This window comes from Hippoglossus stenolepis, chromosome 1 (genome assembly GCF_022539355.2).
Source record: "Hippoglossus stenolepis isolate QCI-W04-F060 chromosome 1, HSTE1.2, whole genome shotgun sequence".
NCBI lineage: Eukaryota > Metazoa > Chordata > Actinopteri > Pleuronectiformes > Pleuronectidae > Hippoglossus > Hippoglossus stenolepis.
The window spans coordinates 27,596,529-27,668,617 of record NC_061483.1 but is presented as its reverse complement, the minus strand read 5'-3'; the positions used below and the strand labels follow the sequence as shown (position 1 = coordinate 27,668,617).

Genomic DNA, 72,089 nt, shown 5'->3' with positions numbered 1-72,089 from the left:
CACACTGATATGATGCTTTTGATTTTTCAAGTAAAGCTGTTGCCATGGTGACACATTATTTGTAATGAAACAGAAAGCTCTTTCTGAGGTGCTTAGCATGCTTAGTAATTCACATTCGCACATAGTCCAGAGGACCCAAATGTGTAACTTGATGGAGTAGTTTAGCATTTGGGTCAAGCTAAGTTCTCCACTAGTTCCCACTACAAACGTTAGTAGCTTTTGCTGTAAGTTTCCCTGATGGTAAGAGCAAGGCTGTTTTTAGCTGAGAAGAAGATGAATCTCACTGTCTTTGAAAACACACATGTTTTGTGGTTGCCTATTCACACCAACATCCAATGTCTGGGCAGCAACTGATCTTTCAAATGAATACAACGTGTTTGTTCTTTTGCACTGAAGTACCTAATATGAAATACAAGTCAATTAGCCCAGCAACCCATCTCTTACATAAATGGAGACTAGTCGACTAAACAACAAAACTGAGCCAGAAGTCACATTGCAAAAGCTGTCTCTTTTAAAGGTTGAACTTTGTGGTAAAAACTTAATATCTACATTGTGATTTATTTGTTATAATACATATCATTTCTTATAATAAATATCATTTGTTATACTACATATAATTTCTTATAATACATACACATTAAAGAAAGTTGAAAAGAAAACTAACAGAAAAAGCAGCATCATGTGAACCAGGAATGTTGCTGGAGATTGTGCAGCGTAGCTCGGTTCTTAGGGCTGACAGCCAAACACACGTGCAGCAGCCTCCGACACTCTGAGAAGAGAGTTGACAGAAGACAGAGAAAATTTAGTCTGGAATCTGCAGTGATCTACTGCAACATGGAAGAAACATGATTACTTTACACTATTAATACCAACACTCAGGTACTCAATCACTTACCGTGGGACAGCTTACTGCTGATTTGAATGTTTTTGCTGGTGAAGTCGCCGGTGGTAAATGGCTTGCATCCATCCACCATGTTGAAGAGGAGGGCCCCCAACTGCCATACTGTGGTTGGCCTGGCCTTGTACATCTGATGTTTAAAATACTCTGGAGGTGCAAATGCAAAGGTTCCTACAGTATGTAGAAGGAGACAGAAAGAAACAAAGGATGAGGAACAGGCTGCGATTTAAATGAAAGTCATCGACCAGAGATCACCAGATGAATGAAGAGCAGGAGCAGAAGTACTGTACCAGAGAAGGAGCTGCAAGGCATGTTTGTCACGAGGCTGGAACATCCAAAGTCTATGATCCGCACCCGTGGACCATCTGAGGTGTTTTGGATCAAAACGTTCTCGAGCTTGATGTCCCGATGGAAAACGCCCTTTGAGTGCATCTCGATGGCTGCCTCCACCAGCTGCTTTATGATGATCTGAAACAGAGATAAAGAGACGGAGGAGTTAGAGCGGTGAAGAAGAGACAGCTTTTCATCAATCAAGCTCCATAGTAACCGTTCTGTAGCTAACCCTAACCCTCATGTAATTTTTTTCTCAACCAATAATGAAGCTATATAAGTTACAATTTAGGAATAAAGAGAATGTTTCCATCAAGAAAAAAAGCAATAAAATAAAAATATTTAACTTTAGTTGGAAACAAATAAACTAGTGTGGGGCAGCTTGAACAATCAACACCTGCTGGGAAACCCGTTGTACACGCAGCAACATGCTGGTTTCAGTACCTTTGCCGTCCCTTCGTCCAGTTGGTGACCGTTACACTGGATGTAAGCTGATAAATCAACAGCAGGGACCGGTCTCTCCATGATGAGGATAATCTCCTGATCCAGATTGTACCATTCTATAAATGATACGGCTGCAGATTTGTCCCCAGATCCTGGTACGCTTGCTACTCTGACCATGAGGAGCACCTCATGAGGGATCAGGTATCTCCCCTTGTTTGAGACCTGAAGGAAAACAAAATACAACATTAGTGTCTGAGTGAACGGGGAAGTGTTTTCCTCTTCAACAAAAGAAATAGAAGAAGAACAAAAACGTGAAAGCATTTCAACAGTTGTGAATGAGACATCGGATTCAGTCACTTACCAATGTTAGAGTCCGCACATGTTTTTTAGGGATGTATTTGATCGCCACCTACAGGACAGAATCATGAGTGCTTTGGTCAGTAGAGGGGATAGTGACTGTGTGTATGTGTCGTAGAAGAATAGATTAGTTTTACTTACTGGTAAATTATCACTTTCTCTTGTTCCAGCATAAACTGACCCGAAGCCTCCTTGTCCAAGGTGCTCAAACTGCAGGTACTTGGCCTCGAATTCAGCTACACACACACACACACACGTTCAACAACAGTTAAAAACATTTGTGGATCACATCACTACCTCTAACCGTAACCTCTGTATGTTTAAACTGGCTGGTCTCTGTGCTTAAGGATATAATATTTTTTTTCAAGGTCCAATATATGAATCTAACACTGATCGTATTACTTTCATGCAAACTGCAGTCAGTCTCTTTCACACCATTACCTTACCTCTACTGGTGTGACCGATGAGGAGCATGCTCCTGTTTTCTTGATTGGAAGGTGAAAGGTCTCTGGAGCTCGGGGAGAGGTCAGAGTCGTCATTCCCACTCCTCTGCCTCTTACTAGGAGATTCTATGTCGGTGGAGGCCTTTCTATTCTTGGACTTTCTCTCACTCTCCACTGACACCTCACTGGGTTCGAAGGCACCCCTTGTCCTCTCACTGGATGACTCCAGTTGTATGCCGGCCTTCCTTTTGTTGTTAGTGATCTGCCAATTCTCCTCAAAGATGTCTATGGGATCACTGAAGCAGCCAATGGTCTCTACAAAAGACACATGAATGAATCTTGAATCCTTTCAACAGACAGTATCTGATTGTGCAAACATTATCTGAACATGGGAACTACAGTTTGAATTTAGAAATCACTAGCAACTCACTACTAACCTTCATAGATTTCCTGCAAAATCATATTAACATAAGAGTGTGGTATACTCCAGGTGATCAAGTCGTTCCTAGTGTAATTTAAATGTTGAAATCTTGTTTTGCTTTAGCCAATGACAAAACCTTACAGTGAAGTAAGAATATTAAAATGTCCAATACAAATCAATGAGTTACAAGAGTTTACCTGATAAACTGTCAGACAAAATTGCTGCACAAAACCTACAGTGCATGGAAAGTAGCTGCAGCTGTTGACCAGGACTTACCAGAAAACCCAGAAGAGAGCACAGAATAACGCGGGCTGGAGGTCGAAGACATGCTGTTGTGTTATCGTGCTCAAAACAAATATTTAAGAAAACTTTTTCTGACAAGATGCCAAACGTGTGTCTTCACACTGCTGATTTGCTGAGTGTGACTGAGTTGTAATTGCCTTCCTGTGATCTAATGGACTGGACGGAGGCAGAGTTCTAGAATGTGTCCTTTGAAGTACAAATTATATCAAAAGATGCCAAAATATTTTGTTTCAAAAAGACATAACATTTCCTTTTTAGTCAAACAATGTAAATCATTCATCTCACAGAATTAGTAGAAGTATTAATCATGTCAAATATGATGAAACATTTTCCTCACTTTTAATCATATTAATATTGTTTATTTTTGTTTTTATATTTAAATCAGCATTTTATATTTGCAATTGTTCTTTATTGGTTCAGTTCAACACTTTCTCTCTGTTACACACACACACACACAGATAGCCCCATTTGGAAGCTAATTGAAAATTTAATGGAAATGTACATGCAGGCTGTTCTCATCCAGGTTTCTTTGGAAATGATACGAAAGGTAATGCACTAGAATTCGTATGAAATCCACGTAATCGTGAGTCAGGAGGCTTTGGACACGTGACCTATGTGCTTCTGTATCTCTCCGTGAAAACCAAAAACATGGCGGACATTCATATTATTCTTTATGGGAAATTCAATCTTGTCATTTAAATGTGTTTTCGATCAAATTTTAAGCAAATTGCTTTTCATTTTTTTTATTTTCATAAGCTTCTTTCAGATAGTGTGTATGATCTTTAGTTTAGTTCGTTAGTTAGTTTTTGCAAAGGCTTTTATCGGATTTCTATTGTTGTTATGGTTGTTGCTATGGGCGCTTAGTAAGGTGGTGACCACAGTTTAAAATCCTCCCAAACCGGGACCATGAAGTGAACCGAGTGTCGATGCGGACGTCGTCGACGGTACTTTGTGAAAGAATCGTCCTGGAGCTCTTTGGAAAACATTCTTCTGAGCATAACAGCTAACCGCTAGCATGGGCGTATCGGTCAGTTGAGCCTTAAGGCCATCGGCTAGCAACAGGCATGAAAATGAGTGATTGACAGGCTCGCCAGCCAACCAGTATCGTACTGACAGTTCCTGTCAGAGAGAGCTGCAAGCTCATAGGCTAGCAATAGCCTTGACAACGAAACATCGATTGATTTACACACCACACGGACCAATCAGTGTTGATTACATACACATGGTGTTTGTTTACGTTTTTTTTATTGTGTTACATAACTATAAGAACGCCAGAACCTGCTAACCCTCCATGTGAGCACGGAAGTCATATGTAATGCTAGATGTAATCATGTGAATGCGCCCTGTCTGTATTGTTTGTCTGATTGGCTAGTCAGCTCAGGAGTAGCAGAAGAAAGGGTCATGATTCATATTTGCAACAAAAGTTTGTAAGCTTGTAACTTTCAGGGGTGGATGAAGTACTCAAATATTTTACTTTTTAAATATAATTCCAAAGAATGATTGCAAATAACACAATTCATTGTAAAAAAAAGTAGGAGACAGTATAGATATTTGCTGAGTAAATGTGAAAAGTATTAAGTATTAAAGGGGACATAGCATGCAAATTCCACTTTGTTAGTGCTTCTACAGGTTAATGTGGGTATCTGGCATGTCTACCAACCCAAAAACTCTGGGAAAAAAACACTCGTGCGTTTTGTTATGGTTCCTCTAAGTCAGAAACGTCATGCTTGAGCGACTCGATTGAGCTTCCTGGGTTTTGTGTCATAACAAGGCACTGGAAGTCTCCCTACATGGCCTTGGCCCCCCCGTCCCCCCACACTCGTTACGTCGGGTTTACAGCGAGGCTGCGAGGCAGCGCAGCGCCATTCCCAAGCGACGAGCATTTCTCCGCGCTGGTCAGCCCGCGATTCACTCACATGTGGCATTTGTCTGGATCGTTGGGACTGGGAGGCTGCAGCAGTTGCTCGGGCGCGACCGCTCGCTCTCCCATGCGTGAGCTGGAATTTGTGTCAATGCCACACAGCCAGCAGTGTGGAAGACTTCTGCAGTGTTCAGCACTACTGTAACACACGAGCCCCCACTGTTACGCGGGTTTACACTCGTTACGCAGCGCCGCTGCGAGGCAGCGCAGCGCCGTTCTCGCGCGCAGCCGCCTGGCTGTTCACACGGGACGTGCATTTCTCCGCTGGTCAGCCCCATAGACTGTATATATAAGGTCAGCCCGCGATTCTGCTTTCTCCGCTTGTTGTTGTACCGTTGAATGCCGGGTTCGGGGTAAATGATGGTCTTCATAGCCCCCACCTCTCTTTCTCTCTCTGTCTGTCTGATTGTGTGCTTGTAGTGGATGGGCAGAGGGGGACATTTAATTATGTGATTGGGAAAATTAAAACTCCAGGACAACAGAAGGGGAATACAAAGTATGGGATGCATATTTGATAATTTATATCACATGAAATATGTAATTTATATCGTTTAAAATCATGGGGGGAGAGGAGGGAGGGGGGAGCTGGCTCATTAGCATTTAAAGGAACAGGCACTCAAAACAGGTCACTCTGTGGAGGGCTGTTTTATACAGGGTAAAAAGGGTGCTGTTTTAAATGATCCTTATGGTATTTTGACCAAAGTATGTTACAGACATTTCATTAAGACCCCAAGGAACCATATCAACTTGTGGTAAAATGGGCATGCTATGTCCCCTTTAAGTATTTGCATCTTCAACAACAGCAAACATACTTCAACCAATAAAGCTGGAAAATCCTGAGAAACAGACTCATTAATTGTAAGTTTGGCCTTAATTCACAATTGCTAACCATAAACGACAAAATGTTGACTGTCTGCTATTATTTGAGTGTATTTGAATGAGCAGGGTGACAGTGGTGCAACTAAACCAAGACTGTTGTCAAAGAGTACAAGTCGCATGATCCTCTGTGAATTCATTACCGTGAGCCACCACTTGTATATCACACAGTTATTTTTTTTTTTAGACATTATTGGGCACTATGGGGGTTATTGATTGGGCAGTATTTAGGTGTGAAAAGGGGAGAGAAAGAGCAAAGGGCCAGGTTGGAACTGAACGTGTGGCTGCTACAGGAGGACTCAAGCCTCCTTACAGATATTTAATCCATAAAAATAAAAATGGTTGCCTTTTTAACAATCGAGTCAAACATTGGGATTACACAAGATTGTCTACAAGAATGCGTACATTCTTATTTATACAACTGGAATATACATTATACAATATACTGCTATACAGCATCAACACCTGGAACAGTAATGACTGTCCATTCTGTAAACAACAAACAAGCCAATTTATGGTTTTACATAGACACCGATTGATGAACTGATGAATAATGGCTACTTGATTATGATTTTCCTACTTTAATCTTACTTGTGTAGCTATAACTAATGGAAATTGATACATTGAGCACAGGCCTATGTGTATCTTCTGAAAGGATCCCAGCAAGACCACCTATTATTAATTCCAATACAATAAGAACATTATTTTCCCTTTGTTGGCATGGATGTGGCTCAGAGAGCACCTCCACCCGTACTAAAGGATTAATCAGCACAGCTCAGGGTTGTTAGCTGATTAATGCTCAGGTTGAAAAGGCAGCAGCAGAACTGCCATAGGGAGGCAAGGAGGGACATGCAGAGAGACACACGGTGGACTGGAGAGGACACAGACAAACCTGAAAAGGTTATGTGTTGGACAATTGATGTTTAGTTTAATTTATGTTTGCTCACGTGTGTTAAGAACAAAGATACTGAAAGTAACCGGTTTGTCTCTGGCTGTCTTTGGGAGACCCCAGTGGCATACATTACATCACATTACATATCATTTAGTTGACACTTTTATCCAAAGCGACTTCCAATAAGTGCATTAAATCATGAAACCTCAAAATCAAACCCAGAGCAGCAAGAATCTTGTAAGTACATTAGCTTAAAAAAAGCCAAACTACAAAGTGCTACATGTAAACGCAACATATAAGTGCAACTTTAATTTAAAAACAAAATCTTAGACCATCATTTTCTTAACCAAGGTGTAGTCGGAAGAGATGTGTTTTTAGCCTGCAGCCGAAGATGTGTACACTTTCTGCTGTCCTTATGTCGAGGGGGAGCTCATTCCACCATTTGGGAGCCAGGACAGCAAACAGTCGTGATTTTGTTGAGTGGCTAGCTATCCCGCGCAGTGAGGGAGCAGCAATCCGATTGGCCGATGCAGAGCTGAGTGGACTGGCTGGGGTGTACGGTTTGACCAGGTCCTGGATGTAGACTGGACCCAATCTGTTTGCAACATGGTACGCAAGAACTAGTATCTTGAAGCGGATCGGGGCAGCTAGTGGTAACCAGTGAAGGGAGCGGAGGAGCGGAGTAGTGTGAGTGAATTTAGGTAGGTTAAAGACGAGTTGAGCTGCTGCATTCTGGATGAGCTGCAGAAGTCGGATGGCACTAGCAGGTAGACCTGCCAGGAGGGAGTTACAATAGTCTAGGCATGAGATGACCAGGGCCTGGACCAGAACCTGTGCCGCCTTCTGAGTGAGAAGAGGATGTACAGTATTCTCCTGATGTTGTGCAGCATGTATCTATAGGAACGGGTTGTTGCAGTAATGTTGGCAGTAAGGGAGAGTTGCCTGTCGAGTGTCAGAGCCAGGTTCCTTGTGGTTTGGGTGTGGGCTACCACATATTTGTCGATGGTGATAGTAAGGTCATGGGTGGGAGAGCCTTTCCCTGGAAGGGAAAGTAGCTTGGTCTTGTCAAGGTTGATTTTAAAGTGGTGTGTGAAAATCCACTGAGAGATTACAGCTGGACAGGCAGAGATTTGTGCTCCTACCTGCACTGTAATGAATTGCTGTAAGAAAACAGCCAAATTCTGACAGTAACATTCTGTTTTCCATTAAAACGGCACTGTGCTGTAGAAAACAATGCATTCTGGGAAATATTTATGAGCAGCTTGCTGTTTTCCTTAAAACATTGCAATATACTGTAAACAGCATTGCATTCTGGGGGTGATGTCAGAATCAACGGCAGAGAGGTCCTGAAAAAACAGAATGCTACTATATTTGTAGAAGACACATGTTGAACACAAAGTCGTGAAACCCAACTCTGGACCTTTTTTAGAGGATTATCCATCTGAATCCTGCATCATATCAGCAAGTCTTCGGTAAGTTGAAATAAACCTTATCTGCCTTGCATTTTTTGCTTACTTTTGCTGTCTTTTATACAAACTCAGACTGACTAGAACTGTAACTTAGCTAGCTTGCAGCACTTGCATGTGGACCTCTCAATCAGCCATGCAGTGACTTGTGAGTACAGCAGTAAAGCTACTTTTTTAATTATTATTTTGTAGGTTCGGCCAATACTAAATAGTACTTAGTTTGTCCTCTTCTGTACATTTTCAACTCCACTACAGCTTTGATAATGTTACTCTTATTGGGTATTAAAGTTTAACTAATAGTGTGTAATATTAGTATGTTGTCCAGCTGCTGAAGGAACCACTTTACAAAGACTTCAGATGGACTCATTCTAATATTCTCACCACATTTTTTTTGTCTGTGCTCTGCAGCAATCTTCCACAGTGGTGGCGAAAGGACACTCAACCTACCTTTGACTCCTCCTCTAGTAATGCTTGGTATGTATTCAGAACATAACTTATATTGCATACATAGACTGTATATATAATGGCCGTAGGGTCCGTGACGTCACCCGTTGGTTTCTGAAGAGTGAAAATTAGGCTAGTAGTAGGCGTTCACCCGGCGCCATCTTGCCGGTGCTGACTCCTCCTAGTTCCTGGCTAACCAATAAATGGGCAAAGAGGAGCGCGAGTGAAGACTGACAGCTGAGCCACGCCCGCAGAGGCTCAAGCGTTGCCTGGTTAGCTCAGGCTAAGGCTGAGCTACATCACCCGCGACGCTGCGGCTAGCGCTGCGGTATTTATTGCTTCAGGATGGTCGCGATGTTACAACGAACTCCCACTAGAGGTAAGTAACCTTGAAACTACAACAACAAAACCCTATTGCTTTATCTATTATCGTCATATGCTTACATGCCTCAAGTGGTTTTTAATATGTAATTGTTATAAAGGTACCGTTTATTTTAACACGTGTAATGAACAGATTGAAGCAAATTAACTACACTACTACAGTCGTGTTTGGTTGTGACTTGATTTTAATTTTAATAAGTTAATAAGTTAATGAATCGCTTATGTGTAAGTTGCGTATGATAGTAACTATATGTTTCACAAATGTTTATGATACATGCTGGTATAACCACCATTACTATTGCCACCATGTTTATTTAGCCTGTTATAGATTTACAGTGAATTAGACAGTTTAGATATAATTATAATCTCCACACCACTGTTGGTTCTCATATTTTATTATATAATTATGTTTTCACTGAGGTGGAGGGCTTGATGTGGACTGTATCAACAGCTCTGTGGGAATTATCACCTTGAATATTACAGATGAGGTAGAAAGACATTTTATCTATTTGTACAATGTTTTATTTCTTTCAGTGATACATTTCATTTAGCTGATACTTTATCCAAGCGACTTACAATATGTGCATTTAACCATGAGGTACAAACCCAGGCCCAGTACATTGGTTCTGTCTGAAATCTGTGGTGCTTCCACCTGCTGAACACAGAATAAACTGTAAGAACCAGTCTTTGCTGGAACATACAACATAAAACATCCTTTTATAGTGAGTTTCTTCTTTTCATTAGATGAAGCACTGCAGCACCTGATATCCCTCAGCATCCACTGTGGCAGCAGCAACATGGTGGAGATCGGCAGCTTCAGGCTGGTCAACATAGAGACTGACCTGCATAGCTTCATCCTGCACAACACTTCATGTTTTCCTCCTTAACTAAAGATGGCCTGCAACTGTTTAGAGTTGGCAGTCATTGCTAAAGTGTATGGATAATGAGTTAATTTCTATATTCATTGTGGTTGGTTAAAAAATGAACACTTATCAGAACAATGTTTATCTTTTACTTTCTGATTTGATACACTTTAGATAAAACCAGTGTTTTATTTTTCTTCTTTGCCATAAGAGACAGAACACAGTCAGCACAGCTGTGTCCTTCCAGGCTAGTCCGTCACTAATAAAATGACAGGAAACATAAAAGTGGCATTATTGTAGAGGAAGTGTTACTTATGAACAAAGTTTGTATCCTTATTTTCTGTGGATATTCAACTATGTATTTGAATATGGTTTTGGATTAAACAATTACTACAAGACAATGAATGTACAGTATGGGTTCTTCCACATTAATAGTATTGCATTTATAATTGAATGCATTATGTATTATATACCAATACTTTCAACTTTGATTGTTTGTAAAGTTATGAAAACAGGTCTGTACCTGGAGTCAGTGTTGAGTGATGACCCTCAGTGTTCAGTCTGGTTTAGTTCCAGTTGTGTCTCATGTTGGACATCACAGGTGCAGGCTGTCTGAGTCACCTAGAGGAACATTCAACACAAATACACCAGATACGTAAAAAGTCATACATGCCAGGTTAACTCCTTAACAGACTTTTACATGGTAAAAATAAAAGTTTATTACTTAAAGTTCATCAGATCATAATCATTTCAGCTTAGAAATAGGTGGTGGACATCCAGCCTCAGGTTCTCTATGTGAATACTCTATTTCTAGTAAGTTACACTTCCTATAATTTATTTAACACAATAATTCAGTAAAGTCTGCCTAAGATTAACGATGTAAAACTGAATGTAGCCGACAGAGTTTTAGTTTTCACTAACCACGTTACAACACATCAACACCAATACTCTGAATAAAAGGCTTTAGGAGGCAGTAATGCTACTTTAAACAGCTGCTCTTAAAATGCAGATGTGACTTTAAATATATCACGTTTCCAGTTGATCACAGTAAATCTGTTTCTGCAGAATAATAATCTGTGTAACGTAGTCAAGTCAAATGGGTTGGCAAGTGAAACAACTTTACATAACATTAGATATCTTCATTAGTGGAGCTTATTCTCCAAACACGCACAGTCGCCTGTCTCGGTTCATCGGTAATAACTCCGTACGGTCCGGTGTATCGCCATTACTGCTGGTATCTTGCCTGCAGGCTAGCCCGGAGCTAAGCTAACAAGCCAGTACAGAACGATACCTGCTCATCACTACTAACACTAACACATACATAAAATAAACTTTACTTATCACAGAAGCGGGAGGCGCGAGGCGTCACACAAGTTCTCCGTCCGGGGGAACAAGCCGAACATCAAACCGTGTTATTCATCCAGTATCCCAAGGTGACTTCTCTCCACAGACTCAGGTCTGTTCGGTGACGGGTTAGCCTGGTAGCCTGTTAGCTCAGGTAGGCCGAGGCAGGCAACAGGCTAGGAGCTGGGTCGCGACTTAACGGTGGCGTCACCTGTCCATCCAAGTGATAATTATTATAATATCAAACCTCTATATAATTTAAACGAGCGAGTTAGAAAAAATTCACCCCCTCAGAGTTGTCATGAAGGAAGAACTAAGTGATTGAGACTAAAACCGTTTTTGAACCATGCTGTAAACAGGTTTAATTCTGCTCTAAAGTCGGGCTTTTAACTTAGAGTCAATGAGGGTGGCTCCTTCTTGAAACCAGCCTCAAGTGGCCACCCAGTGAACTGCAGCTTTTTGCACTTCTGTGGCCTCATCTCTCAGCCCGGGATGTTGCCCCTTGGAAGTACACACAGAGAGAACACTGTTACGTCAAAGAGAACACACACATCCAAGATAACTAAGCAGCTAGTCTGACAGCTATAGCACCAGGCTTTCCAACAAGCCACGCCCCAAATATTGACTGTTGCTATGTGGTGCTTCTGTGGGAAGCCATAGGTTCTTTTGACCATGTGACTCTGCACCGCACTGATTTAACGTGATGCATGCTGGTTAGAGAAATTTTGTCTGACTTTTACCAGCGCTGCAAAACATCACCATGTCACATGACCTTAAAATATTGTGAGAGCGAGTCAGCTGCAATCAGACCCCGTGCAGTTGTTCTCCTTCAGCTGCAACACCACTGGGTGCATAAAAGAAATACATAAAATAGCGGAAACATCGTTGTTAAACTTTATTCAACATTCATGACACGCAGTAAACACCAGAACATGTGCAAACTGCATCATCATTATAACATTTATCAAAACCACGCATGTTCACAGTAAGACAAGCTGGAGAGGTTTTACTTTACATTTCTTCTTCACCCCTTTAAAGTCCTCATAATTTGTCATTAGCGTACAGATTTTATTGCAGCCGGAGGAACTGTACTGTGATCACTCTGCAAGGACTCGGCAAGGAGCTGCCTTTGGGCAATCAAAAACACACATTCATTTTTTAACATCTGCTGTGGAGAAAGAGTCAACTGCTGAAAATCTTTGGCTCAAAGCCTTCAAATATCGTGAAACTTTGACAATTAAAATGGAAATGGGAATCTGTAGAGGGACTAAAGACTAAAACTTATCCAAGTTACACACTTTCAATTCAGTAATCTGGTAACAAGATTCTTGATTAAAAAGGTTTGGAGAAGCGTTGCACAGTCTGGAGAAGAACCTGCTGATGGTAGCTGGATCTTGATGGTGGTGTCTGACAGATCTTCGGCCCGGCAGAGACAATATATTTGTCAGTGTTGGTCTTGACTAAGTCTGACAGCACACTTACAACCCCGTGCCACTTTTTGCAGATTTTTTTTGAAAACGGCTTTCAAGTTGTTTCATCATTTTTGGGGTGATCTCCAAAATCTTCATCCTTGATTTCGACCCATATGTTTTCGAGTGACGCTCGATGATGGTGTTGGTGATCTGAGAGTGTTAGACAACTTTGCTTTAGCAAAAGATCCTCGAAACCAGCCAGAACAATTATCCTGATGGGTAATTTCCTTCCTTCACTGTTGGTTCTTGCTCTTCTCTGTATTCTTCACTGAATTCAGGAGTGGTCACCTTGCTTTCTAGGCCAGACCCGTTACCAGGTGCCGAGAAGGCAGACTGGCCCCACCCGATCGGGCCCTCTGGCTGACTTTTTCTAAACTGCATATTGTTATCACCGTGGAAGTGGGGATTTCCTGACTGTGTGTGAAGCCACCACCTCATTACTCCAAGGAAACACCACTGTGTAAAGGGATGTCAGCTGATATTATATAACACGTGGCGGACAAACCGTTATAGCAGCCACCGTGGTTGTAGAGGCTTTTGGTCGTAAGGGTCATCTTAAATCTCATCCTATCTATGTGATTGCTGAGGATGTATTAGCTCGTTGGTTAACTCGAGGTTTCACCACTGAAAATATCATCCATCCATTGAGACCCATTCTGCCCCTGCTGTATCTCACCAACTGCTGTTGGAAGCAAGCGTCAATATCACTTTCGTAACAGATTGCATTGACTGCCTACCCAAAACCTTGTCAAAGGCCGGGTTGTAAAGGCTGTCAAAGTAGCATTATTCAGCCTGCCCACAATCGACAAATGGACCTTGGGCAAACTGCTTTAGCCCGATTGTCCTAATCCTTTCAGACACTTTCTTCAGAGAGGTGTGCTCTGGGCTACATTTCTGGATCATCTTTGTTTTGCGACATGATTTCATCCACAATCACCTCAGCAACGTCATCTGCAGCATTCTTAATCTCCAAGTGGAGCCAGATTCCAACTGATCATAATCATGTTCGGATATTTCATCGTTAGTAGATTCTGTGTATTGAGGACCTCCTCCTTAATGATCTCCTGGACAGTTGTGGATGTTGCAGACAGAAGACTTTCCCTGTCTTCTGAGATTGTCTTCTGGGATGAGGATGATGACTGACTGTCATCTTCATTGACCGAAGTTGGTAGACATTCTTTTGCTCTTAGAAGGTGCACACATACGTTTCAGATTCCTCATGAGTCCCTTGATCATTTTGCCGGCCTGTTGAATCGCCACCTTGTAGTCTTTTTGGAGGTGTGACACGAGGAGTAGTTGCCTTCACACTGTCCACACCCATGGAAAGGACAGAGTTGACACCTCCTGCAATCTCTTTTAACATGAAGTCAACTGGGTCAAATTCTCTGAACTTACCAAAAGAATTGATTTCATCTGGAGCGTCAGAGCCTGAGCAAAAACCTGAGGAAGTGTATTTGCCCAGAGCAAATCCCTCCTTCTCAGACACAGGCACAGCTGTGCTCTCAGATCCTTTAGGATGGATTGCTGTCATCAAAATGACAATTTCCAGCAGTTTCTCTCGAGGTATGGTCATTGTGGCCACATCAGGTTTGCCGAAAGATTCCATTGTTCTGATGTCATGCCTTGGAAAAGGGCGTCACAATGGGCAGAATGCTAATAGATGTCCATCTTCATGTTTCTGATATTGTTTTTCAATACTTCTCTCTTATTGGCTTAGTTTTGAAAATCGTACTATTCCTGTCAGTGCTCTCTCTGTTCTCCGTGTACTACCCCTACCATACCTGATCAGCTAGGACAAGGAATCAAATGAGATTATAGCACACACCAAAGGAACACACACACCAAGAGAACTTGGTGCTAAAGCCTGGTGCTATGATGTGTCAGACTAGCTGCTTGATTCTCTTTGATGTGTGTGTACGCAAAGAGAACACTGTTGCGTCAAAGAGAACACACACATCAAGATAACAAACAGCTAGTCTGACATCATAGCACCAGGCTTTCCAACAAGCCCACGCCCCAAATATTGACTATTTGCTATAGCAGCCATTGCTACCTTGGGAAGCCATAGGTTCTTGCAAACATACAAATACCACCGCACTGATTTGCGTGATGCATGCTGGTTAGAAATTTTGTCTGACTTTTACCAGTAGCTGCAAAACATCACCATGTCCACATGACCTTAAAATATTGTGAATAGTCAGCTGCAATCCAGACCGTGCAGTTGTTCTCCTTCAGCTGCAGCACCTGGGTGCATAAAGTACATAAAATAGCCGAAACTATCGTTGTTAAACTTTATTCAACATTCAACGGCGCAGTAAACACCAGAACATGTGCAAACTGCATCATCCATTATAACATCTGTCAAAACCACGCATGTTCACAGTAAGACAAGCTGGAGGGTTTTTACTTTACATTTCTTCTTCACCCCTTTAAAAGTCCTCTCATAATTTGTCATTGGGGTACAGATTTTATTGCTGCAGCCGGAGGAACTGTACTGTGATCACTCTGCAGAAGTTCGGCAAGGCTGCCTTTGGGCAATCAAAACACACATTCATTTTTAACATCTGCTGTGGAGAAAGAGTCACTTTGCTGAAAATCTTTCTTAAAAGCCTTCAAATGTAAATAACGACAATTAGAATGAAATAGGAATCTGTGAGACTAAAGACTAATTTCCCATCAAGTTACACACTTTCATTCTGTTAATCTGGTAACCAAGATTCTTGATTAAAAGGTTTGGAGAAGGCGTTGCACAGTCTGGAGAAGAACCTGCTGATAGGCGCTGGATCTTGATGGTGGTGTCACAAGCAGATCTTTGACGGCAGGAACAATATATTTGTCCAGTGTTGGGTCTTCCATTTCCAATTCTGACAGCACACTTACAACCCGTGCCACTTTGCAGATTTTTTGAAAACGGCTTTGTCAAGTTGTTTCATCATTTTTGGGGGTGATCTCAAAATCTTCATCCTTGATTTGACCCATATGTTTTCGAGTAGGCTCGATGATGAGTGTTTGGTGATCTGAGAGTGTTCGACAACTTTGCTTTAGCAAGATCCTCAGGAAACCAGCTTCAGAACAATTATCCTGATGGGTAATTTCCTTCACTTCCACTGTTGGTTCTTGCTCTTCTCTGTATTCTTCACTGAATTCAGGAGTGGTCACCTTGTGCTTTCTGAGCCAGACCCGTTACCAGGTGCCGAGGCAGACTGGCCCCACGATCGGGCCCTCTGGCCACAGCTTTTTTCTAAACTATATTATTTATCACCGTGGAAGTGAGAGTTTCTGACTGTGTGTGAAACCACCACCTCATTCTCCAAAGAGCACCACACAATGGCAAGGATGTCAGCTGATATTATAGCACGTGGCGGACAAACCGTTATGCTTGTGCACCGTGGTTGTGAGGCTTTTGATGTGAGGTCATCTTAAATCTCATCCTATCTATGTGATTGCTGAGGATATTATTCAGCTGGGTGGTTAACTCGAGGTTTCACCACTGAAAATATCATCCATCCATTGGAACCATTCTGCCCCTGCCATCATCTCACAACTGCTGTGGAAGCAGAGCGTCAATATCACTCGTAACAGATTGCATTGACTGCCTACCCAAAACCTTGTCAAAGGCCGGGTTGTAAAGGCTGTCAAAGTACTTGTTATTCAGTCTGCCCACCAATACGACAAATGGATGACTTGGGCAAACTGCTTTGCAGCGATTGTCCTAATCCTTTCAGACACTTTCTTCAGAGAGGGTGTGTACAGGTTGTTTTTCTGGATCATCTTTGTTTCACGACATTATTTCATCACAATCACCTCAGCAAATCATCTGCAACATTCTTAATCTCCAGAGTGGAGCCAGATTCCAACTGATCATAATCATAGTCGGATATTTCATCGTTAGTAGATTCTGTGTATTGAGAGACCTCCTCATAATGATCTCCTGGACAGTTGTGGATGTTGCGGACAGAGCTTTTTCCCTGTCTTCTGAGATTGTCTTCTGGATAGAGGATGATGACTGACTGTCATCTTCATTGACCAGTTGGTAGACCTTCTTTTGCTCTTAGAAGATTGCACATACGTTTTCAGATTCCTCATGAGTCCCTTGATCATTTTTGCCAGCCTGTTGAATCATACCTTGTAGTCTTTTGGAGGTGTGACACGGAGTAGTTGCCTTCACACTGTGCCACGCCCATGGAAGGACAGAGTTGACACACTCTGCAATCTCTTTAGCAGTCAACTGGGTCAAATTCTCTGAACTTGCAAGATTGATTTCATCTGGAGCGTCAAGAGCCTGAGCAAAACCTGAGGAAGTGTGTTGCCCAAAGAGGCAAATCACACTCTTCTCAGACACAGGCACAGCTATTGCTCTCAGGAATCCTTTAGGATGGATTGTCATCAAAATGACAATTTCCAGCAGTTTCTCTCGAGGTATGGTCATTGTGGCCACATCAGGTTTGCCTTTTTTCAGAGATTCCATTGTTCTGATGTCATGCCTTGGAAAAGGGCGTCACAATGGAGCAGAATGCTGTCGATGTCCATCTTCATTTTTAATCTTGTTTTTCAATACTTCTCTTATTGGCTTAGTTTTTAGAAATGTCGTACTATTCCACTGTGGAAGTGCTCTCTCTGTTCTCAAGTGTACTACCCTACCATACACTGATCAACTAGGACAAAGGAGATATCAGAAATGAGATTATAGCACACACCAAAGGGAACACACACACCAAAGAGAACTTGGTGCTAAAGCTGTGCTATGATGTCAGACTAGCTGCTTGGATTCTCTTTGATGTGTGTACACCTAAAAGAGAACACTGTGCGTCAAAGAGAACACACACATCCAAGATAACTAAGCAGCTAGTCTGACATCATAGCACCAGGCTTTCCAACAAGCCACGCCCCAAATATTGACTGTTGCTATATGGCATTGTAGCTACCTTAGGAAGACCATGGTTCTTTGACTTCATGTGACTCTGCCGCACTGATTTAACGTGATGCATGCTGGTTAAAATTTTGTCTGACTTTTACCAGCGCTGCAAACATCACCATGTCACATGACACTTAAAATATTGTAGGAGGCGGAAGGTCAGCTGCAATCAGGGCCGTGCAGTTGTTCTCCTTCAGCTGCAGCACCTGGGTGCATAAAAGTACATAGATGTGGCCGAAACTATCGTTGTTAAACTTTATTCAACATTCAACGACGCAGTAAACACCAGAACATGTGCAAACTGCATCATCATTATAACATTGTCAAAACCACGCATGTTCACAGTAAGACAAGCTGGAGGGTTTTACTTTACATTTCTTCTTCACCCCTTTAAAGTCCTCTCATAATTTGTCATTAGCGTACAGATTTTATTGCTGCAGCCGGAGGAACTGTACTGTGATCCCTCTGCAAGGACTGGCAAAAAGGCTGCCTTTGGGCAATCAAAAACACACATTCATTTTAGCATCTGCTGTGGAGAAAGAGTCACTTTGCTGAAAATCTTTGTTCAAAGCCTTCAAATGTAAGTGAGCAACGACAATTAAAATGTGGAAATGGGAATCTGTGGGGACTAGGAGCCTAAAAACTTATCAAGTTACACTTTCATTCTGTTAATCTGGTAACAAGATTCTTGATTAAAGGTTTGGAGAAGGCGTTGCACAGTCTGGAAGAACCTGCTGATGGTGGCTAGTCTTGATGGTGAGTGTCACAACAGATCTTTGACGACAGAACCAATATATTTGTCCAGTGTTGGGTCTTCCATTTCAATTCTGACAGCACACTTACAACCCCGTGCCACTTTTTGCAGATTTTTTTATGAACGACTTTGTCAAGTTGTTTCATCATTTTTAAGGGTGATCTCAAAATCTTCATCCTTGATTTACGACCCATATGTTTCAGTGAAGGCTACGATGATGGTGTTTAGTGATCTGAGAGTGTTCGACAACTTTGCTTTGTAAAGATCCTCCGAAACCAGCTTCAGAACCAATTATCCATGATGGGTAATTTCCTTCCTTCCACTGTTGGTTCTTGCTCTTCTCTGTATTCTTCACTGAATTCCAGGGAGTGGTCACCTTGCTTTCTGAGCCAGACGTTGCCCAGGTGCCGAAGGCAGACTGGCCCCACCGATCGGGCCCTCTGACACGCTTTTTCTAAACTGCATGTGTTATCCGTAGAGTAGAGAGTTTCTGACTGTGTGTGAAATACCACCTCATTACTCCAGGAAACACCACACAATGGCAAGGATGTCAGCTGATATTATAGCACGTAGCGGACAAACCGTTATGCTTGTGCCGTGGTTGTGAGGCTTTTGGTCGTGAGGTCATCTTACGTCTCATCCTATCTATGTGATTGCTGAGGATATTATTCAAGCTCGTTAGTTAACTCGAGGGTTTCACCACTGAAAATATCATCCATCCATTCAGACCCATTCTGCCCCTGCTGTATCTCACCAACTGCTGTTGGAAACGGAAGCGTCAATATCACTTTCGTAACAGATTGCATTGACTGCCTACCCAAAACCTTGTCAAAGGCCGGGTTGTAAAGGCTGTCAAAGTACTTGTTATTCAACCTGCCCACAATACGACAAATGGGCGCTTAGGCAAACTGCTTTTAGCGGTGTCCTAATCCTTTCAGACACTTTCTTCAGAGAGGAGTGTGCTCTGGGCTGTTTCTGGATCATCTTTTGTTTTGCGACATGATTTCATCCACAATCACCTCAACAACACGTCATCTGCAACATTCTTAATCTCCAGAAGTGGAGCCAGATTCAACTGATCATAATCATAGTCGGATATTTCATCGTTAGTAGATTCTGTGTATTGAGAGACCTCCTCCTTAATGATCTCCTGGACAGTTGGATGTTGCGGACAGAAGACTTTCCTGTCTTCTGGGGATTGTCTTCTGGGATGAGGATGATGACTGACTGTCATCTTCATTGACCAGTTGGTAGACCTTCTTTTTGCTCTTAGAAGGTGCACACATACGTTCAGATTCCTCATGATCCCTTGATCATTTTGCGGCCCTATTTGAATCATACCTTGTAGTCTTTTGGAGGTGTGACCACGAGGGTAGTTGCCTTCACACTGTCCACACCCATGGAAAGGACAAGAGTTGACACACTCTGCAATCTCTTTGGCAGTCAACTGGGTCAAATTCTCTGAACTTACAAAATTGATTTCATCTGGAGCGTCAGAGCCTGGTAAAACCTGAGGAAGTGTATTTGCCCAAAGGCAAATCACACTCTTCTCAGACACAGGCACAGCTGTTATCTCAAGATCCTTTGGATCGTTGTGTCATCAAAATGACAATTTCCAGCAGTTTCTCTCCGAGGTATGGTCATTGCTTGGCCACATCAGGTTGCCTTTTTTGAAGAAAGATTCCATTGTTCTGATGTCATGCCTTGGAAAAAGGGCGTCACAATGGGCAGAATGCTAATGATGTCCATCTTCATGTTTCTGATATTGTTTTTCAATGCTTCTCTTATTGGCTTAGTTTTTGAAAATCGTACTATTCCTGTCAGTGCTCTCTCTGTTCTCCGTGTACTACCATACACTGATCAACTAGGACAAAGGAGATATCAGAAATGGATTATAGCACACACCAAGGGAACACACACACCAAAAGAGAACTTAGTGCCTAAAATATAGTGCTATGATGTCAGACTAGCTGCTTAGTTCTCTTTGATGTGTGTGTACACACCGAGAACACTGTTGCGTCAAAAGAGAACACACACATCCAAGATAACTAAGCAGCTAGTCTGACATCATAGCACCAGGCACCAACAAGCCACGCCCCCAAATATGACTGTTGCTATATGGCGGTAGCTACCTTGGGAAGCCATGGGTTCTTTTGACTTCATGTGACTCTGCACCGCACTGATTTAACGTGATGCATGCTGGTTAGAAATTTTGTCTGACTTTTACCAGGCGCTGCAAAACATCACCCATGTCCACATGACCTTAAATATTGTGGGAAGCGAGTCATGCAATCAGACCGTGCAGTTGTTCTCCTTCAGCTGCAGCACCTGGGTGCATAAAAAGTACATAAAATAGCCAAACTATCGTTGTTAAACTTTATTCAACATTCCATGACGCAGTAAACACCAGAACATGTGCAAACTGCATCATCATTATAACATCTCTGTCAAAACCATGTTCTGATAAGACAAGCTGGAGGTTTTACTTTACATTTCTTCTTCACCCCTTTAAAAGTCCTCTCATAATTTGTCATTAGGTACAGATTTTATTGCACGCCGGAGGAACTGTACTGTGATCACTCTGCAAGGACTAAAGCAGGAGCTGCCTTTGAGCAATCAAAACACACATTCATTTTAGCATCTGCTGTGGGAAAAGTCACTTTGCTGAAAATCTTTGTTCAAAAAGCCTTCAAATGTAGCAGGCAACGACAATTAGAATGGAAATGGGAATCCTGTGAGGACTAAAGACTAAAACTTATCCAAGTTACACACTTTCATTCTGGTAATCTGGTAACAGAGATTCTTGATTAAAGGTTGGAGAAGTGATTTGCTTCAGTCTGGAAGAACCTGCTGATAAGGCGCTGGATCTTGATGGTGGTGTCACAAGCAGATCTTTGGCCGACAGAGACAATATGTTGTCAGTGTTGGGTCTTCCATTTCCAATTCTGACGGCACACTTACAACCCGTGCCACTTTTTGCAGATTTTTTGAAAGCGGCTTTGTCAAGTTGTTTCATCATTTTTGGGAGTGATCTCAAAATCTTCATCCTTGATTTCGACCCATATGTTTCGAGGTAGGCAGCTCGATGATGGTGTTTGGTGATCTGAGTGTTCGACAGCTTTTGCTTTGCTTAAAGATCCTCAAAACCAGCTCCAGAACAATTATCCTGATGGGTAATTTCCTTCCTTCCACTGTTGGTTCTTGCTCTTCTCTGTATTCACTGAATTCCAGGGTAGTCCGCCTTGCTTTCAGGCCAGACCCGTTACCAGGTGCCGAGAAGGCAGACTGGCCCCACCGTCAGGCCTCTGACACAGCTTTTCCTAAACTATGTGTTATCACCGTGGAAGTGAGTTTCTGACTGTGTGTGTGACCACCACCTCATTACTCAAGGAAACACCACACAATAGCAAGGATGTCAGCTGATATTGCCAGCACGTGGCGGACAAACCGTTATGCTTGTGCACCGTGGTTGTGAGGCTTTTGGCTATTAGGGTCATCTTAAATCTCATCCCTGTCTATGTGATTGCTGAGGATATTATTCAGCTCGTTGGTTAACTCGAGGGGTTTCACCACTGAAGTATCATCCATCCATTGAGACCCATTCTGCCCCTGCTGTATCTCACCAACTGCTGTTGGAAGCAGAGCGTCAATATCACTCGTAACAGATTGCAGTGACTGCCTACCCAAAACCTTGTCAAGGCCGGGTTGTAAGGCTGTCAAAGTACTTGTTATTCAGTCTCTCTGCCCACAATGCGACAAATGGACGCTTGGGCAAACTGCTTTGCAGCGATTGTCCTAATCCTTTCAGACACTTTCTTCAGAGGAGTGTGCTCTGAGTTGTTCTGGATCATCTTTGTTTTGCGACATTATTTCATCACAATCCACCCCTCAGCAACGTCATCTGCAACATTCATAATCTCAGAGTGGAGCCAGATTCAACTGATCCATAATCATGATCGGATATTTCATCGTTAGTAGATTCTGTATTCGGGGAACCTCCTCCTTAATGATCTCCTGGACAGTTGTGGATGTTGCAGACAGAGGAGCTTTCCCTGTCTTCTGAGATTGTCTTCTGGGATGAGGATGATGACTGGCTGTCATCTTCATTGACCAGTTGGTAGACCTTCTTTTGCTCTTAGAGGAGATTGCACACATACGTTTCAGATTCCTCATGAGTCCCACTCCAGTCATTTTTGCCAGCCTGTTGAATCATACCTTGTAGTCTTTTTGGAGGTGTGACACGAGGTAAGTTGCCTTCCACACTGTCCACGCCATGGAAGGACAGAGTTGACACACTCTGCAATCTCTTTGTGATCCAGCTGGGTCAAATTCTCTGAACTTGTAAGATTGATTTCATCTGGAGCGTCAGAGCCTGAGCAAAAACCTGAGGAAGTGTGTTGCCCAAAGAGGCAAATCACACTCTTCTCAGACCACAGGCACAACTGTGCTCTCAAGATCCTTTAGGATGGATTGTGTCATCAAAATGACAATTTCCAGCAGTTTCTCTCCGAGTATGGTCATTGTGGCCGCATCAGGTTGCCTTTTTTGAAAGATTCATTGTTCTGATGTCATGCCTTGGAAAAGGGCGTCACAATGGGCAGAATGTATCGATGTCCATCTTCATGTTTCTGATATTGTTTTTCAATACTTCTCTTATTGGCTTAGTTTTTGAAAATCGTACTATTTCTGTCAGTGCTCTCTCTGTTCTCCAGTGTACTACCTACCATACACCTGATCAACTAGGACAAAGGAGATATCAGAAATGAGATTATATAGCACACACCAAAGAGAACACACACACCAAAGAGAACTTGGTGCTAAAGCCTGGTGCTATGATGTCAGACTAGCTGCTTAGTTCTCTTTGATGTGTGTGTACCTCAAAAGAGAACACTGTTGCGTCAAGAGAACACACATCAAGATAACTAAGCAGCTAGTCTGACATCATAGCACCAGGCTTTCCAACAAGCCACGCCCCCAAATATTGACTGTTGCTATAGCAGTAGCTACCTTGGGAAGCCATGGGTTCTTTGATTTCATGTGACTCTGCACCGCACTGATTTAACGTGATGCATGCTGGTTAGAAATTTTGTCTGACTTTTACCAGCGCTGCAAAACATCACCATGTCACATGACCTTAAAATATTGTGGGAATGTGGAGTCAGCTGCAATCAGACCGTGCAGTTGTTCTCCTTCAGCTGCAGCACCTGGGTGCATAAAAAGAAGTACATAAAATGGCAGAAACTATCATTGTTTAACTTTATTCAACATTCAACAAGCCGCAGTAAACACCAGAACATGTGCAAACTGCATCATCATTATAACATGTCAAAACCACGCATGTTCACAGTAAGACAAGCTGGAGGGTTTTTACTTTACATTTCTTCTTCACCCCTTTAAAAGTCCTCTCATAATTTGTCATTAGGGTACAGGTTTTATTGCTGCCTTTGGAGGAACTGTACTGTGATCACTCTGCAAGGACATCGGCAAGGCTGCCTTTAGGCAATCAAAAACACCCATTCATTTTTAACATCTGCTGTGGAGAAGAGTCACTTTGCTAGGAAATGTTCCCATTCAAAGCCTTCAAATGCTCATGAGCAGAGCAATTCAAAATGGAAATGGGAATCTGTGGGGGACTAAAGACTAAAACTTATCAAGTTACACACTTTCATTCACAGTAATCTGGGGAACAAGATTCTTGATTAAAAAGGAGTTTGGAGGAAAGTGATTGCACAGTCTGGAGAAGAACCTGCAGTGGCTGGATCTTGATGGTGAATTGTCACAAGCAGATCTTTGACGACAGAGACAATATATTTGTCCAGTGTTGGGTCTTCCATTTCAATTCGACAGCACACTTACAACCCCGTGCCACTTTGCAGATTTTTTTGAAAAGCGGCTTTGTCAAGTTGTTTCATCATTTTTGGAGTGATCTCAAAATCTTCATCATGATTTCGCCCATATGTTTCGAGTAGGCTCGATGATGGTGTTAATTGATCTAGAGTGTTTCGAGCAACTTTGCTTTGTGAATCCTCGAAACCAGCTTCAGAACAATTATCTGATGGTAATTTCCTTCCTTCCACTGTTAGTTCTTGCTCTTCTCTGTATTCTTCACTGAATTCAGGAGTGGTCACCTTGCTTTCTGACCAGACCGTTACCAGATTGCCGAAGGCAGACTGTGGCCCCACCGTCCCAGACCCTCTGACACAGCTTTTTCTAAACCTTATTATTATCACCGTGGAGTGAGAGTTTCTGACTGTGTGTGAAGCCACCACCTCATTACTCAAGGAAACACCACACACAATGGCAAGGATGTCAGCTGATATTATAGCACGTAGCGGATCAAACCGTTATGCTTGTGCACCGTGGTTGTGAGGCTTTTGGTCGTGAGGTCATCTTAAATCTCATCCTATCTATGTGATTGCTGAGGATATTATTCAGCTCGTTGGTTAACTCGAGGTTTCACCACTGAAATATCATCCATCCATTGAGACCCATTCTGCCCCTGCTGTATCACCAGCACTGTTGGAAGCAGAGCGTCAATATCACTCGTAACAGATTGCATTGACTGCCTACCCAAACCTTGTCAAGGCCGGGTTGTAAGGCTGTCAAAGTACTTGTTATTCAGTCTGCTTACAATCGACAAATGGGCGCTTGGGCAAACTGCTTTGCAGCGGTGTCCTAATCACTTTCAGACACTTTCTTCAGAGAGGGTGTGCTCTGGGCTGTTTCTGGATCATCTTTGTTTTGCGACATGAATTTCATCCACAATCACCTCAACAACGTCATCTGCAACATTCTGTAATCTCCAGAGTGGAGCCAGATTCCAACTGATCATAATCATAGTCGGATATTTCATCGTTAGTAGATTCCTGTATTGAGAGACCTCCTCCTTAATGATCTCCTGGACAGTTGTAAGGATCTTGCAGACAGAAGACTTTCCTGTCTTCTGAGATTGTCTTCTGGGATGAGGATGATGACTGACTGTCATCTTCATTGACCAGTTGGTAGACCTTCTTTTGCTCTTAGAGGTGCACACATACGTTTCAGATTCCTCATGAGTCCTTGATCATTTTGCCAGCCTGTTGAATCCTTACCTTGTAGTCTTTTGGGTGTGACCGAGGGTAGTTGCCCTTCCTGTCACGCCCATGGAAAGGACAGAGTTGACACACTCTGCAATCTCTTTAGCAGTCAACTAGGTCAAATTCTCTGAACTTGCAAGATTGATTTCATCTGGAGCGTCAAAGGCCTGAGCAAAAACCTGAAGTGTGTTGCCCAAAGAGCAAATCACACTCTTCTCAGACACATGAGCACAGCTGTGCTCTCAAGATCCTTTAGGATGGATTGTGTGTATCAAAATGACAATTTCCAGCAGTTTCTCTCCGAGTATGGTCATTGTGGCCACATCAGGTTTGCCTTTTTTTGAAAGATTCCATTGTTCTGATGTCATGCCTTGGAAAGGACGTCACAATGGGCAGAATGCTGTCGATGTCCATCTTCATGTTTCTGATATTGTTTTCAATACTTCTCTTATTGGCTTAGTTTTGAAAATCGTACTATTCCTGTCTGATGCTCTCTCTGTTCTCCGTGTACTACCCCTACCATACACCTGATCAACTAGGATAGGAGATATCAGAAGTAAGTTATAGCACACACCGAGGGAACACACACACACCAAAGAGAACTTGGTGCTAAAGCCTGGTGCTATGATGTCAGACTAGCTGTAGTTCTCTTTGATGTGTGTGTACACACAAAGAAAGACACTGTTGCGTCAAAGAGAACACACATCCAAGATGTCAGCAAGCTAATCATCCATAGCACCAGGCTTTCCAACAAGCCACGCCCCAAATATTGACTGTTGCTATGGCTGGTAGCTACCTTGGGAAGCCATGGGTTCTTTTGATTTCATGTGACTCTGCACCGCACTGATTTAACGTGATGCATTGCTGGTTAGAATTTTGTCTGACTTTTACCAGCGCTGCAAAACATCACCATGTCACATGACCTTAAAATATTGTGGGAGACGGAGTCAGCTGCAATCAGACCGTGCACAGTTGTTCTCCTTCAGCTGCAGCACCTGGGTGCATAAAAAGTACATAAAATGGCAGAAACTATCATTGTTTAACTTTGTTATTCCAACATTCAACGGCCTGTGGCACAGAACATGTGCAAACTGCATCATCATTATAACATGTCAAAACCACGCATGTTCACAGTAAGACAAGCTGGGAGGGTTTTAGCACACATTTCTTCTTCACCCCTTTAAAGTCACTCTCATAATTTGTCATTAGGGTACAGATTTTTATTGCTGCAGCCGGAGGGCTGTACTGTGATCACTCTGCAAGGACTCGGCAAGGAGCTGCCTTTGGGCAATCAAAGAAACACACATTCATTTTTAACATCTGCTGTGGAGAAAGAGTCACTTTGCTGAAAATCTTTGTTCAAAAATGACCAAGATGTCGCAGGCAACGACAATTAAAATGGAAATGGGAATCTGTGGGGGACTAAAGACTAGAACTTATCAAGTTACACTTTCATTCTGGTAATCTGAACAAGATTCTTGATTAAAGGTTTGGAAGCGTTGCACAGTCTGGGAGAAGAACCTGCTGATGGCGCTGGATCTTGATGGTGGTGTCACAAGCAGATCTTTGACGGAAACAGAACAATATATTTGTCCAGTGTTGGAGTCTTCCATTTCCAATTCTGACAGCACACTTACACCCCGTGCCACTTTTTGCAGATTTTTTTGAAAACGGCTTTGTCAAGTTGTTTCATCATTTTTGAGGTGATCTCAAAATCTTCATGTGATTTCGACCCATATGTTTTGAGTAGGCACAAGGTGATGGTGTTTGGTGATCTGAAAGTGTTCGACAACTTTGCTTTAACCAAAGATCCTCCGAAACCAGCTTCAGAACAATTATCCTGATGAGTAATTTCCTTCCTTCCACTGTTGGTTCTTGCTCTTCTCTGTATTCTTCACTGGATTCAGGGTGGTCATAGCTTTCCTGAGCCAGACCCGTTGCCCAGGTGCGAGAAGGCAGACTGGCCCCACCCGATCAGACCCTCTGACACAGCTTTTCTAAACTATGTTATCTACCGTGGAAGTGAGAGTTTCTGACTGTGTGGCAAGCCACCACCTCATTACTCAAGGCCCACACAATGGCAAGGGATGTCAGCTGATATTATGTGCTGATGGCGGACAAACCGTTATGCTTGTGCACCGTGGTTATGAGGCTTTAATTCGTAGGAGTCATCTTAAATCTCATCCTATCTATGTGATTGCTGAGGATATTATTCAGCTCGTTGGTTAACTCAGGGGTTTCACCACTGAAAATATCATCCATCCATTTGAGACCCATTCTGCCCCTGCTGTATCTCACCAGCTGCTGTTGGAAACTGAGCGTCAATATCACTCGTAACAGATTGCATTGACTGCCTACAAAACCTTGTCAAGGCCGGGTTGTAAGGCTGTCAAAGTGCCCATTTATTCAGTCTGCCCACGAATCGACAAATGGGCGCTTGGGCAAACTGCTTCACGCGATTGTCCTAATCCTTTCAGACACTTTCTTCAGAGAGGTGTGCTCTGGGCTGTTTCTGGATCATCTTTGTTTTGCGACAGCAGTTTCCTACGTCACCTCAGCAGCGTCATCTGCAACGTGTAATCTCCAGAGTGGGAGCCAGATTCCAACTGATCATAATCATAGTAGGATATTTCGCCGTTAGTAGATTCTGTGTATTGAGAGACCTCCTCATAATGATCTCCTGGACGGTTGTGGATGTTGCAGACAGAGGAACTTTCCTGTCTTCTGAGATTGTCTTCTGGGATGAGGATGATGACTGACTGTCATCTTCATTGACCCAGTTGGTAGACCTTCTTTTTGCTCTTAGAGAGGTGCACACATCGTTTCAGATTCCTCCATGAGTCCCTTGATCCCATTTTTGCCAGCCTGTTGAATCATACCTTGTAGTCTTTTGGAGGTGTGACACGAGTGGTGCCTTCACACTGTCACGCCCATGGGAAAGGACAGAGTTGACACACTCTGCAATCTCTTTAGCAGTCAACTGGGTCAAATTCTCTGAACTTGCAAGATTAGATTTCATCTGGAACATCCAGAGCCTGATAAAAACCTGAGAAGTAATGTTGCCCAAGCAAATCACCTCTTCTCAGACACAGGCACAGCTGTGCTCTCAAGATCCTTTAGGATGGATTGTGTCATCAAATGACAATTTCCAGCAGTTTCTCTCCGAGTATGGTCATTGTGGCCCATCAGGTTTGCCTTTTTTGAAAGATTCCATTGTTCTGATGTCATGCCTTGGAAAAGGGCGTCACAATGGGCGGGAATGCCCTTCGATGTCCATCTTCATGTTTCTGATATTGTTTTCAATACTTCTCTTATTAGCTTAGATTTTTGAAAATCGTACTATTCCTGTCGGAGAGTGCTCTCTCTATTTTCCAAATTGTACTACCCCTACCATACACTGATCAACTAGGACAAAGGAGATATCAAGTAAGTTATAGCACACACACCAAAGGGAACACACACACCAAAGAGAACTTGGTGCTAAAGCCTGGTGCTATGATGTCAGACTAAGCTGCTTAGTTCTCTTTGATGTGTGTGTACACCAAAGAGAACACTGTTTGCGTCAAGAGAACACACATCCAAGATAACTAAGCAGCTAGTCTGACATCATAGCACCAGGCTTTCCAACAAGCCACGCCCCCAAATATTGACTGTTGCTATAGCAGCGGTAGCTACCTTGGGAAGCCATGGGTTCTTTTGATTTCATGTGACTCTGCACCGCACTGATTTAACGTGATGCATGCTGGTTAGAAATTTTGTCGGCTTTTACCAGCGCTGCAAAACACCACCATGTCACATGACCTTAAAAAATATTGTGGGAGCGAGTCAGCTGCAATCCAGACCGTGCAGTTGTTCTCGGCTTCAGCTGCAGCACCTGGGTGCATAAAAGTACATAAAATGGCGGAAACTATGGTTGTTAAGCTTTATTCCCAACATTCAACGGCGCAGTAAACACCAGAACATGTGCAAACTGCATCATCATTATAACATCTGTCAAAACCACGCATGTTCACAGTAGAATAAACAGAAGGTTTCACTTTACATTTCTTCTTCACCTTTAAAAGGGTCTCTCATAATTTGTCATTGGGGTACAGATTTTATTGCCGCTGCAGCGGAGGAACTGTACTGTGATCACTCTGCAAGGACTCGGCAAGGAGCTGCCTTTAGGTAATCAAAACACACATTCATTTTTAGCACATCTGCTGTGGAAAGAGTCACTTTGCTGAAAATCTTTGTTCAAAAGCCTTCCAAATGTGAGCAACGACAATTAAAATGCGATAGAGGAATCTGGGGACTAAAGACTAAAAAACTTATCAAGTTACACACTTTCATTCTGGTAATCTGGTAACAGATTCTTGATTAAAAGGTTTGGAGAAGGCGTGCACAGTCTGGAGAAGAACCTGCTGATGGCGCTGGATCTTGATGGTGGTGTCACAAGCAGATCTTTGGCGACAGAGACAATATGTTTGTCCAGTGTTGGGTCTTCCATTTTCAATTCTGACAGCACACACTTACAACCCCGTGCCACTTTTTGCAGATTTTTTGAAAACGGCTTTGTCAAGTTGTTTCATCATTTTTGGGGGTGATCTCAAAATCTTCATCCTTGATTTCGACCCATGTGTTTTAAGTGAAACCATTTCGATGATGGTATTTAGTGATCTGAGGTGTTAGAGCAACTTTGCTTCAGCAAAGATCCTCGAAACCAACTGAACAATTATCCTGATGGGTAATTTCCTTCCTTCCACTGTTGGTTCTTGCTCTTCTCTGTATTCTTCACTGAATTCAGGAGTGGTCTGCTTTCTGAGCCAGACCCGTTACCAGGTGCGAAGGCAGACTGGCCCACCCGTCCGGGCCCTCTGGCTAGCTTTTCTTAAACTATATTATTATCACACGTGGAAGTAGGGAGTTTCTGACTGTGTGTGAAGCCACCACCTCATTACTCAAGGAAACACCACACAATGGCAAGGATGTCAGCTGATATTACTTAGCGCGTGGCGGACAAACCGTTATGCTTGTACACCGTGGTTGTGAGGCTTTTGGTGGAAGTGGTCATCTTAAATCTCATCCTATCTATGTGATTGCTGAGGATATTATTCAGCTCGTTTAGTTAACTTTCGAGGTTTCACCATAAATATCATCCATCCATTGAGACCCATTCTGCCCTGCTGTATCTCATCAACTGCTGTTGGAAGCAGAGCGTCAGTATCCTTTCGTAACAGATTGCATTGACTGCCTACAAAACCTTGTCAAAGGCGGGGTTGTAAAGGCTGTCAAAGTACTTGTTATTCAGTCTGCCCACAATACGACAAATGGGCCTTGGGCAAGCCAGCACACAGCGATTGTCCTAATCCTTTCAGACACTTTCTTCAGAGGGTGTGCTCTGGGCTGTTTCTGGATCATCTTTGTTTTGCGACATAGTTTCATCCACAATCACCCTCCAGCAACGTCATCTCTGCAACATTGTTAATCTCAGAGTGGAGCCAGATTCCAATGATCATAATCATAGTCGGATATTCATTGTTAGTAGATTCTGTGTATTGAGAGACCTCCTCCTTAATGATCTCCTGGACAGTTGTGGATGTTGCAGACAGAAGACTTTCCCTGTCTTCTGAGGATTGTCTTCTGGGATGAGGATGATGACTGGCTATCATCTTCATTGACCAGTTGGTAGACCTTCTTTTAACTCTTAGAAGGTGCACATACGTTTCAGATTCCTCATGAGTCCCTTGATCATTTGCGGCCTGTTGAATCATACCTTGTAGTCTTTTTGGGTGTGACACGAGAGTAGTTGCCTTCACTGTCACGCCCATGGAAAGGACAGAGTTGACACATCTGCAATCTCTTTGTAGCAGTCAACTGGGTCAAATTCTCTGGGCTGATTCAGTTTCATCTGGAGCGTCAAGAGCCTGAGCAAAAACCTGAGGAAGTGTGTTGCCCAGGCAAATCACACTCTTCTAGACACAGCGCAGCTGTGCTCTCCAAGATCCTTTAGGATGGATTGTGTCATCAAAATGACAGTTTCCAGCAGTTTCTCTCCGAGTATAGTCATTGTGGCCACATCAGGTTTACCTTTTTTTGAAGATTCCATTGTTCTGATCTCTGCCTTGGAAAAGGGCGTCTACAATGGGCAGTCTTCGATGTCCATCTTCATGTTTCTGATATTGTTTTTCAATACTTCTCTTATTGGCTTAGTTTTTGAAAATGCATTCTTCCTGTCGGAGAGTGCTCTCTCTGTTCTCCGTGTACTACCCCTACCATACACACAGTCAACTAGGACAAAGGAGATATCAGAAATGAGATTATAAGCACACACAAAGGGAACACACACCAAGAGAACTTGGTGCTAAAGCCTGGTGCTATGATGTCAGACTAGCTGCTTAGTTCTCTTTGGTGTGTGCTACCTACATAGACTGTATATATAATGGACGTAGGGTCCGTGGCGTCACCCGTTGGTTTTCTGAAGAGTGAAAATTAGGCTAGTAGTAGGCGTTGCGGCGCCATCTTGCCGGTGCTTACTCCTCCTAGTTCCTGGCTAATAATAAATGGGCAAAGGCGCGAGTGAAGACTGACAGCTGAGCCACGCCACGCAGGCTCAACGTTACCTGGTTAGCTCAGGCTAAGGAGCTAGGCTACATGCTACCGCTGACTGTAACCGGCTAAGCGCTGCGGTGTTATTTGCTTCAGGATGGTGCGATATTTCGCCAGACTCACTAGAGGTAAAAGTAATAACCTTGAAACTACACAACAACAAAACCTATTACTTTATCTATTATCATAATCATTTGCTTGTGCCTCAAGTGGTTTTAATATGTAATTGTTATAAAGGTACCGTTTATTTAACACGTGTAATGAACAGATTGAAGCAAATTAACTACACTACTACAGTCGTGTTTGGTTGTGACTTGATTTTAATTTTAATAAGTTAATAGGTTAATATGAATACGCATACATGTGTGTAAGTTGCATGTGATAGTAACTATATGTTTCACAAATGTTGTGATACATGCTGGTATAACCACCATTACTATTGCCACCTTGTTTATTTTAGCCTGTTATGGAATTTACAACGAATTAGACAGTTTAGATATGATTACTAATCTCCACACCACTGTTGGTTCTCATATTTATTATATAATTATGTTTTCACACTGAGAGAAGTGGAGAGACTTGATGTGAACTGTTATCAACAGCTCTGAGAGATTATCACCTTAGATAACCACAGATGAGGTAGAAAGACATTTTATCTATTTGTACAATGTTTTATTTCTTTCAGTACATTACATTTCATTTAGCTGATGCTTTATCCAAGCGACTTACAATATGTGCATTTAACCATGAGGGTACAAACCCAGAGCCCAGTACATTGGTTCTGTCTGAAATCATGAATTGCTTCCACCTGCTGAACACAGAATAAACTGTAAGAACCAGTCTTTGCTCGAACATACACCAATAAAATGACAGGAAACATAAAAGTATGGCATTATTGTAAGGAAGTGTTACTTATGAACAAAAGTTTGTATCCTTATTTTCTGTGGATATTCAACTATGTATTTGAATATGGTTTGGATTAAACGATTGCACTACCAAGACAATGAATGTACAGTATGGGAGTTCTTCCACATTAATAGTATTGCATTTATAATTGAATGCATTATGTATTATGTGCAATACTTTGCTTTGATTGTTTGTAAGTTATGAAAACAGGTCTGTACCTGGAGTCAGTGTTGAAGTGATGACCCTCAGTGTTCAGTCTGGTTGGATTCCGAGTTGTGTCTCATGTTGGACATCCACAGGTGCAGGCTGTCTGAGTCACCTAGAGGAACATTCAACACAAATGCAGATACGTAAAGTCATACATGTGCCAGGTTAACTCCTTAACAGACTTTTACATAGTAAAAATAAAAGTTTATTACTTAAAGTTCATCAGATCATAATCATTTCAGCTTAGAAATGAGTGGTGGACATCAGCCTCAAGGTTCTCTCTATGTGAATGTCTATTCTAGTAAAGTTACACTTCCTATAATTTATTTATGTGACAAAAAATACATTATTCTGCATGTCCACTTATTTAACACAATGAATTCAGTAAAGTCTGCCTAAGATTAAACGATGTAAAAACTGAATGTAGCCAGAGCAAGGTTTAGTTTTCACCTAACCGTTACAACACATGTCAACATAATACTCTGAATAAGAGCTTTAGGAGACGTAATGCTACTTTAAACAGCTGCTCTTAAAATGCAGATGTGACTTTAAATACTCACGTTTCAGTTGATCACAGTAAAATCTGTTTCTGCAGAATAATAATCTGTATAGTAGTCAAGTCAAATGGATTTGGCCCGAGTGAAACAACTTTATAACATTAGATATCTTACGTGGTGGGCTTATTCTCCAAACACGCACAGTCATCCTGTCTCGGTTCGTATCGGTAATAACTCCCGTCTCACGGTCCGATTAGCACTCGCCATTACTGCTGGTATCTTGCCTGCAGGCTAAGCCCGAACTAAGCTAACAAGCCAGGTACAGAGACACCGTGCCTACTCATCACTACTAACACTAACACATACATAAAATAAACTTTACTTACCATGACAGGGCGCAGGCGTCTTTAAGTTCTCCGTCCAGAGGAACAAGCCGAACATCAAACATTATTATTCATCCGATATGTAGTGAAACCTCTCCCACAGACTCAGGTCCTGTTCGGTGTGAGGGTTAGCCTGTTAGCCTGTTAGCTCAGGTGAAGCCGAGGCAGGCAGCAGGCCTAGGAGCTGGAGTCGTGAGCTAGCAGTGACGTCACCTGTCCATCAAGTGATAATTATTCATAATATCAAACCTCTATAATTTAAACAATGAGAGTTAGAAAAAAATTCACCCCCTCAGAGTTGTCATGAAGGAAGAACTAAGTGATTGAGACTAAAACCGTTTTTAAAGACCATGCAACAACAGGTTTTAATTCTGCTCTAAAGTCGGGCTTTTTAACATGGGAGTCAATGGGAATTGACTCCTTCTTGGAGCCAGCCTCAAGTGGCCACCCAGTGAACTGCAGCTTTTTGCACTTCCGTATTGGCCTCATCGCTCAGCCCGGGATGTTGCCACTTGATTGCATATCAGATTGGTTTTTTTTAAAGGGGACATAGCATGCCCATTTTACCACAAGTTGATATGGTTCCTTGGGGTCTTAATGAAATGTCTGTAACATACTTTGGTCAAAATACCACAAGGATCATTTAAAACAGCACCCTTTTTACCCTGTATAAAACAGCCCTCCACAGAGTGACCTGTTTTGAGTGCCTGTTCCTTCAAAATGCTAATGAGCCAGCTCCCCCTCCTCTCCCCCCATGATTTTAAACGATATAAATTACATATTTTATATCATATAAATTATCAAATATGCATCCCATACTTTGTATGCATTCTGTTGTCCTGGAGTTTTAATTTTCCCAATCACATAATTAAATGTCCCCCTCTGCCCATCCACTACAAGCACACAAGCAGACAGACAGAGAGAGAAAGAGAGGTGGGGGGGGCTATGAAGACCATCATTTACCCCCGAACCCCGACATTCAACGGGTACAACAACAAGCGGAGAAAGCACAATCGCGGGCTGACCTTATATATACAGTCTATGGGGCTGACCAGCGCGGAGAAATGCACGTCCCGTGTGAACAGCCAGGCGGCTGCGCGCTTGAGAACAGCGCTGCGCTGCCTCGCAGCGGCGCTTCCGCGTCCGGTGTAACCCGGCGTAACTGTGTGTTTGTGCCAGTGTTACAGTAGTGCTGAACACTGCGGAAGTCTTCCACACTGCTGGCTGTGTGGCTCTGACACAAATTCCAGCTCACGCATGGGAGAGCGAGCGGTCGCGCCCGAGCAGCTGCTGCAGCCTCCCAGTCCCAACGATCCAGACAAATGCCACATGTGAGTGAATCACGGGCTGACCAGCGGAGAAATGCTCGTCCCGTGTGAACAGCCAGGCGGCTGCATGCTTGAGGACGGCGCTTGTTACGACACAAAACCCAGGAAGTTCAATCGAGTCGCTCAAGCATGACGTTTCTGACTTAGAGGAACCATAACAACACGCGCGAGTGTTTTTTCCCCAGAGTTTTTGGGTTGGTAGACATGCCAGATACCCACATTAACCTGTAGAAGCACTAACAAAGTGGAATTTGCATGCTATGTCCCCTTTAAGTTATCTGTATTAATCAAAAATAAACCATGACTTTTCTTCCCATTAGAGATGTTTGCAAAAGTCAAGATTCTTTTTGAGATGACTCTTGATTCATGTTTCAGGTGAAAAAGAGCCTGTGACAGTTGGATACTGGATGATCAGCCTTGAGGATCATATGTGGGGGCATCCACCCAACCTTTGTGACAGGGCTTTCTGTTTAACGTGTTCACATCTTTAACTGGGGAGCTGCCTGTACAAGGTAAGAATTGTGCTGCCTATCTGACATTTTCTCTTTTATTTCACATTTTTCACATTTATTTTCAACCCTAACTTCATAAACACTTGTATAGACATCATATATCAAAGACTTTATATCTATCCAACCTCTAATCTCAGATTCATGTGTTTTGTAGATGCTTCTTTTGAATCAACCCAGAAAGAGGAACAAGAGCCGTTTGGGGGACTCGTCTCCAAGAGGACAGTGAGAGTCATTCAGAAGAAATCTGTCACAATCAACGAGGGAGAGGTCTCTCCCCAGGTTATTTGTAATTTTGTCTCTTTAATTTTGTACATGTAATTTTATTCTTGTTCTCCTGTCCACTAAATATGAATTATTTTACTTCAAAAATGTGGGTATGCTTACTTTTTATGTGCACAAAAGTGAACATACTCACTTGGTACCATACCATACAATGGTATACCATTGTAGGATTTGGTCACTTAAGCTTTTAAAGGTTACTGTGTATGTTATCAGTATCTGAGCAGACCCTATATCCTCCGCTTTATTTCACTCTGTTAGAAATTCGGGTCAGTTATTGGATGTATTTACTTCATGAATGTCACTTCTTGATCTTCCGTGCAATCAAATTGCAGAGCTCCCACCGTCTGTGCTTCACACACAATTCCTCAGAAACCATGTTCTAATGACAGTGTTTAGAGCACAATGTACCCTGCCATTGTGTTGTTAAATTAATAGTTTTAAAGAGATTTGTCTGATAAAGGCACTCTTATTTTACCAGGAGTTTACCATTTAAAATTTTTAAAAAGTAATCTTTCATATATTTCATTATCACTTGTTAAAGATTATGTTTGTGGGATTAATGTTTTTGTCCTAATACTTGCAGTGTCAAGATGCATCATTTCTCCAAGTGTTTTAGAAGGTTTATTGGTTTTATCACATTTAATGAACATACTGATAACTGTCATGTTGAAATCTTCAACTGTAATGGGCAACTTTGTTTTTATCAACAAAAAACAGCAAGTATTTCAATTGGTGTTGCCTTTTTATAAATAAATGTTGGGTTAATCAATTGATCTTGTTTTTTCTAAGTCTCTTCTTTTCTATAGAATGTTTTGGTTGCTGCATTTTATTTATCTTAATCATTCAGTATACGTTGTTCTGAATATCACATCAAAATAGCGAACCAAGGTTTTGGTAAAGAGGAGTTTAATTTATAGGAATTGACTGTCATCCATGCTGCTATTACATTAAATTACATTGTACGGTATTTGAGATTATGTTGAATTTCATTTAAAACAATAATGTACAGACTGATGCTAATCGTATACTGTAAATATAAGAAAATACAGCACTACAGTGTGTTTTAGTATGTGGACAGCACTAAACTGTAAATTAAGATTACAGTAAGAAAACGGTAAATCCCTGGCAACCCTGCTGCCAGAAGTTCACTGTGAAAATAAGAAAATACAGCAATGCACTGTAATTCAGTTGATTTTGTTTTTACGGTAACACACTGTAAAGTTGATTACAGTATGAGTACTGTAAAATAACAGTAAACTGCAGGCAACCCTGCTGCCAGCAGTTAACTGTTAATTTACATGACAATTGTTTACAGTGTGTGTTTCAGACTGGGGAAAAGAGAGAATTAGTTTGGTGTCATCTGCGTAGCCGTGGTAGGAAAAGCCATGTAAGTGAATAACAGAGCCGAGAGAGTTGGTGTAGAGAGAAAAGAGGAGGGAACCTTGAGGGGCCCCAGTAGTGAGTGGACAAGGTTCTGTCACAGATCCTCTCTAAGTTAACCGATAGGAACGTTTTTTGAGGTAGGATCTGAGCAGGGAGAGTGAAGTGCCTGAGACAGCCAGATCCTGAAGGGAACCACACTATATGGTTTATGCTTCTTCAATATTCAGCATAATAAGTGCTATTTTTCCAAGTATTGTAAAACTGAATTAGAACACACACACACACACACACACACACACACACACACACACACACACACACACACACACACACACACACATTCTTCTGTATATTCAGAAGCTTTATGGAAAATCACTTCCACCTATGGCTACTGCAGGATTACCTCCTCATTCAAGGTCTGTTTTGTGTGTTAACAATAGAGTGATATCAGAGTGGATGGTTTGTTTGGGATTTTGAGTAAAATAAGTAAGTGTGTGTGTGTGTAGGTGGGTTGTGGTGGTGGGGGTGTCCTGGTATTATTCATATTGTGTGGACCTAAATCTGTTTGGGGACATGTCTTCTTTATGGGGACAAAATGCAAGTCCCCATAATGTAATTTATTAAAGTAAAGTAAAGGCTTGTTTTATAGTTAGTGTAAGGTTTAGATTATCAATAAATCGATCAATCAAATTGTATTTATATAGCCTGTATTCACAGATCACAGTTTGCCTCATGAGCTTAACAGGATGTGACATCCTCTGCTGTTCAACCTCGACAAGAGTAAAGTAGAACTACGAAAAAAAAGCTTTTCTCTCGGAGAGAGTCACGTGTGAGGAATCCTCTCCCAGGACAGACAGAGTTGAAATGTCTAAGTTTTATACAAAAGGGAGCAGAAGGGGAGGGAGCAGCAATGCATATTTCAATATCAGATATAGACATTCAGATGGAGGTTTGTATGCTAAAAGTCAGGGTGAATGTCATGTTAACTTATTTTATGCTGTCCCTTAGTCCCTTAGCTTAGAGTGTATGTACTATATGGAGCCAGTTCAACACACCCAGGACATCTTTTCATTATCCGGCTTCACTTAACGTTTAATCAATCGTCCTGATAACCTGTAGCTGTCTCGGTTAACTCTGGGTGTTCTTATCCAGCTAAAAAGGATAAAGTGTGCTAAAGATGGGGCAGATCTAATGTGAAGTAGTAGGTTGTTCCACAAATTTGGGGTGGCCACTGCGATCACCTCTGGTTATGAGCCTTGTCTTGAGGCATGTCAAGGAGCAGTTGAGTGGCTGATCTCAGCTCCCTAACTGGAGTGTGAAGTTCGGATATGTAAGGCAGTGCCAGTACGTTTAGATATTTAAAAGTTAATAGTAAGATTTTAAAAACGATCCTGTAACAAACAGGAAGCCAGTGACGGTGATTTTTTCTGCTAAGAAGTGAACCAGCTTTGTAGGACTGAAAACTCAGGAGTTACCTTGATAACTGCAAATCCTGCTTTGTAGTACAGGCCTTTGGTCTTTGCTCAGTAAAACCAGTCTCCTTAATCAGTGAAGGCAATGTATTTACCCTATTATGAACAATTGCAATATAACATAGAGCAGTATATGTTGAGGGATGAGAGGGATGAGTTTCTCATTTACTCCCACCTCTCCCAGGCGACTTGGATTTGCGACCTGCATCTGACCAGAACCAAATGAAACTTTAATAACCTCAGTGAGGCCAAAGCAGAGGCATAGTAGTGAGCAACATAAGAAAATATGACATTAAAAACAATACAGGTTCAAAACATGAATGAAATGACAACCAGATAGACACCAGTGAAAGGTTGAGGCAGCACAGCAAGCACAGTCAATTAGGAGCAACATACAGTACTCCTATAAGTATCAGCGACTTTGCTTCCATCTAGTGCCACAAAGTCCACATGCAGCACAAGAATGAAATAGTCTTAATGTGGTAGTTTGCGGCAGTAGTAGTAAATATAATAGTTGTCTATTCTTTTGAGACGGCAGACGACTGACTGAGAAGTCCAACTCAGTTCAGAGATTTGAGAAATATTAAAATGTTTTAATAATTTGCTACCTGTTAGATCATTTAAACTCATGATGTTTGGCAACGCCGCAACGCTGTCACTGTTATAGATGACATGATTAATTATTTAAGTTTAAAAGTTTAAATTGGCTTCACATTAAAAAACAATATTTAAATTCTACTTAGTATTGGGGATTTGGCATTAAACTCACAAGGGCACTTGGTCAATAAGTACTTCGACCCATCATTGACTGTTGTTGTCAGGGTTGTTGTTGTAATGGAGAGTTTTTACAATGCGATGTTGAATACTTTTACTTCAGTAAAGTATCTGATTACTTCGTCCAACACCAATTGGATTGGATTGAATTTTGGTTGCCATTAAATTCAGTAACCTCCAGAGGGCGCTACATGAATGCTGTATCTGCATGTTACACCAGTGCATGCTGCAACACGTAAACTAGATCTTACTCCGACAGAATTATCATTTCTAAGGTGTTACGATGGCCACATGCTTTAGTGGATCAGAGAGAAAACATATTCTGAAAAGAACCCTTTTGTCCTTCAGTGAGTCAGATATCTATTCATATTCACAGAGCACATGATGATGAACCTCCATGTTATCCTGCAAAGCAGACATTCACAGAAAATAATTCCTTGATGGATAATGTGGATGTGCAGTGCAGGCTGTAGTGTATTAGTTCAGAAAAAAAGTCCTTTTCATAGTGTGAATTTTGCTTCGGTAAATTATATATCGATATTAATTGTATTACATTGCCACAAAACACTGCTGGTTTACAAAGCGTTCCAGTGTGAGGGGGGTCGTTTGTTGTACAGTGTTACAGGCTGCCTTCTGTCTGCTGTGTATTGGACGAGGATTGTCCATATACATGCAGAGCCTGTAGGAAATGTTCTCCCATCTCAGAGATAATTGGCAGGCACACAGCCGTGGTGAGAGATACCACAGGAAGGTGAAAACAGATGGGATGGACATGGAAAGGCTGAGGTGTAAAAGAAAAATACTGTTTCAACCCCACAGTTCATCCAAGTGGTATAATTCAAAAAATTCAATTAAATAAAGTGAGTGATAATTCACCAACTCATTCATCCAATAAGTAAGATATATGACATTCAGATTCAGATTATCTTTAGATCTGATATCTATTGTCACTTGTATTAAAACAGCAGATGATCTCACCCCTGCTGGGCTATAAGCACTGAGCACCTGCTTCATTGTGGAGCTAAGATAAACTGACCGGCTCTTGATATTTGTGACTCTGGGAAGCTGTAAATGTCTCGAGCAGGAGCAGCAGGCTGACACTGGGAGTCATCTTCAGGGTGGGTGTGGAGGCTGTGGAGCTTCTGTGGAGAGGAGAGACTCCTGATGCTTTATGTTTGACTCAGTGCTGTCCAGGCTCTTTATACTCTCCTCTACAGGTGTGTCTGCAGGATTATTATGGGCTGGGGTCCACACTGCTAGGCCTAAATAAACCTTTGAAGGGAGGACTCCACTGACAAACCCAGTGTTTCAACATGGTTTGTTATCTCTGGTCAGTAGGTGGATCAACACAGGTTAAACTTTTTAAAGCTTAACACTTGTTGAAGAATGAACTTGTACCAATAGGATCTTCTATTATTTTAGAAGAAGCATGACAAATTTGAACTGAGTGATAAATATGTTTATTCTCATGGAAACGTCCTTTGGCACAAACTTAATCTCTTACGTTCTTCTCACACAGACACCATCCATATTCTGTTGCAATCAAAATAAAATCACTTTTAGGAGGCAGGTTACCTGATGTTAATTGACCTTTAAGTTAAAAAAAATAAATCACTGTAGAATAATGGAAAAATGGCTCCATCATTGTTGCATTGTCAGGTGATCACTGTCCTTTTAGGAAGAAAACGAACTATGCCGAAATAAAGCACTATAGGAGTCAAAGAAGCTTTGACCTTTAATAATGACGACAAAATATAAACAAACGCTAAAAACGCAGAGGAGAAGTAAGGTAGCCTCAGATTGTGCCTCATTTATTACACTTGAGTCACAGAGCTAAACATTCGCGTTTCAAAAAAGTGGCCTTAGCATAGGTCATAAATCCTGCCTCTTCCATGTTAGTGGATGGAACGTGGACCAAACTAATAAGGCAAAGTACAAATCAAATACATATTTCTCGAAGATTTTTTCTGTCATTTGCGTATTTTATATCACACAATACTAATGATGCTATAGCAAATGTGGTCAGAGATCATGAGCTGAGACTGACACACAATTGGTTGAGCGCGAGTCTGCAGGACCTCGTTACCTTGGCTTGATCCTCCAATCGCTACTGTCAGACTCTGGCTCCAACTACGCAAGATTGCAGTGTTCATATCTGGGATATTTTGGCTTCATTTCTGGTTAGTGGGGGGGAAGAGGAGACAAGTGGTTTATCTTTATACAGGGTTTATAAAGAGAACTATTAATTTAAATAAAAAGGTTGTAGTCAATCAACTGTCTAGATGTTGAGGGGCTCCAAAGGATAAGGGGGGTGTTTGACCATCTGAAGGTGCTATAGTAAAGATCAGGGGAACTTAACTGATGTTACACACGTGTTATTTTTGCATCACCATGCAGTGCTGAAGCCTGCACACTGTGGGGTTTGATAGTAGATGGGAAAATGATGAGCTGATGTTAGGGACCGTGTTGAAAGTCCATGCAAAATGTCCAAAACAGTTTTTTGAATTGTCTTTGTTTTCTTTAGATTCACAGACACACATAGAGACTTTAGCTTTGCATTGCAAATTTGATCATGAGCCAATTACACAATCAAACATTTAATATAGATCTAAATTGATAGTAAAGTCTATTAAAGGTCCTGGTAATGTACCGTAGACATATGACATTATCAAAGAGTCTTGTTCCCACGTTGATGTGACTTTTTGATAAACAACTTGGCAAATGTGTTATTTCAATTTTTTGTTTTGTAACATTAAAACAAAACTTTTACCTAAAGATTGCTTCAGGTACTTGTATTACAGCCAAGTGCTCTTAGTCGTAGTCATTTAACATTTCAGTTCAGTGGTACAGTATGCATCATATTCACAGACAGTACATAAAGACGGTCCACATGACAAATCCATAAATATGAAGGAAAAGGGTGTTGATTGCTCCCTTGTGGCTGGCTGCAGTACAGGTCATGAATCCTGCCTCCTCTATATCAGTGGATGGGACATGAACTAAATTCAAAATCTAAGTCCACATCAAATACATTTTCTCAAAGAGGGTTTCTGATGTAGATATTTCTAATGGCAATGATGTCTGTTCAAGTGCTCCATCCCAGTAAGTTTGGTTTTAATTAGTTATTTGATGCTATGAAAACATGGGAAACTTGACAGCTGACACTGACTCACGATTTGTTGATGAAATGTATAAGATGGACCTCGCTACTGCGGTTCCATCTCTCAAGCGCTACTGCATAGACTGTAGTTCCAAATGATGTCATCATCGCAAACTAGCAGCGTTTGTATTAGGGATATTTTGGTTTCATTTCTGGATAGTGAAAGGAAGTGGCGATGAATCCTGTGTCTTTAGTCTATGATCACATACTGGAAATTCACACTGGTGCACAAATTTCAATTCCAGATCCTTTGTTTGTGATGAAAGAATTCTTCAGTTACATGTGTTCTTGTGTCCTATTACTGCTTTCCCTTGAATTTATGATATATTTAGTTATATTTTGAAGATTAGTTTTATTGTTGTCATGTTACCCTGAGTACTTTTTGTTCGGGGCATTTTCATATACTCTGTAGAAAAATGGAAACTTATAGAGTAAGAGGAAGTATGGAAGAGAGTCCTCTTCCCAGTATTTTGAAGATTTTCCAAAAAAATGTTCAGAAGTCCATCACATTGCTGAGTGATTGTAAGTTTGTGCAAAAAAAAAATGCATTCGCTCCATTTTGACAATCATTTGACAAAAATAAGGGGCACAACAGCACATATGCTGTTGTCTGACTGTTTGACAGAACATAGTGAAAAGAAATGTGATCTTTACCATTGCTACCAAAGATTATAATGTTTTTTATTTAATAACAGTAAAACACATACAGTAAAGGGTGAATTTTCTGTATTTTGCATCAGCATTGTTGTTAGCAGCCATAGAGCCTGTTGATCCTCATGACGTCCCAGTAGGACATGCCCTGCCTCTGGCCGATCTGGACGTTGGAGTTGGGGATGGGGGTGATGCTGTCCCTCCCCTGCTGGATGGAGAAGGCTGTTTCTTCCGTGAGTGCATGATGGAGTGGCAGTCGTAGGAGGTTCAGGTTGTTGGTGTCCTGCTTGTGGAAGTTGTAGGCCATCCGCTGGTTGATGTTCTCCAGTTGATCCTGGATTTAGCTGTCGGTCGCTTCCTGGTCTGCTCTGTGCTGGAAGCCCAGAGCGTGGTTGATCTCGTGCTGGATGATTCGCGGGTGTAGGCAGCCCTGCCTGTTGAGAGAGAGCACCTGTCTGCCTCCCACTTGCCCAGAGAGGAGAAACATCCACCTTTGTTCTCGATGCCCATGTAGTCGTACTCGCTCTGACGGGGGACGAAGCGGATGCAGGTACTGCTGTGGAAGGCTTATGGCACGGTCGACCTTCTGCCTCTCATAGCCGGTGAACTCGCTGCTCACGGTGAAGGGATCACCACCTGACCGCTGGAGGCTTTCTTCCACAGGCAGCTCTGGGACCAGCACTTCATGGCGTTTCTGGCTGGAGCGAGCAGGTCTCCTTCCAGCAGGATCTCATCTGTGGCGTTGCTTGAGGTCAGAATCCTGGTGGTGATGTCCATGGTGTCCTCTGGGATGTCTTCTTCAACTACCTCCTGGAGAGGATGAGCCTGAGAGAGGCCGAGCAGGAGCAGCAGCAGGCTGACACTGGGAGTCATCTTCAGGGTGGGTGTGGAGGCTGTGGAGCTTCTAGGAGAGGAGAGACTCCTGATGCTTTTTATGTTTGACTCAGTGCTGTCCAGGCTCTTTTATACTTCCTCTACAGGTGTGTCTGCAGGATTATTATGGGCTGGGGTCCACACTGCTAGGCCTAAATAAACCTTTGAAGGGAGGACTCCACTGACAAACCCAGTGTTTCAACATGGTTTGTTATCTCTGGTCAGTAGGTGGATCAACACAGGTCTAGTTGGTTGTATTTTTTAAAGCTAAATAGTTAATGTGCTTTGCAACCAATAAGAACTTCTATTATTTTAAAAGAAACACACATTTACATACATACATTTACTTTTTGATATTTGTTTTGTTCTTTGACACTTCACAGAGTATTGATTCTGTCAAATTGAAAACACAAACACACCATCCACACTCTAACCCAGGCAATACAACTCTAAACGTGAACTTAACAAGAGTCACGTTTAGTTGAAAAAAAAGGTTCATTCATCATTGCAGAAAATGGTGTCTGATTATTCCAGGTGATCACTGTGCAAATTGAAGCACTAAGATTCAAAGCAGCGTGACTTTTAGTGATAACTTGCCAAAACTTAAAGAAACAGGCTACTTGCTACAACACAGAGCTGTAGTAGCCTTAGATTATGCATCATTTTCGTATCATTACATTCACAAAGCTAAAGATCAGAGTTTCAGAAAAGTGATCAACAAGTATAACAGTCTAGAGGCCGCACAGTTAATGCATGCTAATGTAAGATTGCCAACCTTTTAATAACAGCAAGTTAATCATTTTTATTATTATTGGGTGTTAACAAGCTAACAATTGCTAATTAGCAACAACTAACATAAAGTGTTGCTGACGCTGAGGGAAATATTCTGAGATATCTGGTCATAAACCCAACGGACAAATTGTATTTCTGACCTGATTGTGGTGCTAGATGAATAGTTAAATCATTAGAATCAATACTATGCTAACCATGAATGTATTTGAACAAAGGTTTTAGCCAATCCATGAGTAGATGTTGGGATATTTCACGAGATAATGGAAGGCTTTCACTGGTGCTAAATGTCAGGGGATCACTAAATGTATTAGGATTCATACTTTTAAACCACAAATGTCTCAACAAAATTATATGACAATGAATCTGATTATTGATGAGATATTTAACTCAACAAACGTAGGGATTGACTGACCAACAAAAGTAGCCACAAAGACTGGTTCTAGAGCTGTTCTGCATGCCAGAACTCATAAAGTAATTATCAACACAGCTGTTCTGACTGTATTTCTTCAAATATAAAATAGGGTTCCAATGATCTTTAAAAAAACATATCCGTATAATACAAGAAAAAGATCATTGTTTCTTTGTTATACTTTTGCTGCAAAATCAGATGCTCAGCTGTGTGACTTAAATGTGATGATTGTACATGAGAGACACAAACTGGTGCTAACGGTAAGGGATTTATCCTCACTATCTTTATCACTTTTCAGCAGACTTGTTATTTAATGCAGGATTAAGAAAGATGGATAGATGTACTTCATTGATCCCAAATTAAAATTATTGTGTTACAGCAGCATGTCAAGGGCATTGCATATAGAGCGAAGTGGGCAATAAAACAGATACAAGAATTAGAATAGTCTTAAAAATAGAATGTAATAAACATACAATGTACTAAACTGCACATACTCCCTAAGTAAATGATACACACAAAGTACTAGAATACACAGTAAAGTACTAAATATAATAGAACAACAAATAAACCTATAAATAAGACACTAAAAACAAGAGATGACAAACTATAAACAAGAGACCAGTATGCAAAGTTGCAGTAGTTGTTTGCATTTAAAGACAATGTAATGAGATAGGTAGGAATATGACATACTAAAATAAAATATGATGTGCAAATTCAGAGTTATTGCAGGAGTAAGCAGAGATAAAGTTTTAACTGATGTTTTTTTAACCTCATCGTGCAATACTAGATCCTGCACACTGTGTGGCTGGACAGTAGATATGAAAATGAGCCAAAGTTAGGGACCATCTCAAAAGTGCCTGCAGAATGTCAAGAAGACGTTTCAAAATGTTTTCATTTTCATTGGAGTTACAGACACATAGACTGTAGCTTTGCATTGCATACCAGTTCAGTTTAACCAATTCTACCCAGTATTAAATTAAACAATTATACTGTACATATAATACAAAGATGTTTGTTCACAGTAGAGTCTAAAGGTCCTGGTAACGTAGCCTCGACATATGACATTATCGAAGACTCAGTGTGTTGTTTTCATTTTGTGTTTTGTAAAGTTAAAACAAACCTTTTACCTACAGATCTCCATGGAGTTGTATTACAGCCCAGTGACCTGAGTCACAATCATTTTGCCATTTAGTATCTATCATGTCCTACAATTGATTACAGAAGAGATTTAAATTGAATTATTATTTATTGAATCCAAATTTTAACTTTTATGTCAGATGGAACTTGTTTTTACATCTTGTGAATCTTTTTACTAGAATTTAGTCCATATTTTGTTTTATTTTTCAATATTAGCTTATATTTTTTAGTTGTATTATTGTTATGTCATCCTTGAGCACTTATTAAGTGTGTGAGAGAAACCCTACTCAGAGTTTTGCAGATATTCAACAAAGTTATTGAGCAAAAACCATCACATTGCTCAGTGATTGTAAGTGTGTGTTAATACTCTGATGTGTAAGTGATGTTTGCGATTAGAAAAAGCGATTAATAAACAAATAATGACAGAAACAGTAATCATGTTGCTTTACCTTTTATTAAAGACATATTTGAGACTTGTTGACGTAACATATTGGGTTGTCTGCCTGTTTGACGGAATGTGGTAAAAGGAACTCTACCATCATTTGTACCATTGATAAATAGTAGCTTTTTAATCAATAACCCCAAAACTCAAATAGGAAAAATGTGAATTTGCTGTATTTTGCATCAGCATTGTTGTTAGCAGCCATAGAGCCTGTTGATCCTCATGACGTCCCAGTAGGACATGCCCTGCCTCTGGCCGATCTGGACGTTGGAGTTGGGGATGGGGGTGATGCTGTCCCTCCCCTGCTGGATGGAGAAGGCTGTTTTTCCGTAGTGCATGATGGAGGAGTAGTCGTAGGGAGTGTTCAGGTTGTTGGTGTCCTGCTTGTGGAAGTTGTAGGCCATCCGCTGGTTGATGTTCTCCCCCAGTTGATCCTGACGCAGCTGTCGCGTCGCTCCGGTCTGCTGTGCTGGAAGCCCAGAGCGTGGTTGATCTCGTGCTGGATGATTCCGTGGTGTAGGCAGCCCTGCCTGTTGAGAGAGAGCACCTGTCTGCCTCCCACTCTGCCCAGAGAGGAGAAACATCCACCTTTGTTCTCGATGCCCATGTAGTCGCATCTCGTCGCACGGGGGACGGGCGGATGCAGGTACTGCTGTGGAAGGGGCTTTCATGCAGGGCACGATCGACCTCTGGGCTCTCATAGCTGGTGAACTCGCTGCTCACGGTGAAGGGGATCACCACCTGACCGTTGGAGGCTTTCTTCCACAGGCAAGGCTCTGGGACCAGCACTTCATAGCGTTTCTGGTTTTGGGAGCGAGCAGGTCTCCTTTCCAGCAGGATCTCATCTGTAGCTTGCTTGAGGTCAATCCTGGGTGGTGATGTCCAAGGTGTCCTCTGGGATGTCTTCTCAACTACCTCCTCCTGGAGAGGATGAGCCTGAGAGGCCGAGCAGGAGCAGGCAGCAGCAGGCTGACACTGGGAGTCATCTTCAGGGTGGGTGTGGAGGCCAGGAGCTCTGTGAGAGGAGAGACTCCTGATGCTTTATGTTTGACTCAGTGCTGTCCAGGCTCTTTATACTCTCCTCTACAGGTGTGTCTGCAGGATTATTATGGGCTGGGGTCCACACTGCTAGGCCTAAATAAACCTTTGAAGGGAGGACTCCACTGACAAACCCAGTGTTTCAACATGGTTTGTTATCTCTGGTCAGTAGGTGGATCAACACAGGTCTAGTTGGTTGTATTTTTTAAAGCTAAATAGTTAATGTGCTTTGCAACCAATAAGAACTTCTATTATTTTAAAAGAAACAATAATACTTTACATATTACATTTACTTTTTGATATTTGTTTTGTTTCTTTGACACTTCAAGGTGAGTATTGATTCTGTCAAATTGAAAACACAAACACACCATCCACACTCTAACCCAGGCAATACAACTCTAAACGTGAACTTAACAAGAGTCACGTTTAGTTGAAAAAAAAGGTTCATTCATCATTGCAGAAAATGGTGTCTGATTATTCCAGGTGATCACTGTGCAAATTGAAGCACTAAGATTCAAAGCAGCGTGACTTTTAGTGATAACTTGCCAAAACTTAAAGAAACAGGCTACTTGCTACAACACAGAGCCAGTAGCCTTAGATTATGCATCATTTTCGTATCATTACATTCACAAAGCCAAGATCAGAGCGTTTCAGAAAAGTGATCAACAAGTATACAGTCTAGAGGCCGCACAGTTAATGCATGCTAATGTAAGATTGCCAACCTTTAATAACAGCAAGTTAATCATTTTATTATTATTGGGTACAATAAGCTAACAATTGCTAATTAGCAACAACTTTTAATATAAAAGTGTTGCGGACGCTGAGGAAATATTATTCTGATATCTGGTCATAAACCCAACGGACAAATTGTATTTCACCTGATTGTAAAAGCAGATGAATAGTTAAATCATGAATCAATACTATGCTAACCATGAATGTATTTGAACAAAGGTTTTAGCCAATCCATGAGTAGATGTTGGGATATTTCACGAGATAATGGAAGGCTTTCACTGGTGCTAAATGTCAGGGGATCACTAAATGTATTAGGATTCATATTTTGGGACCACAAATGTCTCAACAAAATTCTATGACAATGAATTCAGATTATTGATGAGATATTTAACTCAACAAACGTAGATTGACTGACCAACAAAAAGTAGCCACAAAGACTGGCCTCAGAGCTGTTCTGCATGCCAGAACTCATAAGGCACTTCTACTAACACAGTTGTCTGACTGTATTTCTTCAAATATAAAATAGGTTCCAATGATCTTTAAAAAACATATCTGTATAATACAAGAAAAAAGATCATTGCTTTGTTATACTTTTGCTGCAAAATCAGGATGCTCAGCTGTGCATCAAATGACATTGCACATGAGAGACACAAACTGGTGCTAACGGTAAGTGGGATTTATCCTCACTATCTTTATCACTTTTCAGCAGACTTGTTATTTAATGAGGATTAAGAAAGATGGATAGATGTACTTATTGATCCAAATTGGGAAATTATTGTGTTACAGCAGCATGTCAAGGACATTGCATATAGAGCCATGGCAATAAAACAGATACAAAGAACGAACAATAAAAATAGAATGTAATAAACATACAATGTACTAAACTGTACATACTCCCTAAGTAAATGATAACAATAAAGTACTAGAATACACAGCAAAAATAAATATAATAGAACAACAAATAAACCTATAAATAAGACACTTCAAAACAAGAGATGACAAACTATAAAATACAGACCAGTATGCAAAGTTGCAGTAGTTGTTTGCATTTAAAGACAATGTAATGAGACAGGTAGGAATGACATACTAAAATAAAATATGATGTGCAAATTCAGAGTTATTGCAGGAGTAAGCAGAGATAAAGTTTTAACTGATGTTTTTTTAACCTCATCGTGCAATACTAGATCCTGCACACTGTGTGGCTGGACAGTAGATATGAAAATGAGCCAAAGTTAGGGACCATCTCAAAAGTGCCTGCAGAATGTCAAGAAGACGTTTCAAAATGTTTTCATTTTCATTGGAGTTACAGACACATAGACTGTAGCTTTGCATTGCATACCAGTTCAGTTTAACTAATTTACCCAGTATTAAATTAAACAATTATACTGTACATATAATACAAAGATGTTTGTTCACAGTAGAGTCTAAAGGTCCTGGCAACGTAGCCCCTCACATATGACATTATCGAAGACTCAGTGTGTTGTTTTCATTTTGTGTTTTGTAAAGTTAAACAAACCTTCTTTACCTACAGATCTCCACATGGAGTTGTATTACAGCCCAGTGACCTGAGTCACAATCATTTTGCCATTTAGTATCTAATATCAAGTTGTCCTACAATTGATTACAGAAGAGATTTAAATTGAATTATTATTTATTGAATCCAAATTTTAACTTTATGTCAGATGGAACTTGCTTTACATCTTGTGAATCTTTTTACTAGAATTTAGTCCATATTTTGTTTTATTTTCAATATTAGCTTTTTATATTTTAGTTGTATTATTGTTATGTCATCCTGAGCACTTATTATGTGTGTGAGAGAAACCTTACTCAGAGTTTTGCAGATATTCAACAGTTATTGAGCAAACCATCACATTTGCTCAGTGATTGTAAGTGTGTGTTAATACCTGGATGTGTAAGATGTTTGCGATTAGAAAAGCTTATCAATAAACACAATGACAGAAACAGTAATCATGTTGCTTTACCTTTATTAAAGACATTTGAAAGACTTGTTGATTTAACATATTGGGCTGTCTGCCTGTTTGGACAGAATGTGGTAAAGGAACTGCACTTAACACGTGTTGTACTCATTGATAAATAGTAGCTTTTTAATCAATAACTAAAACTCAAATAAATAGGAAATGTGAATTTGCTGTATTTTGCATCACATTGTTATAGCAGCCATAGAGCCTGTTGATCCTCATGACGTCCCAGTAGGACATGCCCTGCCTCTGGCCGATCTGGACGCGTTGGAGTTGGGGATGGGGGTGATGTCCCTCCTGCTGGATGGAGAAGGCTGTTTTTCCGTAGTGCATGATGGAGGAGTAGTCGTAGAGGTTCAGGTTGGTGGTGTCCTGCCAGGGAAGTTGTAGCCATCCGCTGGTTGATGTTCTCCCAGTTGATCCTGACGTAGCTGCCGCGGCCGCTTCCTGGTCTGCTCGTGCTGGAAGCCCAGAGCGTGGTTGATCTCGCTGGATGATTCCGTGGTGCAGGCAGCCCTGCCTGCTGAGAGAGCACTGTCTGCCTCCCACTCTGCCCAGAGAGGAGAAAACATCCACCTTTGTTCCTCGAAGGGCCCATGTAGTCTATTCTGCTCTGATCAGGACGAAGCGATGCAGGTACTGCTGTGAAGGCTTTCATGGCACGGCCGACCTTCTGCCTCTCAGCTGGTAAACTCGCTGCTCACGGTGAAGGATCACCACCTGACCTGCTGGAGGCTTCCCACAGGCAAGCTCTGGGACCAGCACTTCATGGCGTTTCTGTTTCGAGCGAGCAGGTCTCCTTCCCAGCAGGATCTCATCTGTGGCGTTGTTTGAGGTCAGAATCCTGTGGTGATGTCCATGGTGTCCCTCTGGGATGTCTTTCAACTACCTCCTCCTGAGAGAGGATGAGCCTGAGAGAGGCTGAGCAGGAGCAGCAGCAGCAGGCTGACACTGGGAGTCATCTTCAGGGTGGGGTGTGGAGGCTGTGGAGCTTGCAGAGGAGAGACTCCTGATGCTTTATGTTTGACTCAGTGCTGTCCAGGCTCTTATACTCTCTCTACAGGTGTGTCTGCAGGATTGACAGGGCTGGGGTCCACACTGCTAGGCCTAAATAAACCTTTGAAGGGAGGACTCCACTGACAAACCCAGTGTTTCAACATGGTTTGTTATCTCTGGTCAGTAGGTGGATCAACACAGGTCTAGTTGGTTGTATTTTAAAGCTAAATAGTTAATGTGCTTTGCAACCAATAAGAACTTCGCTATTTTAAAAGAAACACATTTACATACATACATTTACTTTTTGATATTTGTTTTGTCTTTGACACTTCACAGAGTATTGATTCTGTCAAATTGAAAACACAAACACCATCCACACTTAACCTGTAATACAACCTCAAAACGTGAACTTAATAAGAGTCACGTTTAGTTGAAAAAAGGTTCATTCATCATTGCAGAAAATGGTGTCTGATTATTCCAGGTGATCACTGTGCAAATTGAAGCACTAAGATTCAAAGCAGCGTGACTTTTAGTAGCGATAACTTGCCAAAACTTAAAGAACAGGCTACTGCCATAACACAGAGCTGTAGTACTTCTCAGACATGCATCATTTTCGTATCATTACATTCACAAAGCTAAAGATCAGAGTTTCAGAAAAGTGATCAACAAGTATAACAGTCTAGAGGCCGCACAGTTAATGCATGCTAATGTAAGATTGCCAACCTTTTAATAACAGCAAGTTAATCATTTTTATTATTATTGGGTGTTAACAAGCTAACAATTGCTAATTAGCAACAACTAACATAAAGTGTTGCTGACGCTGAGGGAAATATTCTGAGATATCTGGTCATAAACCCAACGGACAAATTGTATTTCTGACCTGATTGTGGTGCTAGATGAATAGTTAAATCATTAGAATCAATACTATGCTAACCATGAATGTATTTGAACAAAGGTTTTAGCCAATCCATGAGTAGATGTTGGGATATTTCACGAGATAATGGAAGGCTTTCACTGGTGCTAAATGTCAGGGGATCACTAAATGTATGAGGATTCATACTCTTGGGACCACAAATGTCTCAACAAAATTCTCTGCAGACAATAATCTGATTATTGATGATATCAACTCAACAAACGTAGGGGATTGACTTGACCAACAAAAGTAGCCACAAAGACTGGCCCTAGAGCTGTTCTGCATGCCAGAACTCATAAGGTAATTCTTACCAACAGAATGCCTGACTGTATTTCTTCAAATATAAAAATAGGGTTCCAATGATCTTTAAAAACATATCTGTATAATACAAGAAAAAGATCATTGTTTCTTTGTTATACTTTTGCTGCAAAACTTGATGCTCAGCTGTGTGACTTAAATGTGATGATTGCATGAGAGACACAAACTGGTGCTGATCTTGCAAGTGGGACTATCCTCACTATCTTTATCACTTTTCAGCAGACTTGCTATTTAATGCAGGATTAAGAAAGATGGATAGATGTAATTTATTGATCCTAAATTAAAAATTATTGTGTTACAGCAGCATGTCAAGGACATTGCATATAGACAAGGGCAAACAGATACAAAAGAATTAGAATAGCTCAAAATAGAATGTAATAAACATACAATGTACTAAACTGTACATACTCCTAAGTAAATGATACACAACAAAGTACTAGAATACACAGTAAAGTACTAAATATAATAGAACAACAAATAAACCTATAAATAAGACACTAAAACAAGAGATGACAAACTATAAACAACAGACCAGTATGCAAAGTCGTGCAGTAGTTGTTTGCATTTAAAGACAATGTAATGAGATAGGTAGGAATATGACATACTAAAATAAAATATGATGTAAATTCAGAGTTATTGCAGGAGTAAGCAGGAGATATAAAGTTTTAACTGATGTTTTTTTAACCTCATCGTGTAATACTAGATCCTGCACACTGTGTGGCTGGACAGATATGAAAATGAGCCAAAGTTAGGGACCATCTCAAAAGTGCCTGCAGAATGTCACAAGACGTTTCAAAATGTTTTCATTTTCATTGAGTTACAGACACATAGACTGTAGCTTGCATTGCATACCAGTTCAGTTTAAAACCACCCTACCCAGTACAATTGAACACTATACTGTACATATAATACAAAGATGTTTGTTCACAGTAGAGTCTAAAGGTCTGGTAACGTGAGCCCTACATATGACACACCGAAGACTCAGTGTGTTGTTTTCATTTTGTGTTTGTAAAGTTAAACAAACCTTTTACCTACAGATTCTTATGGAGTTGTATTACAGCCCAGTGACCTGAGTCACAATCATTTTGCCATTTAGTATCTATCATGTCCTACAATTGATTACAGAAGAGATTTAAATTGAATTATTATTTATTGAATCCAAATTTTAACTTTTATGTCAGATGGAACTTGTTTTTACATCTTGTGAATCTTTTTACTAGAATTTAGTCCATATTTTGTTTTATTTTCAATATTAGCTTTTATATTTTAGTTGTATTATTGTTATGTCATCCTGAGCACTTATTAAGTGTGTGAGAGAAACCTACTCAGAGTTTTGCAGATATTCAACAGTTATTGAGCAAACCATCACATTGCTCAGTGATTGTAAGTGTGTGTTAATACCTGGATGTGTAAGATGTTTGCGATTAGAAAAAGCGATTAATAAACAAATAATGACAGAAACAGTAATCATGTTGCTTTACCTTTATTAAAGACATTTGAGACTTGTTGACGTAACATATTGGGTTGTCTGCCCGTTTGACGGAATGTGGTAAAAGGAATTGTAATCTTCATCATTTGTACCATATTGATAAATAGTAGCTTTTAATCAATAACCCCAAAACTCAAATAGGAAAATGTGAATTTGCTGTATTTTGCATCAGCATTGTTGTTAGCAGCCATAGAGCCTGTTGATCCTCATGACGTCCCAGTAGATATGCCCTGCCTCTGGCCGATCTGGGCTGAGCTGGGATGGGGGTATGCTGTCCCTCTCCTGCTGGATGAATGGAGAAGGCTGTTTTTCCGTAGTGCATGATGGAGGAGTAGTCGTAGGAGTGTCTGTGTTGTTGGTGTCCTGCTTGTGGAAGTTGTAGGCCATCCGCTGGTTGATGTTCTCCCCAGTTGATCCTGACGTAGCTGTCGCGGTCGCTCCTGGTCTGCTCGCTGGAAGCCCAGAGCGTGGCTGATCTCGTGCTGGATGATTCCGTGGTGTAGGCAGCCCTGCTCTGTTGAGAGAGAGCACTGTCTGCCTCCCACTCTGCCCAGAGAGGAGAAACATCCACCTTTGTTCTCGATGCCCATGTAGTCGTGACTCGCTCTGGACGGGGACGGGCGGATGCAGGTACTGCTGTGGAAGGCTTTCATGGCACGGTCGACCTTCTGCCTCTCATAGCTGGTGAACTCGCGGCTCACGGTGAAGGGGATCACCACCTGACCGTTGAGGCTTCCACAGGCAGTCGGACCAGCACTTCATAGCGTTTTGGTTTGGGAGCGAGCAGGTCTCCTTCCAGCAGGATCTCATCTTGTGGCGTTGTTTGAGGTCAGAATCCTGGTGGTGATGTCTATGGTGTCCTCTGGGATGTCTTCAACTACCTCCTGAGAGGATGAGCCTGAGAGAGGCCGAGCAGGAGCAGCAGCAGCAGGCTGACACTGGGAGTCATCTCAGGGTGGGTGGGTGGAGGCTGTGGAGTCAGGAGAGGAGAGACTCTGATGCTTTATGTTTGACTCAGTGCTGTCCAGGCTCTTTATACTCCTCCTCTACAGGTGTGTCTGCAGGATTATTATGGGCTGGGGTCCACACTGCTAGGCCTCCAAATAAACCTTTTGAAGGGAGGATTCCACTGACAAACCCAGTGTTTCAACATGGTTTGTTATCTCTGGTCAGTAGGTGGATCAACACAGGTCTAGTTGGTTGTATTTTAAAGCTAAATAGTTAATGTATTTAAACTAATAAGAACTTTATTATTTTCAAAGAAACACACATTTACATATATACATTTACTTTTGATATTTGTTTTGTTCTTTTACACTTCACAGAGTATTGATTCTGTCAAATTGAAAACACAAACACACCATCCACATCCTAAACTTCAGCAATACAACTCTAAACGTGAACTTAACAAGAGTCACGTTTAGTTGAAAAAAAAGGTTCATTCATCATTGCAGAAAATGGTGTCTGATTATTCCAGGTGATCACTGTGCAAATTGAAGCACTAAGATTCAAAGCAGCGTGACTTTTAGTGATAACTTGCCAAAACTTAAAGAAACAGGCTACTTGCTACAACACAGAGCTGTAGTAGCCTTAGATTATGCATCATTTTCGTATCATTACATTCACAAAGCTAAAGATCAGAGTTTCAGAAAAGTGATCAACAAGTATAACAGTCTAGAGGCCGCACAGTTAATGCATGCTAATGTAAGATTGCCAACCTTTTAATAACAGCAAGTTAATCATTTTTATTATTATTGGGTGTTAACAAGCTAACAATTGCTAATTAGCAACAACTAACATAAAGTATAGCTGACGCTGAGGGAAATATTCTGAGATATCTGGTCATAAACCCAACGGACAAATTGTATTTCTGACCTGATTGTGGTGCTAGATGAATAGTTAAATCATTAGAATCAATACTACAACTATGAATGTATTTGAACAAAGGTTTTAGCCAATCCATGAGTAGATGTTGGGATATTTCACGAGATAATGGAAGGCTTTCACTGGTGCTAAATGTCAGGGGATCACTAAATGTATGAGGATTCATACTCTTGGGACCACAAATGTCTCAACAAAATTCTATGACAATGAATCTGATTATTGATGAGATATTTAACTCAACAAACGTAGGGGATTGACTGACCAACAAAAGTAGCCACAAAGACTGGCCCTAGAGCTGTTCTGCATGCCAGAACTCATAAGGTAATTTACCAACACAGCTGTTCTGACTGTATTTCTTCAAATATAAAATAGGGTTCCAATGATCTTTAAAAAAACATATCTGTATAATACAAGAAAAAAGATCATTGTTTCTTTGTTATACTTTTGCTGCAAAATCAGATGCTCAGCTGTGTGACTTAAATGTGATGATTGTACATGAGAGACACAAACTGGTGCTAACGGTAAGTGGGATTTATCCTCACTATCTTTATCACTTTTCAGCAGACTTGTTATTTAATGCAGGATTAAGAAAGATGGATAGATGTACTTTATTGATCCCAAATTGGGAAATTATTGTGTTACAGCAGCATGTCAAGGACATTGCATATAGAGCGAAGTGGCAATAAAACAGATACAAAGAATTAGAATAGCTCAAAATAGAATGTAATAAACATACAATGTACTAAACTGCATACTCCCAAGTAAATGATACACACAAAGTACTGAATACACAGTAAAGTACTAAATATAATAGAACAACAAATAAACCTATAAATAAGACACTAAAAACAAGAGATGACAAACTATAAAAAGAGACCAGTATGCAAAGCTGCAGTAGTTGTTTGCATTTAAAGACAATGTAATGAGATAGGTAGGAATACACATACTAAAAATAAAATATGATGTGCAATCAGAGTTATTGCAGGAGTAAGCAGAGTGATAAAGTTTTAACTGATGTTTTTTTAACCTCATCGCAATACTAGATCCTGCACACTGTGTGGCTGGACAGTAGATATGAAAATGAGCCAAAAGTTAGGGACCATCTCAAAAGTGCCTGCAGAATGTCAAGAAGACGTTTCCAAAATGTTTTCATTTCTTACTGGAGTTACAGACACATAGACTGTAGCTTTGCATTGCATACCAGTTCAGTTTAACCAATTCTACCCAGTATTAAATTAAACAATTATATTGTATATATAATACAAAGATGTTTGTTCAGACAGCAGAGTCTAAAGGTCCTGCAACGAGTCTCTGACATATGACATTATCAAGACTCAGTGTTGTTTTCATTTTGTGTTTGTAAAGTTAAAACAAAACCTTTACCTACAGATCTCCATGGAGTTGTATTACAGCCCAGTGACCTGGAGTCACAATCATTTTGCCATTTAGTATCTATCATGTCCTACAATTGATTACAGAAGAGATTTAAATTGAATTATTATTTATTGAATCCAAATTTTAACTTTATGTCAGATGGAACTTGTTTTTACATCTTGTGAATCTTTTTACTAGAATTTAGTCCATATTTTGTTTTATTTTCAATATTAGCTTTTATATTTTAGTTGTATTATTGTTATGTCATCCTGAGCACTTATTAAGTGTGTGAGAGAAACCTACTCAGAGTTTTGCAGATATTCAACAGTTATTGAGCAAACCATCACATTGCTCAGTGATTGTAAGTGTGTGTTAATACCTGGATGTGTAAGATGTTTGCGATTAGAAAAAGCGATTAATAAACAAATAATGACAGAAACAGTAATCATGTTGCTTTACCTTTATTAAAGACATTTGAGACTTGTTGACGAACATATTGGGTTGTCTGCCTGTTTGACAGAATGTGGTAAAAGGAACTGTAATCTTCATCATTTGTACCATTGATAAATAGTAGCTTTTTAATCAATAACCCCAAAACTCAAATAGGAAAAATGTGAATCAAGGTATTTTGCATCAGCAATGTTGTTAGCAGCCATAGAGCCTGTTGATCCTCATGACGTCCCAGTAGGACATGCCCTGGCTCTGGCTGATCTGGACGTTGGAGTTGGGGATGGGGTGATGCTGTCTCTCCCTGCTGGATGGAGAAGGCTGCGCCTCCGTAGTGCATGATGGAGGAGAATGAGGGGAGTGTTCAGGTTGTTGGTGTCCTGCTTGTGGAAGTTGTAGGCCATCCGCTGGTTGATGTTCTCCCAGTTGATCCTGACGTAGAGCTGTCGCGGTCAGCCTCCTGGTCTGCTCGTGCTGGAAGCCCAGAGCGGGTTGGGATCTCGCGGCTGGATGATTCCGTGGTAGGCAGCCCTGCCTGTTGAGAGAGAGCACCTGTCTGCTCTGTTCGCCCAGAGAGAGAAACATCCACCTTTGTTCTCGATGCCCATGTAGTCGTACTCGTTCTGACGGGGGACGAAGCGGATGCAGGTACTGCTGTGGAAGGCTTTCATGGCACGGTCGACCTTCTGCCTCTCATAGCTGGTGAACTCGCTGCTCACGGTGAAGGGGATCACCACCTGACCGTTGAGGCTTTCTTCCACAGGCAGCTCTGGGACCAGCACTTCATAGCGTTTCTGGTTTTGGGAGCGAGCAGGCTCTTCCCAGCAGGATCTCATCTGTGGCGTTGTTTGAGGTCAGAATCCCAGGTGATGTCCATGGTGTCCTCTCTGGGATGTCTTCTTCAACTACTCCTCCTGGAGAGGATGAGCCTGGAGAGAGGCCGAGCAGGAGCAGCAGCAGCAGGCTGGACACTGGGAGTCATCTTCGGGGTGGGGTGTGGAGGCTGTGGAGCTTGTGGAGAGGAGAGACTCCTGATGCTTTATGTTTGACTCAGTGCTGTCCAGGCTCTTTTATACTCTCCTCTACAGGTGTGTCTGCAGGATTATGGGCTGGGGTCCACACTGCTAGGCCTAAATAAACCTTTGAAGGGAGGATCACTGACAAACCCAGTGTTTCAACATGGTTTGTTATCTCTGGTCAGTAGGTGATCACCACAGGTCTAGTTGGTTGTATTTTTAAAGCTAAATAGTTAATGTGCTTTGCAACCAATAAGAACTTTCTATTATTTTAAAAGAAACACACATTTACATACATACATTTACTTTTGATATTTGTTTTGTTCTTTGACACTTCACAGAGTATTGACTTGTCAAATTGAAAACACAAACACACCATCCACACTCTAACCCAGGCACATAACTTAAACGTGGACCAATAAGAGCTAATGCTTAGTTGAAAAAAAAAGGTTCATTCATCATTGCAGAAAATGGTGTTCTGATTATTCCAGGTGATCACTGTGCAAATTGAAGCACTAAGATTCAAAGCAGCGTTGACTTTTAGTGATAACTTGCCAAAACTTAAAGAAACAGGCTACTTGCTACAACACAGAGCTGTAGTAGCCTTAGATTATGCATCATTTTCGTATCATTACATTCACAAAGCTAAAGATCAGAGTTTCAGAAAAGTGATCAACAAGTATAACAGTCTAGAGGCCGCACAGTTAATGCATGCTAATGTAAGATTGCCAACCTTTTAATAACAGCAAGTTAATCATTTTTATTATTATTGGGTGTTAACAAGCTAACACTGCTAATTAGCAACAACTAACATAAAGTATAGCTGACGCTGAGGGAAATATTCTGAGATATCTGGTCATAAACCCAACGGACAAATTGTATTTCTGACCTGATTGTGGTGCTAGATGAATAGTTAAATCATTAGAATCAATACTATGCTAACCATGAATGTATTTGAACAAAGGTTTTAGCCAATCCATGAGTAGATGTTGGGATATTTCACGAGATAATGGAAGGCTTTCACTGGTGCTAAATGTCAGGGGATCACTAAATGTATTAGGATTCATACTTTTGGGACCACAAATGTCTCAACAAAATTCTATGACAATGAATCTGATTATTGATGAGATATTTAACTCAACAAACGTAGGGATTGACTGACCAACAAAAGTAGCCACAAAAGACTGGCCCTAGAGTTGTTCTGCACAGAACTCATAAGGTAATTTACCAACACAGCTGTTCTGACTGTATTTCTTCAAATATAAAATAGGGGTTCAATGATCTTTAAAAACATATCTGTATAATACAAGAAAAAGATCATTGTTTCTTTGTTATACTTTTGCTGCAAAATCAGGGATGCTCAGCTGTGTGACTTAAATGTGATGATTGTACATGAGGAGATAGCCAAAACTGCAGCTAACGGTAAGTGGGATTTATCCTCACTATCTTTTATCACTTTTCAGCAGACTTAGAAATATTTAATGCAGGATTAAGAAAGATGGATAGATGCATTTCATTGATCCCAAATTGGGAAATTATTGTGTTACAGCAGCATGTCAGACATTGCATATAGAGCGAAGGGCACAAAACAGATACAAAGAATTAGAATAGCTCAAAATAGAATGTAATAAACATACAATGTACTAAACTGTACATACTCCCTAAGTAAATGATACACAATAAAGTACTAGAATACACAGTAAAGTACTAAATATAATAGAACAACAAATAAACCTATAAATAAGACACTAAAAACAAGAGATGACAAACTATAAACAAGAGACCAGTATGCAAAGTTGCAGTAGTTGTTTGCATTTAAAGACAATGTAATGAGATAGGTAGGAATATGACATACTAAAATAAAATATGATGTGCAAATTCAGAGTTATTGCAGGAGTAAGCAGAGATAAGTTTTAAATTGATGTTTTTTTAACTCTCATCGTGCAATACTAGATCCTTGCACACTGTGTGGCTGACAGTAGATAAGGAAATGAGCCAAAGTTAGGGACCATCTCAAAAGTGCCTGCAGAATGTCAAGAAGACGTTTCAAAATGTTTTCATTTTCATTGGAGTTACAGACACATAGACTGTAGCTTTGCATTGCATACCAGTTCAGTTTAACCAATTCTACCCAGTATTAAATTAAACAATTATACTGTACATATAATACAAAGATGTTTGTTCACAGTAGAGTCTAAAGGTCCTGGTAACGTAGCCTCGACATATGACATTATCGAAGACTCAGTGTGTTGTTTTCATTTTGTGTTTTGTAAAGTTAAAACAAACCTTTTACCTACAGATCTCCATGGAGTTGTATTACAGCCCAGTGACCTGAGTCACAATCATTTTGCCATTTAGTATCTATCATGTCCTACAATTGATTACAGAAGAGATTTAAATTGAATTATTATTTATTGAATCCAAATTTTAACTTTTATGTCAGATGGAACTTGTTTTTACATCTTGTGAATCTTTTTACTAGAATTTAGTCCATATTTTGTTTTATTTTCAATATTAGCTTTTATATTTTAGTTGTATTATTGTTATGTCATCCTGAGCACTTATTAAGTGTGTGAGAGAAACCTACTCAGAGTTTTGCAGATATTCAACAGTTATTGAGCAAACCATCACATTGCTCAGTGATTGTAAGTGTGTGTTAATACCTGATGTAAAGATGTTTGCGATTAGAAAAAGGATTAATAAACAACAATGACAGAAACAGTAATCATGTTGCTTTACCTTTATTAAAGACATTTGAGACTTGTTGATGTAACATATTGGGTTGTCTGCCTGTTTGACAGAATGTGGTAAAAGGAACTGTAATCTTCATCATTTGTACCATTGATAAAATAGCAGCTTTTTAATCAATAACCCCAAAACCTGGGAATAGGAAAATGTGAATTTGCTGTATTTTTGCATCAGCATTTCGTTGTTAGCAGCCATAGAGCCTGCTGATCCTCATGACGTCCCAGTAGGACATGCCCTGCCTCACCGATCTGGACGTTGGAGCTGGGGATGGGGTGATGCTGTCCCTCCCTGCTGGATGGAGAAGGCTGTTTTTCCGTAGTGCATGATGGAGAGTAGTCGAGGGAGTGCGTTCAGGTTGTTGGTGTCCTGCTTGTGGAAGTTGTAGGCCATCCGTCAAGTTGATGTTCTCCCAGTTGATCCTGGACGTAGCTGTCGCGGTCCCTGGTCTGCTCTCGTGCTGGAAGCCCAGAGCGTGGCTGATCTCGGCTGATGATTCCGTGGTGTAGGCAGCCCTGCCTGTTGAGAGAGAGCACCTGTCTGCCTCCCACTCTGCCCAGAGAGGAGAAACATCCACCTTGTTCTCGATGCCCATGTAGTCGTGACTTGCTCCTGGACGGGGACTAAGCGGATGCAGGTACTGCTGTGAAGGCTTTCTCATGGCACGGTCGACCTTCTGCCTCTCATAGCTGGTGAATCCGCTGCTCACGGTGAAGGGGATCACCACCTGACCGTTGGAGGCTTTCTTCCACAGGCAGCTCTGGGACCAGCACTTCATGGCGCTTCTGGTTTTCGGAGCGAGCAGGTTCCTTCCAGCAGGATCTCATCTGTGGCGTTGTTTGAGGTCAGAATCCTGCGGTGATGTCCATGGTGTCCTCTGGGATGTCTTCTTCAACTACCTCCTGGGAGAGGATGAGCCTGAGAGGCCGAGCAGGAGCAGCAGCAGGCTGACACTGGGAGTCATCTTCAGGGTGGGTGTGAGGCTGTGAGCTTCTGTGTGGAGAGGAGAGACTCCTGATGCTTTATGTTTGACTCCAAAGTGCTGTCCAGGCTCTTATACTCTCTACAGGTGTGTCTGCACCATTATGGGCCAACCACACTGCTAGGCCTAAATAAACCTTTGAAGGGAGGATCCACTGACAACCCAGTGTTTCTAATATATAGTTTGTTATCTCTGGTCAGTAGGTGGATCAACACAGGTCTAGTTGGTTGTATTTTTAAAGTTAAATAGTTAATGTGCTTTGCAACCAATAAACTTTCTATTATTTTAAAAGAAACACACATTTACATACATACATTTACTTTTTTGATATTTGTTTTGTTCTTTTTGACACTTCACAGAGTATTGATTCTGTCAAATTGAAACACAAACACACCATCCACACTCTAACCTGTGTTAATACAACTCTAAACGGAACTTAACAAGAGTCACTAAATAGTTGAAAAGGTTCATTCATCATTGCAGAAAATGGTGTCTGATTATTCCAGGTGATCACTGTGCAAATTGAAGCACTAAGATTCAAAGAAGCGTGACTTTTAGTGATAACTTGCCAAAATCCTCAAAGAAACAGGCTACTTGCTACAACACAGAGCTGTAGTAGCCTTAGATTATGCATCATTTTCGTATCATTACATTCACAAAGCTAAAGATCAGAGGCTTCAGAAAAGTGATCAACAAGTATAACAGGTCTAGAGGCGACAGTTAATGGCATGCTAATGTAAGATTGCCAACCTTTTAATAACAGCAAGTTAATCATTTTATTATTATTGGGTGTTAACAAGCTAACAATTGCTAATTAGCAACAACTAACATAAAAGTGTTGCTGACGCTGAGGAAATATTCTGAGATATTCGTCATAAACCCAACGGACAAATTCGTATTTGACCTGATTGTGGTGCTAGATGAATAGTTAAATCATTAGAATCAATACTATGCTAACCATGAATGTATTTGAACAAAGGTTTTAGCCAATCCATGAGTAGATGTTGGGATATTTCACGAGATAATGGGAAGGCTTTCTACTGGTGCTAAATGTCAGGGATCACTAAATGGCTAGGATTCATACTCTTGGGACCACAAATGTCTCAACAAAATTCTATGACAATGAATCTGATTATTGATGAGATATTTAACCTAACAAACGTGGGGATTGACTGACCAACAAAAGTAGCCACAAAGACTGGCCCTAGAGCTGTTCTGCATGCCAGAACTCATAAGGTAATTTACCAACACAGCTGTTCTGACTGTATTTCTTCAAATATAAAATAGGGTTCCAATGATCTTTAAAAAAACATATCTGTATAATACAAGAAAAAGATCATTGTTTCTTTGTTATACTTTTGCTGCAAAATCAGATGCTCAGCTGTGTGACTTAAATGTGATGATTGTACATGAGAGACACAAACTGGTGCTAACGGTAAGGGGATTTATCCTCAATATTCTTTATCACTTTTCAGCAGACTTGTTATTTAATGCAGGATTAAGAAAGATGGATAGATGTACTTTATTGATCCCAAATTGGGAAATTATTGTGTTATAGCAGCATGTCGGCGATATTGCATATAGAGCGAAGTGGCAATAAAACAGATACAAAGAATTAGAATAGCTCAAAATAGAATGTAATAAACATACAATGTACTAAACTGTACATACTCCCTAAGTAAATGATACACAATAAAGTACTAGAATACACAGTAAAGTACTAAATATAATAGAACAACAAATAAACCTATAAATAAGACACTAAAAACAAGAGATGACAAACTATAAACAAGAGACCAGTATGCAAAGTTGCAGTAGTTGTTTGCATTTAAAGACAATGTAATGAGATAGGTAGGAATATGACATACTAAAAATAAAATATGAGTAATTCAGAGTTATTGCAGGAAAAGCAGAGATAAAGTTTAACTGATGCTCTTTTTTAACCTCATCGTGCAATACTAGATCCTGCACGTGGCTGGACAGTAGATATGAAAGCGAGCCAAAGTTAGGACCATCTCAAAAGTGCCTGCAGAATGTCAAGAAGACGCTTTCAAATGTTTCTCATTTTCATTGAGCAGACACATAGACTGTAGCTTTGCACACACCAGTTCAGTTTAACCACTCCTACCTAGTATTAAATTAAACAATTATACTGTACATATAATACAAAGATGTTTGTTCACAGTAGAGTCTAAAGGTCCTGGTAACGTAGCCCTGGATGAGCATGAATCAAGACTCAGTGTGTTGTTTTCATTTTGTGTTTTGTAAAGTTAAACAAACCTTTACCTACAGATCTCCATGGAGTTGTATTACAGCTCAGTGACCTGAGTCACAATCATTTTGCCATTTAGTATCTATCATGTCCTACAATTGATTACAGAAGAGATTAAATGAATTATTATTTATTGAATCCAAATTTTAACTTTTATGTCAGATGGAACTTGTTTTTACATCTTGTGAATCGTTTTACTAGAATTTAGTCCATTTTGTTTTATTTTCTAATATTAGCTTATATTACTTTAGTTGTGACATGTTATGTCATCCTGAGCACTTATTAAGTGTGTGAGAGAAACTCACTCAGAGTTTTGCAGATATTCAACAGTTATTATAAACCATCACATTGCTCAGTGATTGTAAGTGTGTGTTAATACCTGGATGTGTAAGATGTTTGCGATTAGAAAAAGCGATTAATAAACAAATAATGACAGAAACAGTAATCATGTTGCTTTACCTTTATTAAAGACATTTGAGACTTGTTGACGTAACATATTGGGTTGTCTGCCTGTTTGACAGAATGTGGTAAAAGGAACTGTAATCTTCATCATTTGTACCATTGATAAATAGTAGCTTTAATCAATAACCCCAAAACTCAAATAGGAAAAAATGTGACTGCTGTATTTGCATCAGCATTGCTGCTTAGCAGCCATAGAGCCTGTTGATCCTCATGACGTCCCCAGTAGGACATGCCCTGCCTCTGGCCGATCTGGACGTTGGAGTTGGGGATGGGGGGTGATGCTGTCCTCCCTGCTGGATGGAGAAGGCTGTTTCCGTAGTGCATGATGGAGGAGTAGTCGTAGGGAGGTTCAGGTTGTTGGTGTCCTGCCAGGAAGTTGCAGGCCATCCGCTGGTTGATGTTCTCCCAGTTGATCCTGATGCAGCTGCCGCAAGGTCACCTGGTCTGCCTGTGCTGGAAGCCCGGTGAGCGTGGTTGATCTCGGGGTGCTGGATGATTCGTGGTGTAGCCCTGCCTGTTGAGAGAGAGCACCTGTCTGCCTCCCACTTGCCCAGAGAGGAGAAACATCCACCTTTGTTCTCGATGCCCATGTAGTCGCATTTCGCTCTGGACGGGGACGAAGCGATGCAGGTACTGCTGTGAAGGCTTCGCGGCAACGGTCGACCTTCTGCCTCTCATAGCTGGTGAACTCGCTGCTCACGGTGAAGGGGATCACCACCTGACCGTTGGAGGCTTTCTTCCACAGGCAGCTCTGGGACCACTTCATGGCGCTTTCTGGTTTTCGGAGCGAGCAGGTCTCCTTCCAGCAGGATCTCATCTGTGGCGTTGTTTGAGGTCAGAATCCTGGTGGTGATGTCCATGGTGTCCTCTGGGATGTCTTCTTCAACTACCTCCTCCTGAGAGGGTGAGCCTGAGAGAGGCCGAGCAGGAGCAGCAGCAGCAGGACACTGGGAGTCATCTTCTGTGGGTGGGTGTGGAGGCTGTGGAGCTTCTGTGGAGAGTGAGAGACTCCTGGATGCTTTATGTTTGGATCAAAGTTGTCCAGGCTCTTTATACTTCCCCTACAGGTGTGTGTCTGCAGGATTATTATGGGCTGGGGTCCACTGCTAGGCCTAAATAAACTCTTTTGAAGGGGAGGACTCCACTGACAAAACCCAGGTGTTTCAAATACGGTTTGCTATCTCTGGTCAGTAGGTGGATCAACATTAGTTCAGTTGGTTGTATTTTAAAGCTAAATAGTTAATGTGCTTTTGCAACCAATAAGAACTTCTATTATTTTAAAAGAAATACATTTACATACATACATTTATTTTTGATATTTGTTTTGTTCTTTGACACTTCACAGAGTATTGATTCTGTCAAATTGAAAACACAAACACACCATCCACACTCTAACCCAGGCAATACAACTCTAAACGTGAACTTAACAAGAGTCACGTTTAGTTGAAAAAAAAGGTTCATTCATCATTGCAGAAAATGGTGTCTGATTATTCCAGGTGATCACTGTGCAAATTGAAGCACTAAGATTCAAAGCAGCGTGACTTTTAGTGATAACTTGCCAAAACTTAAAGAAACAGGCTACTTGCTACAACAATTGCTAATTAGCAACAACTAACATAAAGTATAGCTGACGCTGAGGGAAATATTCTGAGATATCTGGTCATAAACCCAACGGACAAATTGTATTTCTGACCTGATTGTGGTGCTAGATGAATAGTTAAATCATTAGAATCAATACTATGCTAACCATGAATGTATTTGAACAAAGGTTTTAGCCAATCCATGAGTAGATGTTGGGATATTTCACGAGATAATGGAAGGCTTTCACTGGTGCTAAATGTCAGGGGATCACTAAATGTATTAGGATGCATACTCTTGGGACCACAAATGTCTCAACAAAATTCTATGACAATGAATCTGATTATTGATGAGATATTTAACTCAACAAACGTAGGGGATTGACTGACCAACAAAAGTAGCCACAAAGACTGGCCCTAGAGCTGTTCTGCATGCCAGAACTCATAAGGTAATTTACCAACACAGCTGTTCTGACTGCATTTCTTCAAATATAAAATAGGTTCCAATGATTCTAAAAAACATATCTGTATAATACAAGAAAAAGATCATTGTTTCTTTGTTATACTTGCTGCAAAATCAGATGCTCAGCTGTGTGACTTAAATGTGATGATTTGTATGAGAGACACAAACTGGTGCTAACGGTAAGTGGGATTTATCCTCACTATCTTTATCACTTTTCAGCAGACTTGTTATTTAATGCAGGATTAAGAAAGATGGATAGATGTACTTTATTGATCCCAAATTGGGAAATTATTGTGTTACAGCAGCATGTCAAGGGCATTGCATATAGAGCGAAGTGGCAATAAAACAGATACAAAGAATTAGAATAGCTCAAAATAGAATGTAATAAACATACAATGTACTAAACTGTACATACTCCCTAAGTAAATGATACACAATAAAGTACTAGAATACACAGTAAAGTACTAAATATAATAGAACAACAAATAAACCTATAAATAAGACACTAAAAACAAGAGATGACAAACTATAAACAAGAGACCAGTATGCAAAGTTGCAGTAGTTGTTTGCATTTAAAGACAATGTAATGAGATAGGTAGGAATATGACATACTAAAATAAAATATGATGTGCAAATTCAGAGTTATTGCAGGAGTAAGCAGAGATAAAGTTTTAACTGATGTTTTTTTAACCTCATCGTGCAATACTAGATCCTGCACACTGTGTGGCTGGACAGTAGATATGAAAATGAGCCAAAGTTAGGGACCATCTCAAAAGTGCCTGCAGAAATGCTGCTCAAGAAAGACGCTTTTAAAAATGTTTTCATTTTCATTGGAGTTACAGACACATAGACTGTAGCTTTGCATTGCATACCAGTTCAGTTTAACCAATTCTACCCAGTATTAAATTAAACAATTATACTGTACATATAATACAAAGATGTTTGTTCACAGTAGAGTCTAAAGGTCCTGGTAACGTAGCCTCGACATATGACATTATCGAAGACTCAGTGTGTTGTTTTCATTTTGTGTTTTGTAAAGTTAAAACAAACCTTTTACCTACAGATCTCCATGGAGTTGTATTACAGCCCAGTGACCTGAGTCACAATCATTTTGCCATTTAGTATCTATCATGTCCTACAATTGATTACAGAAGAGATTTAAATTGAATTATTATTTATTGAATCCAAATTTTAACTTTTATGTCAGATGGAACTTGTTTTTACATCTTGTGAATCTTTTTACTAGAATTTAGTCCATATTTTGTTTTATTTTCAATATTAGCTTTTATATTTTAGTTGTATTATTGTTATGTCATCCTGAGCACTTATTAAGTGTGTGAGAGAAACCTACTCAGAGTTTTGCAGATATTCAACAGTTATTGAGCAAACCATCACATTGCTCAGTGATTGTAAGTGTGTGTTAATACCTGGATGTGTAAGATGTTTGCGATTAGAAAAAGCGATTAATAAACAAATAATGACAGAAACAGTAATCATGTTGCTTTACCTTTATTAAAGACATTTGAGACTTGTTGACGTAACATATTGGGTTGTCTGCCTGTTTGACAGAATGTGGTAAAAGGAACTGTAATCTTCATCATTTGTACCATTGATAAATAGTAGCTTTTTAATCAATAACCCCAAAACTCAAATAGGAAAAATGTGAATTTGCTGTATTTTGCATCAGCATTGTTGTTAGCAGCCATAGAGCCTGTTGATCCTCATGACGTCCCAGTAGGACATGCCCTGCCTCTGGCCGATCTGGACGTTGGAGTTGGGGATGGGGGTGATGCTGTCCCTCCCCTGCTGGATGGAGAAGGCTGTTTTTCCGAGGCATGATGGGAGGAGTAGTCGTAGGGAGGTTCAGGTTGTTGGTGTCCTGCTTGTGGAAGTTGTAGGCCATCCGCTGGTTGATGTTTCAGTTGATCCTGACGTAGCTGTCGCGGTCGCTCCTGGTCTGCTCGTGCTGGAAGCCCAGAGCTGGTTGATCTCGTGCTGGATGATTCTGCGGTAGGCAGCCCCGCCTGTTGAGAGAGCACCTGTCTGCCTCCCACTCTGCCCAGAGAGGAGAAACATCCACCTTGTTCCGATGCCCATGTAGTCGTACCTCGTTCTGACGGGGACGAAGCGGATGCAGGTACTGCTGTGAAGGCTTCATGGCACGGTCGACCTTCTGCCTCTCATAGCTGGTGAACTCGCTCACGTGAAGGGGATCACCACCTGACCGTTGGAGGCTTTCTTCCACAGGCAGCTCTGGGACCAGCACCCTGGCGGGCGTTTCTGGTTTTCGGAGCGAGCAGGTCTCCTTCCAGCAGGATCTCATCTGTGGCGCTTGCTTGAGGTCAGAACCTGGTGGTGATGTCCATGGTGTCCTCTGGGATGTCTTCTTCAACTACCTCCTCCTGGAGAGGGTGAGCCTGGGAGAGAGGCCGAGCAGGAGCAGCAGCAGCAGGCTGACACTGGGAGTCATCTTCAGGGGTGGGTGTGGAGGCTGTGGAGCTTCTGTGGAGAGGAGAGACTCCTGATGCTTTATGTTTGACTCAGTGCTGTCCAGGCTCTTATACTCTCTCACAGGTGTGTCTTTGCAGGATTATTATGGGCTGGGGTCCACACTGCTAGGCCTAAATAAACTCAAGAAGGAGGACTCCCACTGACAAACTCCAGTGTTTCAACATGGTTTGTTATCTCTGTCAGTAGTGGATCAACACAGGTCTAGTTGATGTATTTTTTAAAAGCTAAATAGTTAATGTGCTTTGCAAACCAATAAGAACTTCTATTATTTTAAAAGAAAGCACATTACATACATACATTTACTTTTGATATTTGTTTTGTTCTTTGACACTTCACAGAGTATTGATTCTGTCAAATTGAAAAACACAAACACACCATCCACACTCTAACCCAGGCACAACTCTAAACGAACTTAACAAGAGTCACGTTTAGTTGAAAAAAAGGTTCATTCATCATTGCAGAAAATGGTGTCTGATTATTCCAGGTGATCACTGTGCAGCACTGAAGCACTAAAATTCAAAGCAGCGTGACTTTTAGTGATAACTTGCCAAAACTTAAAGAAACAGGCTACTTGCTACAACACAGAGCTGTAGTAGCCTTAGATTATGCACGCTCTCGTATCATTACATTCACAAAGCTAAAGATCAGAGTTTCAGAAAAGTGATCAACAAGTATAACAGTCTAGAGGCCGCACAGTTAATGCATGCTAATGTAAGATTGCCAACCTTTTAATAACAGCAAGTTAATCATTTTTATTATTATTGGGTACAATAAGCTAACAATTGCTAATTAGCAACAACTAACATAGCATAGCTGACGCTGGTGGAAATATTCTGGAGATATCTGGTCATAAAACCCAACGGACAAATTGTATTTCTGACCTGATTGTGGTGCTAGAGAATAGTTAAATCATTAGAATCAATACTATGCTAACCATGAATGTATTTGAACAAAGGTTTTAGCCAATCCATGAGTAGATGTTGGGATATTTCCTCTACAAGATAATGGAAGGCTTTCACTGGTGCTAAAATGTCAGGGGATCACTAAATGTATTAGGATGCATACTCTGGGACCACACAAATGTCTCAACAAAATTCTATGACAATGAATCTGATTATTGATGAGATATTTAACTCAACAAACGTAGGGATTGACTGACCAACAAAAGTAGCCACAAAGACTGGCCCCAGAGCTGTTCTGCATGCCAGAACTCATAAGTGTAATTTACCAACACAGCTGTTCTGACTGTATTTCTTCAAATATAAAATAGGGTTCCAATGATCTTTAAAAACATATCTGTATAATACAAGAAAAAGATCATTGTTTCTTTGTTATACTTTGCTGCAAAATCAGATGCTCAGCTGTGTGACTTAAATGTGATGATTGTACATGAGAGACACAAACTGGTGCTAACGGTAAGTGGGATTTATCCTCACTATCTTTATCACTTTTCAGCAGACTTGTTATTTAATGCAGGATTAAGAAAGATGGATAG

At 40.9% G+C, this 72,089-nt stretch overlaps 1 protein-coding gene and 7 pseudogenes across 1 annotated transcript in view; all 8 read right to left on the bottom strand.

The window, feature by feature from the left end:
* LOC118109251 (serine/threonine-protein kinase pim-1) overlaps positions 1 to 19,925 on the bottom strand; it is a 21,462-nt gene extending 1,537 nt beyond the window's left edge. The window contains exons 1-9 of the mRNA XM_047340278.1: positions 19,866 to 19,925; positions 2,910 to 2,922; positions 2,476 to 2,787; positions 2,171 to 2,265; positions 2,034 to 2,081; positions 1,673 to 1,894; positions 1,189 to 1,366; positions 896 to 1,069; positions 688 to 769 (exon numbers count right to left, since the gene is read on the bottom strand). Coding sequence (XP_047196234.1) covers positions 688 to 769; positions 896 to 1,069; positions 1,189 to 1,366; positions 1,673 to 1,894; positions 2,034 to 2,081; positions 2,171 to 2,265; positions 2,476 to 2,787; positions 2,910 to 2,922; positions 19,866 to 19,925 — 1,184 coding nt within the window. The remainder of the gene's footprint in view (positions 1 to 687; positions 770 to 895; positions 1,070 to 1,188; positions 1,367 to 1,672; positions 1,895 to 2,033; positions 2,082 to 2,170; positions 2,266 to 2,475; positions 2,788 to 2,909; positions 2,923 to 19,865) is intronic.
* A 23,915-nt stretch (positions 19,926 to 43,840) lies between these two features.
* LOC118109563 lies at positions 43,841 to 44,616 on the bottom strand (annotated as a pseudogene).
* A 2,974-nt stretch (positions 44,617 to 47,590) lies between these two features.
* Positions 47,591 to 48,382, bottom strand: LOC118109613 (annotated as a pseudogene).
* Positions 48,383 to 51,289: 2,907 nt separating this feature from the next.
* LOC118109606 lies at positions 51,290 to 58,142 on the bottom strand (annotated as a pseudogene).
* Positions 58,143 to 58,764: 622 nt separating this feature from the next.
* LOC124851960 lies at positions 58,765 to 59,747 on the bottom strand (annotated as a pseudogene).
* A 2,767-nt stretch (positions 59,748 to 62,514) lies between these two features.
* On the bottom strand, positions 62,515 to 63,291 carry LOC118109597 (annotated as a pseudogene).
* Positions 63,292 to 66,225: 2,934 nt separating this feature from the next.
* Positions 66,226 to 67,001, bottom strand: LOC118109526 (annotated as a pseudogene).
* Positions 67,002 to 69,778: 2,777 nt separating this feature from the next.
* LOC118109574 lies at positions 69,779 to 70,553 on the bottom strand (annotated as a pseudogene).
* Positions 70,554 to 72,089: the final 1,536 nt, after the last annotated feature.